At 39.7% G+C, this 72089-nt stretch overlaps 1 long non-coding RNA gene and 4 pseudogenes across 3 annotated transcripts; 2 read left to right on the top strand and 3 right to left on the bottom strand.

The window, feature by feature from the left end:
• Positions 28940-29410, bottom strand: TTTY25P (testis expressed transcript, Y-linked 25, pseudogene; annotated as a pseudogene).
• Positions 40558-44264, bottom strand: LOC100652931 (RNA binding motif protein Y-linked family 1 member A1 pseudogene; annotated as a pseudogene). Its single transcript, NR_104151.1, has 3 exons — positions 44195-44264; positions 42045-42159; positions 40558-40579 (listed from the first exon to the last, which is right to left on the bottom strand). The product of NR_104151.1 is annotated as an RNA binding motif protein Y-linked family 1 member A1 pseudogene (transcript).
• Positions 44265-44736: 472 nt separating this feature from the next.
• Positions 44737-52083, bottom strand: RBMY2FP (RNA binding motif protein Y-linked family 2 member F, pseudogene; annotated as a pseudogene). Its single transcript, NR_002193.2, has 4 exons — positions 51972-52083; positions 49970-50082; positions 49444-49547; positions 44737-46449 (listed from the first exon to the last, which is right to left on the bottom strand). The product of NR_002193.2 is annotated as an RNA binding motif protein Y-linked family 2 member F, pseudogene (transcript).
• On the top strand, positions 53049-56514 carry TSPY22P (testis specific protein Y-linked 22, pseudogene; annotated as a pseudogene).
• On the top strand, positions 62066-64144 carry TTTY5 (testis expressed transcript, Y-linked 5). The gene is made up of 2 exons (NR_001541.1): positions 62066-62636; positions 63154-64144. It is a non-coding gene; the product is annotated as a testis expressed transcript, Y-linked 5 (long non-coding RNA).
• Positions 64145-72089: the final 7945 nt, after the last annotated feature.

The raw sequence follows: 72089 nt of genomic DNA, 5'->3' as shown, positions 1-72089 counted from the left end.
TGCAATGAAAAGAATAGTGGATGGTATACAGACCATCATTCTCCTGCATTTGAGTAAAATTATAAAAGATGATTTATTGCACATTCTTGGAGAAGCAAATTAATTTTCACAACTTTTCTAGGTTTCTCATTGCCAACGGATCACTTCTTATAAAGAAATAGAAGACAGTTCTGCTGAATTAAGAAAGGACGTATCAATTGGTCTCAATTTTTTTCTGTTTTAACTGAGGCCTTATTCGAGGATAGTCAAGATATGCATTGTCTGTTTTTGCTTTATTTTGTTTTGTTTTGTTTTAAGTTGGCACTGTGGAGCCAGAAAAAGGTGCCTTGCTGCTCAGTTCAAGTTAACAGAGGCTATACTGGTCTTACAGAAGATCCAGAGGGCAGATTGGCCAGGAAAGCAGTGCTATGGTCATGAGCCATTAAAGTGTTCCCCTCAGGGTGTGTTAATAACAGCTGACGCATTAGAGGGATTCCCTCTAGAGTCATTGGCATTGATTTTTTAAGCCTTTTTTCCCCCTGTTGACATACAGAGAGACACAAAGCTAGGGAAGCAATAATTTTACTCTGGTTACTGTAGGTTCTGGTGTAAAATCACCAGTCTCGAAAGTCACATGTAAATATGGGACCCATCTGAATAAAGAGTGTTCCTCTTGGGAAATATGCTGTATTATCAAAAGGAGGAGTTTTGTGAACCGTTAACTATAGTTTAAACTCAGTGTACCGGTTCTTCTGAAGTTCTTATAGTAACAGATTGTAGTGACAATGGTTTCTTTTATTTCAACTCATTGAAGTTCCAGTTATTCCTTTCTACCAACCCCAAAAATGTATTCTAAAAACTGAAACAAAGTGATGGTACTCTTTTGGAAAAGTCCATCTCCACATCTCTGACCATCCCCATACCAAGATTTATTTTGACAAAAATAGTTTTGGTGGTACCTCACTGATGGCAATCAATGTATTCAGTTGTAATTTTGTAAAGATTTAGGAAGTTCTGATTAGCTCCATCACTGCAGTTAGAAAAGCAGTCTCATCTACATTGTTGAAAAAGAAAGTTATTCGTAGAAAGAGGAGGTGGCTGGCAAGCTCCAACTGGAAAAGCATTCAGAAGGCAAGAAGGTGAATTAGTGAAGTGGAAAGAGATGTTGAATGAAAATGTACGCAAATTTTTGATGACAAACCATGTAAATCATAGGTTATGTACAATCCTAAAGACAGAAGATTGATGGCCCTACATCAACCTTATTGCCAGAGAAAAACAAAAGGAGACACATGCCACTGTAGTCTTTCCTAAAATACAAAGTTCCAAAAAAATAAAAATAAACATAGATATAATAAACTGAGAGGATGAGAGTGAATAAGGGACTGATGGTCAATAAGACTATCTGGAAGTCACTGAAGAAATAAAGCAATAAACAGAAAAAATGAACCATGTTTTAAAAAGCTGCAGGAAGATGATCGGCTCATGCCATATGGTGCAAGTTGGGTTTGCCTGGTTCAGTTGAAGCCAGAACCTACAAATAATACATGAATAATAGAGATCCATTTCCATTTACACTTCCTGCATGGCACAAATTTTGGCTTTCTTATTTAATGAAATAATGCAGTAACAGAGTTCATGATGATGACAAGCTTTAAGTTATGTTTAGCTTTTTGTGACCCCTTATTTCCTCCCTTCCTTCCTTCCTCCCTTCTTTCCTTCCTTCCTTCACTCCTTCTTTGCTCGTTTTAAATTAGGAGTCCAATTGAACCATGCCTTGTGCTTTCTTTGACCTAACCTACAGTCTTTAAAATATTACTGATTGGACCATAATATCAGGTGGCTAAGGAAAGGCAGTGGATAATTCAATTTGATTTAGTTTGTCTTTGGTTTGAAACTTAAGGCCGTGAAATGCTATCATCTCCAGCAGCCTAAGTAGGAGTAGTTCCACCACAGAAATAGGTGATAATTAATTTATTTAACGATTCACTTTTGAAGTCTTCAAGAACTTAGTTGAAATAAAGATGGTATAGTCTACCAATAAAATGAGTTAAGACTTTAAGATCAATCAGAGGTAAGGCAAAGCTGATGTTGTGTTACTAATTTTCTCTGAGAAAATGACATGGAGCAAGATTTGAGACCATCAAAAAACAAACAAAAAATGGTACTTAATTGAATTTAAAAGAAGTTAGATGACTTTAAATTTATTTAAAGATATTTAAAAATCTATGTCTGATATCACAAAATTGAATGTTTTATAATGAAATAAACTTGTTTTGAGTTTTAAAGTTACACAACCATACCCACAAATTATTTTTGTTAGTTAATGGAAAAGAACACAAATTCCACCTATTGACATACTGGAAAAATAATAAAAAGGAATACACAACTTAAGTATTTCTACACACACACACACACACACACACACACGCATTCTAAGCGATATAGAGAGTTGCTTCTATTTAGGTTGCTTAAAAATGTTTCAAACTTGTGTCTTGTTCTTCTCTTTAAAAATAAAGAAAAAAACACAGGCAATATAAAAACTAACCAAAATGAAATAAATAAAATTTTTAACAGAAGTGGAGAATAAGTCTGGACGATGTCACTGGGAAATCCATGAGGGCTAAACTTGGATATACATAAGATGCTTAGAGAAATGTCTTAAAGCAGTATTTGCAAAGTAAGCACACTGTTTTCACTTACTTTATATGTGATACATTGGGCCAAGAGTTGGGGGAGAGCCACTGTTTGTCCCTGCACTGATCCTCAGTCACAGGCTATGACAGTGGTAGTGAAAATTAGATAATAGGTCTGATATAGAACATTCAAATTGAGTGTGAGATAATACACATTTGCAGACCTCAGGCACAGTGCAAAAGTTCCACATTTGCAGTGACTACTATTTTCCTGAAAAAAAAGTTTATAAATGCTGGGAGAAGTAAGCTGTACCATTACAGATCTGAGACATCTGGAGACGGAAACTCATTATCTGCTGCAAGTCTTGACAGCTGGAACTTCACTGATAGCTCATGCAAATATTCCCCTATGGTAACTATGGTTACCAATACTATACTGTAACTTAAAAAACTTGTTCATAGAGTAGATCTTTATTGTTCTCCCCCAAAACAAAGAAACAAAAAACACACTAAACAGATACCAAACACAATGAAATTATCTTAAAGCGTACTAGAAATAATGATGAATTTCCTATACATGAATGGTATAGCAAGAAGTTTCTAAAAAGCAACAATTAAAAATGAAGTAGGGTTATTTCAAGCCATGATCTAAAATAATATTTTTTTAAAAAAACTATCGTTAAAGTGTGAATGTGAAATAAAGATACTTTATATATACAAAACTTGAAAGGATGTAGTATAGACAGTTTGTTTGATGAAATAATTTCTTAAGGTAAAGTTCCGGGAAAGAGGAAATTTCATACAAAAGGGAAAATTCAAGAAGTAAGGTGAGTAAAGAAATTAATTAAGAACATATCCTTAAGGTAGCATTAGCAATGTAAACAATAACACTAACAATGTGTAATTAAGCATATAGGTAAGGTGCACCTAAAATTCTAAACAATATGATTAGAATTTAATTACAATTTAATTGATAGAGTTTATGAGAACAAACAAAATTATGAGCCATATAAAATGAATGTAGTAAAAAAACCTGAAAATTTTCAAGGAAAAGTATTAAATTTTATTGAAGGGCATAATAAGTGAAAGCCAAAATACACATAAAAATGTGTGCCAGGCAATTGTTAAAAAAATCTTCACATGGTAAGACATCTTTTTCCATATTAATGTATAAATTAAGGCAATAATAATAAAAATTACAGCAAGATGGTTCGTGCTCATTGACAACCTGATTCTAAATATGTAATTGAAAAGGGGTGGGACTCATCTAGGCAAATTTGTAGTAAGTGCGGGAGAACAATGGAATGGAAGAGGAAGATGGAAAAGAGGACTCTTTTATTTATTTATTTAATTTTTTTTTTTTTTTTGAGAAGGAGTTTTGCTCTTGTTGCCCAGGCTGCAGTGTAGTAAGGCTATCTCGGCTCACTGGAACCTCCACCTTCCAGTTTCATGTGACTTTCCTGCCTTAGCTTCCAGAGTAGCTGGGTGATGGCTGCCACCACACCAGGCTAGTTTTTGTATTTTTAGTAGAGATGTGGTTTCACCATATTGGCCAGGCCGTTCCTGAACTCCTGACCTTGTGATCTGCCCCACTCAGCCTCCCCAAGTGGTGGGTTTACAGGCATGAGCCACTGCGTCCGACCGAGGACTCCGTTTAATAGTGCACACTTTTATACAGCTATTTCTGAATATTATAGTATGGAAAAACCTATTGCAAATAGAATTAACCCGGAACTAAGTACAGTATTATGACAGAAGTTACAGTCTAAGCAATGCTGAAGTAATGCAGTAATATCTTAATATCCTAATGCAATAATACCCTAAGAAAAAAATTGAAGGCAAATGGGGTAAACATATTTGTTAATGACATATAAAAATAAATTGTTATGTCATAGTTTACAAAATAGTAAATAGATGAGGATTTTAAAAATACTTGTAAACACCAAAGCTGCCAAATTGCTAGAAGAAAATATTAGAGAATAATTTATACTATCAGAAAAATACTGTTAATAACATTTAAAAGGATTTGATAAAAAATAAAAATTTTAGCCATTGTGGTGCCTCACACCTGTAATCCCAGGACTTTGGGAGGCCCAGGTGGGCGGATTACGAGGTCAAGAGATGGAGACCATCCTGGCCAACCTGGTGAAACCCATCTCTACCAAAAACACAAAAGTTAGCCAGACGTGATGTTGTGTGCCTTTCCTCTAAGCTACTCAGGAGGCTGAGGCAGGAGAATCGCGTGAAGATGGGAGCTGGAGGTTGTAGTAAGCAGAGATCGTGCAACTGCATTCCAGCCTGGTGACAGAGCAAGCCTCCATCTCAAAAAAATAAATAAGGTAACAGTAGTAGTAGTAAAAATAAAAATTTTTAAAAGCACACATACTGAAATAAAAATCTTTTTTCACATAAGACATCCTGAAAAAATAAGCTAATCTTATGACTAACTGATTAGAGCTGTAGCACAAAGCATTAGCATAAAATGGAAATCTGTCAGATAAAGGGCAAAATGTAGAACAAGAGTGAAGCATATGAGCAGGCACCTCACAGAGGGAAAAAACGCTGAACGTTTAACAAATGCATGAAAAAATTAAGACCACAATAAAGGGCCATTTTTTAAATCCATGATATGGACTAAAATTGAAAAGTCAAACATCAAGTGTTGACAAGGGTATGGGGAAGCAGGAACCTTAGTATTTAATACACTGTTGCTATGAATTGACATGGTAACTTCAGAGAGTTCTGTAGCCAGGCTTGATAAATTTGGAGACAGGCACACCAAATTACCAGGAACTTTTATTTCTTGATATACACTACAAAAACACTTTCATATGTTTATTAAAAAGAAAACAGGACAAAATGTTTTGGAGTTAAGAAGAAATCATGGAAAAATATTAACTGTCAATGGAGAGTATGTGTAAAAAATCGCTTTTCTTTCACATAGTGGAATGTAATACAGTGGTTGAAATGAATGAAGTAGAACTGTCAGTATAAACATATGCAATTTCAAAACTATAATAACAAGTTTGAAAACTACATTGGAAAGGGATATATTTGGTGTGAATACTTATATACTCTTTAAATGCCTCCAAAGCAAAAGTATATATATACACACACACACATATATTTGTATACATTTATACATTTGAATACATTTGTATACATTTATACATATGTTAATATATGTAAAAATATATATATTTATGGATAAATATTTACTGTATAAAACATATATGTGGGAGAATTATACACAAAATTCAGGATAATGATTACTTATGGAGAGAAAGAAGGAAGAAAGGATGGAGGTGTTGTACAGCCTTCAATACTCTCATAATATTTATTTATTTTTTATCTCCTTAGATTAAATGATATGGAAAAATGTTAACATTTAATTCCTGCATTATATTTAATAAACTCATATCTTAGTATGGAGCAGTCACTGTTATACATGCTTTACAAATATTACTTGATTTAATTTTAATGGTAAAGCCTAAGAGGTAGTATTACTATAATGCTCATTTCCTAGATCACAAGACTAAGGTAAAGAAAGTTTAAATGGCTTGCACAAATTCACATAGAGCTAGATTTGAAGCCAGGTATGTCTATTGTCTATTCATATGATGCCCTTTCTTACATGGCTCATTTCTTCAACATCTGCAGTACATGTGGATGGATATTTACAATATGTTTTTTCATAGTTCGGGATTTTCTAAAAAGTATCATACATTTTAGAATCAAACATTTAAAATTTTGTTTTAAAATTTTGTTCAAAAGTTTTGTTTAAAAAATCAAACATTTAAAATTTAAAATCAAGGAAAATCTGCTTGCCGCTATTAGGTGACAAAAGGACCGTATATATGTAGAAAGCCAGCTGTTAGAAATAAGTCCCAACATAACAATAATTATTGATACAGCAAGAGCATTGGCATCTTGGACAAACACCACCACTTTAAATTCCATCTCCTTTTTTGGTCTCATGCATTTCAAGGAAATCACTTCTCTTCTGACTACAAGCAGCTAAAAAGAGCAGATAGTAAAACACAAATAAGACACCTCAGCACAGAGGTAGGTGAAGGGAAAGTCCCCTGAGTAACTGCCAAAATTCCCCTCATCCAGTGGGCCCCAGTAAAACACTGGGCCTTATTGGGCACATTCCTTTCCCTTCAGGTGCACTAAGATAGGGAAGCTAAAAGCAGACTGGGGGGATAAGCCTGCAGCTGCAGAAAGATGTATGGGAAGACACAAACTCTCCCTCCCAGACAAGCACAGCAAAGAGACACAGAAGCACTCCAAGCCTCTGATAAACTCTCCCACCCTGAATCTTCAAAAACTCTTAGTCCCTAAGAAAGTGTGCCTCTGACCTAACTCACCCAGAAGGCACCGTCTCAGGTTTGTTTTCTCTAAAATAAATCTGTCCTTACTGTTGAGCCACCCTTTTTGTGTTTCCTTCCTCTCTCTTTATTTCTTACAATCATAATAAATGTAAATGATCTAAACTCTCTCATTAAATATCAGCTAAATAATACTTAACAAGAGAGAAGCCTAATGCATCAAGCAAATGGGGATTGAAAATAAAAGGATAGAAAGAAATAAACTAGGTAAATACTAACCAATAGAAAGATGATATCTTTATATTAACTTTATAAAAAGCGAACTTTAATATAAGAAAATACATATTTTTAAGGATAGAGAAGGCCACTTTCTCATGGAAGTCTTTCTTCAACAGGAAGTTAGTTACCTAAAATGCATGTGCACCTAACAAAATAAGGACACATATATACTCAAGAAGGATAAAATTTCAGGGACACACACACACACACAGATATATATATATAAATAAATCCACCCACATTGTAATTTTATGTGTCAGTTTGACTGGGCCACAGTGCACCCAGATGTGTTGTCAAGCATTATTCTATTGTGTCTGTGAGGGTGTTTCTGGATGAGATTAACGTTTTAGTTAATGAGTAAAGAAAGATAAAAGACTTGGGTAGAACAAAAAGGATGAAATAAAGGGGAATTCTCCCAGCTTGACTGTATTTGAGCTAGGGCTTTGAATTTTTCTGCCTTTAGATTCAAATTAAAACCTTGGCTCTTCCCAGACCTAAAGGTTGTAAGCCTTCAAACTGGAAACACACCACTGACCATCCTGGGTCTCTGGACTTTGGACTCAGACTACAACTATACTATCAATCCTCCTCGGTCTCCAAAATGCCAACTGTATTTTTTAGAACTTGTCCACATTCATAATTGCAGGAACCAACTTTTATAATCGATTTCCTTCTCCACATATTTTTTGTGTGTATATATGTATGTGCGTGTGTGTGTGTACACACACATACATATTTGTGAGCATCTGTGTGCACACACACATAGATATGTGCATCATATTTATTTCTGCTACTGCAGAGAATCCAGAATAATACAACCCCCAAAATGGGTGATTTCAATAAAAATTTATTGGCGATAGGTCACATTTACAAGAAACATTAACAAGTTTTAAAAAATTAAACGTTCTAATAGATACATGTCAACTTCTAAGTACTATAATTAGATAAAAACTATATTCTCAAACACAAATGAAACTTCACTATTATCATTTTACATTTGGTAACAAGATGGGATGTAAGCAAGTCTTAACAAATGTCAAATAAGCAGCATCATAAACACAAGTTCTTTGACCTCATGCAATTAGGTTGAAGTCAATTACAAATGATTCGTTCAGTCACTGCTTATTGGAAAAATGAAAAAAAAAAACACAAGAAAGCAGTTCTCACGAATCTTTTGGATATATACATCAAACAAAAATAAAAATAAAATATTCAAATATACTAGCATATGTATAGAAAGATATCTGTGTAAAATCTTACTGTGTTATTTTTTGTTACAGCAAAAGCCTTGAGATGACATAATTGTTCATTATGAAATAAGAAATTTCTTTAGTACGATATTTTGCCTCCAGAAGATGGTATGCGATAGCCATTAGTGTTATTAAAGAGAACAAAGTTGCTCTTTGTTGATAAAATAGTATTAGGATAAATAAGGTAGGTACAGAATAGCACATAGAATATACACTGATTTTAACTTAAAAAATTATATGTTTTAATATATTTCCAAGAAATTGAACAAACTTCTATTAGGGACAACTTCAGAATGGAGAATTATACATCTGGGCTCACGTACTCTGTGTTATTGTCTTAAGTTTTTTTCCTTTCATATCCTCTATGCATTTACAACTTAAAAATACTACTAAAATGTAGAATGAATCAAAGAACCCTAGCCTAAAAATAAGTCTTCTTAAATGTTGCCAAACGGCTTTCAGATCCTTCCGCGAGTGATTTTTTTCCTTTGATTTTAGCACTGGCATGTGCATTGGCATACTCTTCAATAGAATCCATCCTCATGAACGTATACCATATGATGTCATCAGTAAATTAATGTGAAAAGGAGAATTGGATTTTCAAACCATAATTCTCTGGACTAAAGACACTGGGTGCCAGCGAAAGGAAAGGAGACACCTGGAAAGAAGAAGGTAAGCTAAAGATACTGATACTTCCTAGGTCTGACAACAAAATTTCAGCTTGAGACTTCATTGAATGATCTTAAAACTTTTGAAAGATTTCCTACAGTCCCTATTTCTTCAGATAAGAGTGTCAAGCTCTGCAATATTCTTCATTGTAATACCTTGTCTGAAGGGAAAAATGATTGAGATTCTGGGGAAAGTGAATAGAGAACTCTGATGAAAGCCATGGTTAACATAGGCCTCAAACTTAAAAGCATCAAGTTTACATAAATATAATTTTCTTAAAAGCCAGCATAATTTTAATTTTATTGTAGTCATGATGGTCAGACATTGTTTATTTTGGAGAAGTGATTACAGAAATCTGAAAAATCAAGGCCTGATGAGAATACTTAAATTAAGCATACTCCAGAAGCCCAAATCTGAAAAGCAAAGGTGTTTCTGATGTAACAGCCCAAAGTCTGCATTTCTTCTCTATTGGGCAGTGTAATATTGCCCATATGAAAAATAAATGGAGTGTTAAATAAAAAGTAATGAGATTAAGAGGAGTCATTGCTTAGTGAGTTAAAGCAACACACAAATACATTGAGAAGAAAAGGAAGGCAGTGATAGAAAGCATACTATTGATTTAATTCAGAATAATTTTCAATTTTGCCTATTACCATTAAATAGTACCATTACAATAATATAATTGTGTATCTTGACTTCCAACATGTGAGTGGTTTTTATTTTGTATATTTGGAAACCTGATCAAGGTTCTCTAGACATTTCATTTTTTCCCAAATTTCCTAGCTAATAGCTAGCTAAACTCTGGTTGCCTGAATACCTCTCACTAAGTAGTTTGTCTTTTCCTATTAATTTTAATATGAACTTGGTGTGTATTTTGTTGGCATCTTTCCTAAATCTACAGGTGTTGAAGTTGTTCAGATCTCAGTCATGGATCCTCTTGGGTTTTCCCAAGGCTAAAACACCCTTTCTATGCTGACCATTAAGAAATTCCCAACTTCAGGCCAGATCTTTGTTCTACCTTCAGACTTGGCATATCCAACTTCATGCCTTACATCTCCACATACCAAAACCAGACCTTCATTTTATGGTCAAAACATGTTTCCTCCTACAGTATTCCACTATTTCAGAAATTCACAGCACCAAATACCCTGTATTTCAAGCTAGAAATGTAGAGGATGATCTTTGAGGCAGCCTTTCCTCAATGACTCTTCATCCGTCACATCCAACACCTCACAGGTTGTGTGTCCTCTCCAGGAATTATATATAGGGTCTTAGTAAATAAAGACTGGCCGTTAAACAACCTTCAATCATCCATTTTTTTTTCAGTTCACGTCGGTTTCTTTACAGAACAACTGGAGTTCTGCAAAGTCAATGTTGGAGTAAGTACCATTCTCTGCCAGTATTACTATTTTCTTTATCATGAGATATATGTTCCTTAAAAATGCCCACATGAAGCTATGCTAAGTAACAAAGTTAAATGATGTCTTTGTTTTATAGAATAATACAAGACAAATAGAATCAATTGTTATTATATGATCTTTGTAAGTACATACACAGGTACTAGATATTTTAGACCCCACTTCATACATCTGAAATTTGGGTCTCAAAATAGTTAGCTTATCTTAAAGTCTAATGTCAGATTACAGAACTACCTCTTTCCACAATATTGTGCTATCTCCCTTTAAGAACCAGCTGGTGAATCATTAAGAACAAAAAATGTCCTTTTCTTGAACATCTCCACGGTGAGCCAAATATATAAATTTTCTGTGGAGATGTTGTCATGGGCAATTTCACCAAAACTTTTACAAATTTAACCACAGTTATGCTTCAGTGGCATAACTGTTTATCCAATACCTGCACACCTGCTTTAATACGGAAAAATTTGGAAGTTAATACAAATATTAACTCCTATCATTATAGACATGACATCTGAAGACACTTTCCAATATTCCATGAATATGTGTAATTCATATCTCAGTACAGTCTCCCACATGTCAATGTAATCTTAGTAGCAGTGGATCATTTACAGAAGGCAATTTTGCCACAGTGGTCAAATATTTTTGTTAAATACTGCTATTTTAGAGTTATCGATAGCATTAACTGACACACAGTGTAAGCTAGAACCATGTTTCTAAAGAAAATGTTCAGAAATAGGTTTCTTACTTTTTGCTAAATTGCTAACAGGTTAATTACTCCTGTGAAGTGCTAGATAGTTGGAGTAGCATTTACCAAGAAAGAGAAAGAAGACGGGGCATATGACTTGAGAAGGTGGGAGTGAGGAAAAGATAAGGTATTTATTCCAGACTCCTTATTTGGAGTTCTTTGTTTGATTCTTTTCTTTTTGTTGCTGTTGTTATTGTCTTACTTTATGTTATGTGTCAGACCAGAGTTTCACAAACATCCCCAAATAATTACATGGGTCATAAAAATATATCCAGATACTTCTCATTATTTTCCATCAAAATCCTGGTTCAATAATTTGAAATAAGACCTGGAGAACCAACAATTCTCACGAGTATGCTAAGTGATTGTTACCAAAATGACAATTGTGAAATATTTAGAAAACCAGGGAGGAGGTAGGTAATCAACATTTAATAATTGGTTCTTGCTGTAAGGGTAAAGGATTTTATTGAAATGACTATTTAAATTCAAGTTTTATGAAAAAAATAGAATGGAGCACTTTAGTGCTTTCTAATAAGCATCTGTAAAGTATGTTTTGCTAAACTGGCAAAATTATTTTTTCATTAGAGGTTAGCATTATGGCCACAAATGACTTCTGAAATAGCTTTTTGAAAATATTCAGATCATAAATTATAAAAATTATCTTGGGGGTTTATAAAATTCCAGAAATTCACTAAGAAAAATATACATAAAAACACCAGTATCCAAAAAAATCAAAATAACACTTACAAATAGACAAGAAAATATAAAGACAATCTAGCCGAGTAAAAGAAAGCAGGACAGGTAAATGGATACATTTTAGAAAAGAGAAATGTCAAATGACCAGTGAAAAATGGCTAGATGCTTGAGCTCATTAGTAATCCAGGGATATAAATCAAAACCACATTATGTTCCAACTTTTGTTCATTAGCTTGGCAACTATTAAATTAATAATACCGAGTGTAGTCAAAGGTGTAAGGAATGGTAATTTGGTTCCATCAATCACAGGACTATCTAATGATATTTAGTAAAATTAGAGTGACTAAAACTTTTGTTGTTCCAGTGGAAACTTTTTTTAGAATAAAGAGTAGTAACATATACAAAATTATTTACTATTTATTACATTTTTCCTTACAGTCAATTTTTTTATTGTATTGATGGATCTATGAAATAGTTATCTTCCAACTGTTTTTGAAAATGAAATCCCTTCAAAAATTGAAAACCACAAATACATATCTTGAAGCAAAATAGAAAAATAACTTATTTACATTTATTATTTAAATATTAAAAACAGTAGGCAGAATAATTATACTAGAACATATTTATATGAATTAATCTTTTTCTTAAAATAATTATCTGTAGTTCTTTTCTGGAAAATGCATTTGTTTTAGTATTATGTTGATTTTTAAATAAAGTTACTTGTCATCTTTTGCAAAGTTGCTGCTTCTTGTCATCAATAAAAGTTATCAACAATGTTTAGCTTTTCAAGTGAACTTTAAAAAAAATTTATCATACTGTTCAATTTTTTTTCTGGCACAATAATATTTCCACAGCTTTATTTTGGTCCCAATGATTGATTAAAAATTCAAACCGCTTTTTAATCCAACTTTCTGTTTGAAACATCTAAATGGCATTGTTCAACTCTTGGAATTTCTTCTGTAGCTTATGGAGCTTACATACTAACAATTGCTGATGCATATTTCTTAAGTGCAGAAAAATTAGAATTTAAAATGTACACAATTGATTTTAAAAAATAGTAATTTGATGTAAATAAAAAGCCAGGCATCTCAGAATTATATGCTTAATTTTTCCAAATTCACATATTAATGTCATCTTCAGGCATAGTTTTCTTAATGTAACTAAGTATTACCTTCTGAAATAGCAGCTGATTTTTCCCCTCAGCCTTCTGTATTCTGGATTTCAGGATATCACTTTTAGCCTTATGGTGCCAACATGGACTACAAGGCTCTATGATGACACCATGTATTTATTGGCACTTTTAAACCCATAATTTGATTGAAAGGGAAGTTGAGGAGTTTTTGATTAAATATCTACTTGCATTTTTAGGTCATTGCTGCTGAAACAGATTTTTTTAAAAATAGTCATTAGCAAGCAACCCATAAATAAATAGTTGTAGGTATGTGAAAGATGACAAAACCACTGTGGCCAGACAAATTAACTATGCTTTGTATGCTAAGCTTCTATTTCCAACACATAATTTACATATATGTAGCCTATTATTTCCTTCATTTTCCCCAAACCCACCATATGATGGTCTGGCAGTGTCATTTGAGTGAGCCACATAGAAAAAAATATATGTCAAATACTTCTTCCATCACCAGGCAAGACTGGAAGAAGCTAGCCATTCCTAACCAATACTGACTCAATGCATACTGATTTATTATCAAACACTCTGCTGCATGCTGTCCTTGAAAATGAAGCATTATCTATATTTTGTATAAACTGTGTTAGGAAAATAAAGTTGATTTTCAGACTTGTCCCCCTACTCAAGTCATCATTCTGTTAATATTTTATTTTCCTCACATACTGATAGAGCCCTGAGAATAGCTGTAATTGTTAAACAAAATGAACATTTAACAAACACATGCTGGTTCTAATCAATGTAACTTATAATAATACTTCATTAAAAATGAAAAATCTAAGACATATGCTAAGCCGATTAGCATGGATGAACAAGAGTAATTAAGCGGTAGCCCTGGGACTAATGAGAATATTTTATCCCCTCACAGTTAAAACTGTATGCACAATGCAGTCCAGCCATTCTTCTAGTATTTTCATTATAAACTCTCACACATGTGTACCCAGAGGCATAGGGGAGGTTTTTCACTGTAGCATTCCAATAAACACAACATGGAACATGATGGAATTCAGTAGACTGAGAACTATGCCATCAATAATGGCAGCTCTCAACAAGAATATTAACAAGAAAATGTGAAATGATACCACAGCTTATAATATTCACATAAACATTAGAAATGCAAAAAAACACCAGTATTGTTTAGAAATAAAGATTTTAATAAATTTATAAAAAAATGCAAAGGTAATACCACGTTCATGATTATGGTGCCCCTGGTAATGGAGTAAAGCAAATGAACCTGATGGGGTGTATTCCAATTGCAACTAGTGGTAATGTAAATAGAACAAGGAATGCATTAATAGCGGTTATTTTTAAGTGGGGTAAAAATGGTATTTATTATGTTATTTTGTATTTATATATATATTTTAATTTTACTGGAAAACAAAATAATTTTATAATGAACAATATTCCATACAAATTGGAATCACCTTATGAAGTAATTGCTTTAAAATTTCCCTGTGCCCATTGCCACTTTCAAGGACTTAAAAAATTAAAAATTGGAGAATGTGGTATCTTTAAAAAATATATATTTTACATTTATAAGTATGAAATAAAATGTATTACCAGCACATCACATTTGTTGACTTGTTATCCATGTAAAATCACGTAGCAGAAGAAGAAAGAATGACATAGGCAGAATTTGACCTATGTGTAGAGGAAATAATTGTATGTTTATTTAAAATATCGTCTTAAGACATAAAAGTGTCCAAGAAACATAACAAAAGTGCTCAACATCACTGATCATCAGAGAAATGCAAATCAAAATCAAAACAAGATATCATCTCATATCAGTCAGAATGACTGTTATTATTAAAACACCAAAATAAAAAAATAACCAAGGTAGGCAAGGCTGCAGAGGAAAAAAAAATACTTATACACTGGTGGAGAGAATGTTCAGCCACTGTGGAAAGCAGTTTGGGGATTTCTAAAAGAACTAACAATTGAACTACCATTCCACCCAGCAATGCTCTTACTGTGTATATGCTCAAACGAAAATAAATCACGAAAGCTACCAAAAAGACACAAGAATTATCATATTCATCACCATAGCAAAGACATGGAATCAACCTAGGAGCACATCCATGGAGGATGGGATAAAGAAATTGTGGTACAAGGGGGAGGAGCCAAGATGGCCGAATAGGAACAGTTCCGGTCTACAGCTCCCAGCGTGAGCGATGCAGAAGACGGGTGATTTCTGCATTTCCATCTGAGGTACTGGGTTCATCTCACTAGGGAGTGCCAGACAGTGGGCGCAGGTCAGTGGGTGCGCGCACCATGTGCGAGCCGAAGCAGGGCGAGGCATTGCCTCACTTGGGAAGCGCAAGGGGTCAGGGAGTTCCCTTTCTGAGTCAAAGAAAGAGGTGATGGACGGCACCTGGAAAATCGGGTCACTCCCACCCAAATACTGTGCTTTTCCGACGGGTTTAAAAAACGGCGCACCACAAGATTATATCCCGCACCTGGCTCGGAGGGTCCTGTGCCCACGGAGTCTCGCTGATTGCTAGCACAGCAGTCTGAGATCAAACTGCATGGCGGCAGCGAGGCTGGGGGAGGGGCGCCCGCCATTGCCCAGGCTTGCTTAGGTAAACAAAGCAGCCGGGAAGCTCGAACTGGGTGGAGCCCACCACAGCTCGAGGAGGCCTGCCTGCCTCTGTAGGCTCCACCTCTGGGGGCAGGGCACAGACAAACAAAAAGACAGCACTAACCTCTGCAGACTTAAATGTCCCTCTCTGACAGCTTTGAAGAGAGCAGTGGTTCTCCCAGCACGCAGCTGGAGATCTGAGAACAGGCAGACTGCCTCCTCAAGTGGGTCCCTGACCCCTGACCCCTGAGCAGCCTAACTGGGAGGCACCCCCCAGCAGGGGCACACTGACACCTCACATGGCAGGGTACTCCAACAGACCTGCAGCTGAGGGTCCTCTCTGTTAGAAGGAAAACTAACAAACAGAAAGGACATCCACACCAAAAACCCATCTGTACATCACCATCATCAAAGACCAAAAGTAGATAAAACCACAAAGATGGGGAAAAAACAGAACAGAAAAACTGGAAACTCTAAAACGCAGAGCGCCTCTCCTCCTCCAAAGGAACGCAGTTCCTCACCAGCAACAGAACAAAGCTGGATGGAGAATGACTTTGACGAGCTGAGAGAAGAAGGCTTCAGACGATCAAATTACTCTGAGCTACGGGAGGACATTCAAACCAAAGGCAAAGAAGTTGAAAACTTTGAAAAAAATTTAGAAGAATGTATAACTAGAATAACCAATACAGAGAAGTGCTTAAAGGAGCTGATGGAGCTGAAAACCAAGGTTCGAGAACTATGTGAAGAATGCAGAAGCCTCAGGAGCCAATGCGATCAACTGGAAGAAAGGATATCAGTGATGGAAGATGAAATGAATGAAATGAAGCGAGAAGGGAAGTTTAGAGAAAAAACAATAAAAAGAAATGAGCAAAGCCTTCACGAAATATGGTACTATGTGAAAAGACCAAATCTACGTCTGATTGGTGTACCTGAAAGTGATGGGGAGAATGGAACCAAGTTGGAAAACACTCTGCAGGATATTATCCAGGAGAACTTCCCCAATCTAGCAAGGCAGGCCAACGTTCAGATTCAGGAAATACAGAGGACACCACAAAGATACTCCTCGAGAAGAGCAACTCCAAGACACATAATTGTCAGATTCACCAAAGTTGAAATGAAGGAAAAAATGTTAAGGGCAGCCAGAGAGAAAGGTCCGGTTACCCTCAAAGGGAAGCCCATCAGACTAACAGTGGATCTCTCGGCAGAAACTCTACAAGCCAGAAGAGAGTGGGGGCCAATATTCAACATTCTTAAAGAAAAGAATTTTCAACCCAGAATTTCATATCCAGCCAAACTAAGCTTCATAAGTGAAGGAGCAATAAAATACTTGACAGAGATGCAAATGCTGAGACATTTTGTCACCACCAGGCCTGCCTTACAAGAGCTCCTGAAGGAAGCACTAAACATGGAAAGGAACAACTGGTACCAGCTGCTGCAAAATCATGCCAAAATGTAAAGACCATCAAGACTAGGAAGAAACTGCATCAACTAACGAGCAAAATAACCAGCTAACATCATAATGACAGGATGAAATTCACACATAACAATATTAACTTTAAATGTAAATGGACTAAATGCTCCAATTAAAAGACACAGACTGGCAAATTGGATAAAGAGTCAAGACCCATCAGTGTGCTGTATTCAGGAAACCCATCTCACGTGCAGAGACACACATAGGCTCAAAATAAAAGGATGGAGGAAGATCTACCAAGCCAATGGAAAACAAAAAAAGGAAGGGGTTGCAATCCTAGTCTCTGATAAAACAGACTTTAAACCAACAAAGATCGAAAGAGACAAAGAAGGCCATTACATAATGGTAAAGGGATCAATTCAACAAGAAGAGCTAACTATCCTAAATATATACGCACCCAATACAGGAGCACCAAGATTCATAAAGCAAGTCCTGAGTGACCTACAAAGAGACTTAGACTCCCACACATTAATAATGGCAGACTTTAACACCCCACTGTCAACATTAGACAGATCAACGAGACAGAAAGTCAACAAGGATACCCAGGAATTGAACTCAGCTCTGCACCAAGCGGAACTAATAGACATCTACAGAACTCTCCACCCGAAATCAACAGAATATACATTTTTTTCAGCACCACACCACACCTATTCCAAAATTGACCACATACTGGGAAGTAAAGCTCTCCTCAGCAAATGTAAAAGAACAGAAGTTATAACAAACTATCTCTCAGACCACAGTGCAATCAAACTAGAACTCAGGATTAAGAATCTCACTCAAAAACCACTCAACTACATGGAAACTGAACAACCTGCTCCTGAATGACTACTGGGTACATAACGAAATGAAGGCAGAAATAAAGATGTTCCTTGAAACCAACGAGAACAAAGACACAACATACCAGAATCTCTGGGACGCATTCAAAGCAGTGTGTAGAGGGAAATTTATGGCACTAAATGCCCACAAGAGAAAGCAGGAAAGATCCAAAATTGACACCCTAACATCACAATTAAAAGAACTAGAAAAGCAAGAGCAAACACATTCAAAAGCTAGCAGAAGGCAAGAAATAACTAAAATCAGAGCAGAACTGAAGGAAATAGAGACACAAAAAACCCTTCAAAAAATTAATGAATCCAGGAGCTGGTTTTTTGAAAGGATCAACAAAATTGATAGACTGCTAGCAAGACTAATAAAGAAAAAAAGAGAGAAGAATCAAATAGACACAATAAAAAATGATAAAGGGGGTATCACCACTGATCCCACAGAAATACAAACTACCATCAGAGAATACTACAAACACCTGTACGCAAATAAACTAGAAAATCTAGAAGAAATCGATAAATTCCTGGACACATACACTCTCCCAAGACTAAACCAGGAAGAAGTTGAATCTCTGAATAGACCAATAACAGGAGCTGAAATTGTGGCAATAATCAATAGCTTACCAACCAAAAAGAGTCCAGGACCAGATGGATTCACAGCCAAATTCTACCAGAGGTACAAGGAGGAACTGGTACCATTCCTTCTGAAACTATTCCAATCAATAGAAAAAGAGGGAATCCTCCCTAACTCATTTTATGAGGCCAGCATCATTCTAATACCAAAGCCAGGCAGAGACACAACAAAAAAAGAGAATTTTAGACCAATATCCTTGATGAACATTGATGCAAAAATCCTCAATAAAATACTGGCAAAACGAATCCAGCAGCACATCAAAAAGCTTATCCACCATGATCAAGTGGGCTTCATCCCTGGGATGCAAGGCTGGTTCAATATATGCAAATCAATAAATGTAATCCAGCATATAAACAGAGCCAAAGACAAAAACCACATGATTATCTCAATAGATGCAGAAAAAGCCTTTGACAAAATTCAACAACCCTTCATGCTAAAAACTCTCAATAAATTAGGTATTGATGGGACATATCTCAAAATAATAAGAGCTATCTATGACAAACCCACAGCCAATGTCATACTGAATGGGGAAAAACTGGAAGCATTCCCTTTGAAAACTGGCACAAGACAGGGATGCCCTCTCTCACCACTCCTATTCAACATAGTGTTGGAAGTTCTGGCCAGGGCAATTAGGCAGGAGGAGGAAATAAAGAGTATTCAGTTAGGAAAAGAGGAAGTCAAATTGTCCCGGTTTGCAGACGACATGATTGTATATCTAGAAAACCACATTGTCTCAGCCCAAAATCTCCTTAAGCTGATAAGCAACTTCAACAAAGTCTCAGGATACAAAATCAATGTACAAAAATCACAAGCATTCTTATACACCAATAACAGACAAACAGAGAGCCAAATCATGAGTGAACTCCCATTCACAATTGCTTCAAAGAGAATAAAATACCTAGGAATCCAACTTACAAGGGATGTGAAGGACCTCTTCAAGTAGAACTACAAACCACTGCTCAAGGAAATAAAAGAGGATACAAACAAATGGAAGAACATTCCATGCTCATGGGTAGGAAGAATCAATATCGTGAAAATGGCCATACTGCCCAAGGTAATTTACAGATTCAATGCCATCCCCATCAAGCTACAAATGACTTTCTTCACAGAATTGGAAAAAACTACTTTAAAGTTCATATGGAACCAAAAAAGAGCCCACATCGCCAAGTCAATCCTAAGCCAAAAGAACAAAGCTGGAGCCATCACTCTACCTGACTTCAAACTATACTACAAGGCTACAGTAACCAAAACAGCATGGTACTGGTACCAAAACAGAGATATAGATCAATGGAACAGAACAGAGCCCTCAGAAATAACGCCGCATACCTACAACTATCTGATCTTTGACAAACCTGAGAAAAACAAGCAATGGGGAAAGGATTCCCTATTTAATAAATGGTGCTGGGAAAACTGGCTAGCCATATGTTGAAAGCTGAAACTGGATCCCTTCCTTACACCTTATACAAAAATCAATTCAAGATGGATTAAAGACTTAAACGTTAGACCTAAAACCATAAAAACCCTAGAAGAAAACCTAGGCATTACCATTCAGGACATAGGCATGGGCAAGGACTTCATGTCTAAAACACCAAAAGCAATGACAACAAAAGCCAAAATTGACAAATGGGATCTAATTAAACTCAAGAGCTTCTGCACAGCAAAAGAAACTACCATCAGAGTGAACAGGCAACCTACAAAATGGGAGAAAATTTTTGCAACCTACTCATCTGACAAAGGGCTAATATCCAGAATCTACAATGAACTGAAACAAATTTACAAGAAAAAAACAAACAACCTCATCAAAAAGTGGGCGAAGGACATGAACAGACACTTCTCAAAAGAAGACATTTATGCAGCCAAAAAACACATGAAAAAATGCTCATCATCATTGGCCATCAGAGAAATGCAAATCAAAACCACAATGAGACACCATGTCACACCAGTTAGAATGGCAATCATTAAAAAGTCAGGAAACAACAGGTGCTGGAGAGGATGTGGAGAAATAGGAACACTTTTACACTGTTGGTGGGACTGTAAACTAGTTCAACCATTGTGGAATTCAGTGTGGCAATTCCTCAGGGATCTAGAACTAGAAATACCATTTGACCCAGCCATCCCATTACTGGGTATATACCCAAAGGACTATAAGTCATGCTGCTAGAAAGACACATGCACACGTATGTTTATTGTGGCATTATTCACAATAGCAAAGACTTGGAACCAACCCAAATGTCCAACAATGATAGACTGGATTAGGAAAATGTGGCACATATACACCATGGAATACTATGCAGCCATAAAAATGATGAGTTCATGTCCTTTGTAGGGACATGGATGAAATTGGAAGTCATCATTCTCAGTAAACTATCGCAAGAACAAAAAACCAAACACCGCATATTCTCACTCATAGGTGGGAATTGAACAATGAGATCACATGGACACAGGAAGGGGAATATCACACTCTGGGGACTGTTGTGGGGTGGTGGGAGGGGGAAGGGATAGCATCGGGAGACATACCTAATGCTAGATGACGAGTTAGTGGGTGCAGCGCATCAGCATGGCACATGTAGACATATGTAACTAACCTGCACAATGTGCACATGTACCCTAAAACTTAAAGTATAATAAAATAAAGACAAAAAATAAAATAAAATAAAATAAAATAAAATAAAATAAAATAAAATAAAATAAAATAAAATAAAATAACTAAAAAAAAAAAAAAAGAAATTTTGGTACATATGAACCTGGAATAGAGTACAGCCAAAAAAGGAACAAAATCATGTCCTTTGCAACAATGTGGATGCAGCTGGAGGTCATTAACCTGAACATATTAATGTAGAAACAGAAAATCAAATATTGAATATTCTCATAAATAGGAGCTAAAACTTGGGTGCACATAGAAATAAAGATGAGAACAATAGACACTGGAGTCTTCAATGGAGGGACAGAAGCAGAGGGTCAGGGGCTGTAAACCTTCCTATTGGGTACTAGGTTCACTATCTGGGTGATGGAATCAATAGAAGTCTAAACGTCAGCATCATGCAATAGACCTTTGTAACAAGCCTGCACATGTACTCTCTGAATCTATAATAAAAATGGAAATAAAAAATAAAATTAAAATATTATTAAAGGAAATGATAAATTACATTTTAGAATTGACATGATTGCAGTCATACATGGTTGAAACATGATGGTAAAATCTATATAAGCTTTATGGGAACAGTGAATAGTCTCCTGACTGTCTTTAAAAGTATAAAAGATGGGATAGCTACCTTTATGCAAATTAACTAGACTTCAGTTGCACTAATTAAGAGAGCAACAGCTGAGTCAATTAAACGATGATAGCCAAGTTGTAAGTGATGTCGAAATTCTACCTTATTATATATTGACTTAGGAAATCATATCCCAACTTTTCTTCTATTTTGAGAAACATCACTTTACTAATATATAGAACAAAGATTGATTTTGCAGATTTGCATGGTTTCAGTAGAGCATATTTCATCTTCAAATATGATAAGCACTTCCCAATCCATAAAACACTGTTAGAAAAAAACTCTCAATCAGGCTGGACACACATTTCAAAGAGCCTGTGAGTTTGCAAATCACGTATGCCTCACTCCCATCTTACCATGATAATGCATAGCAATTACATAGTGTTTCTTAGCTTGAAAGAGCCTAGGAACTTTAATTAATCCTTAGACTACCCAGTGAGAGAGTGATGAGAAATCCCTTGAAGAGATCATTTAACTATATAATTCACACTTACTTAAATGTAATTCAGCTTGTATGTCATGTTGTGTTTTCCTAGCTTTCTATTTCAATCTTCAGAGAAATAATATTTATCTGTGAATATATGATGCATAGGCATCTATTATGAATAAAACTGTATAGACTGCACTCTGCCACTAAAAGGTAACAGATACATGTACAGCCAACACATAAAAAACATCTTGTACATTCTGCTGTATTTTCTTTTCTTATTCATTTCATATCTTACTTTCAGTTATTTCAGAGTGGACTTGTTAGATTTGAATAGGCTAAAACTTATTAAAGAGGAATATACAATTCTCTTATTAATATTTATAATTACTTTAGTTTTTTGGAAATTGTATTAAAATTAAATTTCTATAATTATGCTGCATGTAAAAGAATATCACATGTAAATGCTTCACCCAAATGAAAGAATATTTAATATTCAATTTAGAATTCTCTGTAGTAGGATTTCCTTCTCTTCAGGTAGCTGGCTACTGGGGCCTACCAAAACCAATCTATTTCTGCAGTAAAGGCAAACAATGAGTTACTCAGGAAAGAACTCTTTCAGTCTGCAAAGTATAATACATCTTTTCCCTGAGCAGAATAAATTCTTATCCAGTTTTACTGTTCAACTAAAAATTCAATTGAAGTTCATCATTTTCTTTTTTATTACAAAGAAAATCTGGTTAATTTCTAATTATTTGTACTAAATCTATTCTCTATAACTACCTAAAATTACATAGACATACACACATGCATACAAAAGAAACAGTACAACTGGAAGACCAAATAATGTGTACACGTGATCTGTTTAAAAAAAAAACTTTCTATTCTACAATTTTCATTATAGGTTATAGTTGTAATTCAATCAATGGCCTATTTTAAATGAGTGTCTAAGACATCACTGGAGAAAGTATGTACAATGCAAGCAACATTTCCCTATGTAGACACTTTATTTGTAAATATATTTATACTGCAGAGTTAAAATGGTTAACTTTGTTGTCAAAGACTGATAATGGCTAAAGTTTTGTTTCTTAATATATGTATTCGATTTGTTGTTTGGTATCCTATAAACCTTTTATGCTATATCTAAGACTTAAAATGTATTAAACATTGTATGTTGGTCTTTATTGGAAGTCAGGTGGGGGGAACCCATGCAGTTGCTGCCTGGAGGATCTTATCTAACAAAAGAAGTCAATAACAGGCAGCTGAGTGGGCAGTGGTCCAGTGCCAGGTTTTTAGCTGAGACATGAATAAGTTTCTCAGGAATTCTCAGAAATATTTAAGGGATATGAAACTGGTTTACCAATGATCTTTAAAAAAAATCAGCTAAAGAATATCCTATAGTGTCCTGAGGAGAAAAATGAGCAAGGCAAATAATTTGAGATGGGAAACATACTAGTTGATTGCAGGAGAACAGAAAATCTCAAGCAGCAGTTTCACATGACTAGCAAAAACACACCGTTAACGTAGCTGCATAAACTAGAAGTTGATAAGACTCCGAAAAACCAGAGTGTAGGCAAAGCTGGTTAGCAACAAGTGAACCCAACATGGTGTTGGCTTTGAGCTACGTTTCACCTTGGAGAAAATGGCAAAAAAATATACTGCTACTACCAAGCACCTCTGCTACTACCATGCAGCAGAGCAACTGATCAAAGGCAGCAATTGTCTAACTATGGCTGGTTCACATGTGAAAACTAGAAATCCCTGTTTGTTTAATTCATATTTACTCTTTCTGTTATATGAAGTAAAAAAAATTCCTTACTGACACAGTGCTTCATTTTTCTTCCTTATTCTCCACCATTTATTTTCTTCTCACATTAGTTATAGTTTGTAACTTATTTTGTCAAATATATGCTTTGCGGTAACATTGCAGTATTGCAGAAAACACACTGCATTGGAAACAGACTCATATTGAAACGGGAAAACGTCCCTTATCCCCTGCTGCCAAGAGAGCAATGAGGACAGGTTGTGGGGCTCAGATCCCACGCAACATCTAAGGGTGAATGTTTTCAGCTTCTGACTCCCCAGTGGGCATGTGTTACAAGGTGATAATTTAGTTTATCAATCTGTAGGCGGCTTGTGTTAGCTCAATTAGGCACCCTGCCTTACTGCAAAGACAGTGGGCTTTCTGGATCTCAGGGTTTCCTGCCTTGGTGTACCTGAAAAATTGGCTCACACATGGGCTTGGAGAATAAATGCAAGGTTTCATTGAGTGGAAGTTGTCAGCAGATGAATGGGGAGCCAGAAGGGAGATGGAGCAGGGAGGTGGTTTTCCCTTGGAGTGGGGCACGGTCAGCGATCTCCTCCCACAGCCCCAAGGAACTCCATGTTCTGCAGTGGATGGCCTGCCACCTCCATCCTTGTACTCTTCTTCCTCTGGTGTCTTCTCAAGGTACAGTTGCTGTGTCTTCTTCTGCTGATAGTTCCTCTCAACGTCCAGCTGCTGTGTCTCTACCTGCTAGGGGCTCGGGGTTTCTTATAGCACAGGATGGGGGTATGGCAGGCCAGGGTGGTCTTGGAAAATGCAACACTTGGGCAAAAAAACCAGAAGTGCATGTCCTCACCTAGGTCAGTGAGCACAGGCCTCAGGGTGGAACCCTAGCCAAGAACCACACCCTCCTCTACCAGGCATTTACCTGCTCCCCTTCCATATCAATATTTTTTTAAATTTAAAACTCCAAAAATGGTACCCAAATCCTTTAGAGAAGACAGTTGGAGAAAATGTCATTAGGAGAGTCGGTCTAGGATTAGGGTCACTACATGGAAAATGGAAACACAGAAAGCATATCCTTCAGGCCGTGGAATCACTGCGGAAACATATCCCTTGCTGAGAAGGACAGGGAAACAAACTGGCTTCTCTCATCTTCTTGTTCTCTAATCTCTGTAGTGTCACCCCTTGACTAAGCTGAATCAGGAAGTAATTTTTTATGAGAGCCTAGGAAACATGCCTCCCAGGGCCCAGGCCACTCTATTAGATAACAGTGCCAGGGAGAGGTGATTGATGTGTCTGTGGGCATACAAACCCAGTACCTCACACAAAGGTGTATCAGAGACAAATATAGTATCAAGGTATCAAGAGAAATTGTCTCAGGAACAATTCATGCATGTATTTGTGAAAAGACCGAAAAGTAAAACAGAGCTTATGAGATAGTTATCATGACAAGAAGATAAAGAAAAGCAGGCAAAATTGTAAAGTCAAGGGTATTTACATTTCATTTATAGGATTTTGAAAATCCCTTACAGAATCCTTTTCCCAATATCTTCCACTCATGGATTCATAAAAGAAATATTTACTGAGCTAGTATGGTCTAAGAATTGGGCAAATGGCATCATATGCACTGTTAGTACTTCTATCATTGATAGAAAGAATGTTTCTTTTTTTCTACAGTGTTTTTCTCCCAAATATTCTTCAGGAAAATTCATAACTGTACAGATGTGATCAATTGTTCCTGCCCTAAGAAGGTTCCCCAAACCCCTGTAAACCCAGTTAAGAACTTCCTTCCTCTCCAATTAACTTACTAAATTGTATATATTGTAACACTTGTCAGAGTACATTGCAATTATTGCTCTTCCCTTCATCCTCCAATTAAACTATGAATATTTTACAGGAAAAGTCTATAAACACAATGGCTTGACATTTGTCAATATTTATTGTTCAAAAGGTTATTAGATATTTATATATAATAATCTAACATATTTATCCTAATTTCTGGAAAACAATATAAACAATGTTAATTGCCCATTCCCCATGAACTGCTCAACTTTAAAAAATGTCTGTGCTTTTGGAGCAGTTATACAAACTTCCAAAAGACACCTGAAAGAGTTTTTAATTTTTTTTTATTGTTATATTGAATTATTTTGTAGAGACAAAGTCTTGCCCCATGGCCCAGGCTGAAGCGCAGTGTGTGATCACAGCTCACTACAACCTTGAACTCCTGAGTAAACAGAACAACAGATGTGTGCCATCATGCCCAAATTATTAAATTAATTAATTAGTTACATTTGTGGAGATAAGTCTTTCTATGTTGCATGTGCTGGTCTTGAACTCTGGGCTTCAAACAATCCTCCCTTCATAGCCTCCTAAAGAGCTGCAATTCCAGGCATAAACCACCAGACCTCAATGAAAAAAATTTAGACTTTAGAATATTGCAATATGTCAGGTTTAATTTCTTCTTTCAATTTTGCATTTACAGTGGCACTTGAGAATATTTCTTAGAGTGTGATTTCTCATATTTGGTCACCAAATTTTCAAATCTTTATTCTGTTACTTAAACCCTCATAACTGGTAGTCAAGTCGGCTGACAGTCGAGTACATGGGTGTTTTGTGTTGAGGTTATGAAGACAAATGTAGAGAGATATTAAGAACCAAAGACATTTATTTTTTATATATGCTAAAGCTTTATCCTCACAGGTGAGGCATCATTCATGGCATGGATAGTTTTTCATTTTTTTTTTTGAGATGGAGTCTCGCTCTGCCACCCAGGCTGGAGTGCAGTGGCGTGATCTTGGCTCACTGCAAGCTCCGCCTCCCAGGTTCAGGGCATTCTCCTGCCTCAGCCTCCCAAGTAGCTGGGACTACAGGCGCCCGCCACCACACCCGGCTAATTTTTTGTATTTTGTTTAGTAGAGATGGGGTTTCATCGTGTTAGCCAGGATGGTCTCGATCTCCTGACCTCGTGATCCACCCGTCTTGAACTCCCAAAGTGCTGGAATTACAGGCGTGAGCCACCGCGCCCAGCTCATGGCATGGGTAGTTTTATAAAATACCCTGAAATACATACTTTAGTAACCAGTTCAGCACTTGCAATTTCCCAACTTTGTTTTCATCAGGAGTTAATGATGTATGGCACTTCTAGTAAGTAAGTGTTTGAATTGCTGTGAGTTATTTTAGTCATTTCTCAGCTAACCACTTAAGTTATCAAAGATCTTTACTTGTGCAATATCATAAATGCTGAACATTAAAAATTAGTCAACAGGATTAGCTGCCATCTAATGTGATATTTTTCAGTAAGATAACAGCAGTAATTATGCAAAAAATAATCATTCCCATAGTTTGAGCCATGATAGCAATTTCTACCTTAGGATTTCACAGTCAGAGTCCAGATCTGGGCAACAGTGATTAACATAGTGGTTACTAATGAGAAGAGATTTTGATACATCTAGCTATATAAGATGTCAGTGCCTTGAAGGGACGGTTTTGGCATATTAATTAGAAAGAGTGCATTGGACTGGATACTAAGAAATATATTGCATTATTTTTCTTGTCCTCTATAACAGGAAAGGTCAATTAGAGATATAGAAACAATGGAACATTTCACAGCATGGCTTGACATTTCACTGCAGTTTTATTTTTTTTTACCATGTACAAAGTTCATTAAATATGCAAAGGTAGGACTGTTACAGGATGAAAGTGGTGGAGTCAGAGGTCGTAATCCACAGCAACGTGATAGGCTCTTGCAGACGGTACCCTGAGTGCTGAATTAGAGTAAGAATCAGCTTTCAGGCTGCCAGCAGGGGACAAGGAGAATGAAGCTATCAGCAGTTAACAATATTGGATTAATTGAAATGAATGTTGACAGAGATTTTATTGGCTTTACATCAAATTGACTATAGCACTTCAAATTGATTATTTGATAAGGGTAAACTCTTATCAAACTTCCCACATGTAAAATTGAGGATTAATTAAAAGATTACACAACCCATACATATGGTATCTCAATTAAATTTCTATACACATGTGCAAAATTGCAGTATGCAAATATTTGTCTACATCTAAATATATCCAAATCCATTGATGAACAGCTAGAAATTTAGAAATTATTCTCCCATTTTACCATTCCCTTTCTGAGGATTTTGTCACAAATATTATTTTTCCATCTGTTTGAATCCTACTCTCTGGAGGCATGTAATGTATGGATACAGTAAAGCCATGAGATATTATGGGGTTTGTATCAGAGAAAACAATAACACTGGTGTTATAAAAGATCCATTGTGATTATTATAAAAAGTCCCCTTCCTCCTTACTTGTATCAAAGTCTTTTTCATCATGGGGGAAATAATGCAACATACTTTGGTAAGTTAAAAAAGTATAAAAGTAAAAATAAATCCCACTGCAGATGGCAGGGGACCTTCTGTGTGTGTCTAGCGAGAGAATGTGGCTGAGCATTAAGGCCTACCTGAGTATTGGTGTAGACACCCAGTTTCCCTCCTACCAGAGTGAGTGTGGGCACGTTCCAGCCTGCGTGTTTGAGCTGGTGCATGTGTGTGCACACCTGTGCCTGTGTACCTTTGTGTACCTTGGTTTGGGGAGGGGACCCACATTCCCACCCACAGGTATGACTCAAACTCAGCTCTTGAGCTGCCAAGCAGGGGTCAGCCGGGTTTGGCAATCCAACTTCAGGACCCATGAAGCCTGAGCCCTAGGGAGACGTGAAGAGTCCTCATTGCTCTCACACATGGCAGAGGTAGGAGGAAAAGGGTGGTTGGCGCGAGCTACCTAGAGAAGATGTCATGGACCTCAAATGACATCTGGAGGGAAATGAAACCTAGCAGCTGTCTTTGTCTTCCTGTGTGTTCAGTCGGTACATTCAGGGAAGAAGCAATGGAACCGGAGGGGCTTTGGGATGCACTGTCTGGGAATCCCTGTGCACCAGAGAGTTTCCAGCCCATGAGACAGGAGGACAGCATGTGGGCCCAGCAAGGCCTGAGTCTCCAGGGAAGTTGGCATTCTCCCCAAGAGGGCACGGGTCGGTAGGTGGAGGAGAAACCCAGGCCGCGGGGTCAGGTAGATGGGACACTTATCACTTAGCCAGGTGGGAGCTCAGGAGAATGCCTGGTGAGCAGCGGCCTAATAGGCCAGTGACACCCAGTTCCAGTACTGCATGTGTGGACACAAAAGCTTTGCCCTGTGCATCCTCTCCAGGGTGCCTCATGTGGGTGGACAGGAAGCAAGGCACACAGCATCCTAAGCTTATGGTCATGAGTGGACACAGAGGGGGTCTCCAGTATCACTAGTCCCAGGAGAGGCAGGCATGCATGATCTCTTCAGCACAGGGTTAAAATGCATAAGCCCAGCTCTCCACCCAGTGGGTGTCTTGCCCTGATGATGTCAGCCATGGCAGATACAGCTCTTCCACCTAGATTGCAGATCCACAGGCTTACGACTCCCCCCTGGCATTCTCCAGGAATGGTCCCTGGACACTGGACCAGCCAGTGCCCCACGGGTGTTCTTTCCAGCCTCCAAGCTCACGGGAAGCTCATTGATGACTCTCCTCCTAGTACATGGCCACACACAGGCACTATCAACAACCCAGGGTCCTTCTACATTCCAGGGTCCTGCCACCGTACCCAGCAGTGGGATAATGGAAAGGGAAAGAGCTGGAACAGACAGAGCAGAAGCCACAAGCCTCACCCTCCCGCATGGCAAGGGAATGAGGGGATCCTTCCCAGCCCAGGGAGCTGCTTCCTGAACACACCTGGAAGCCCAGCACCAGCTGAGGGATTCACTCCACCACACCTGGGCATGGGGGATTTCAATGTGTGCCAGAGACCTTGATCCTGGTCGCCCTACCAGGTGTACTTCTCCTCCAGGTCACATTATGTTCACACCCTCCTTAAGCCAGATGGACTCCTTGTCCTCACCACTTAGTGTTGGCTGGAAGTGTTACTCCTGGTGCCCCAGCCACTGTTTCAAGGTGCAGAGACTGACAAGCAGACCCCTGAGTCCTTGTCCTCCTGTCCAAGTAATATCCACAGAAATGGTAGAAGAGTGGCACATTAGACCTCATGACATTTTTAAGGCTGACCTCTTTATAAGCATCTCATCCAGGTATTTATGAGTTTTTCTCATTTATTGTATTTATTTATATCTCTCATTTAAAAATCAATTTATGCTTAGAGGTATTTCAACATATAACCAAATGTTCAGAGCTATGACATACAGGTTTCAAGCTTGAAAGTCTGTACCTGCTATTACGGTGGGTAAAACACATCCAGCACTTACAAAAATACGTAATTATTAGGCATGACCACTGTAGTGGTCTCAAACATTCAAATTCTCCGCAAACCCATTTGAAAATATTCCTGGTGGTACTGAACACAGTACTTGCTGCTAATGAATAAAAAACAGTGTAAGCATTTTCTGGATACTGGACCACCTCTGGCCTAGCTAGGTTAGATAAGGTGAGACAGCTCTGCCTAAGTGTCCTGCTGTCACGGGGACAAACCCCTCAGGAGCCCTGGACCAGTACATCACGAAGTCTAACACCCTGATAACACTATGCAGAAGGAACATCCCATGGAGAGACTCGTAGAAATAGAAGATGTCTGAGGATCTCAGCAGTCCAGCCCCCACTATCTGAGTCATGCTAGCCATGGCACCATGGTGATGAGAAGACATCTGACAATGTCCCCATCCTGAGCCATCACTAGACTGCATCCTCCTGAGTACCCCTGAACCACAATCATTTGGCTTACAGACTGTGAAAGACTGCAGAGACTGAAGTTAGTAAATTATAATTATTGTTTTAAGCCATTAAGTTTTAGGTAATTTTGAAAAGTACTTTAGACTCCTAGAAAAACTGAGTTGTCTACTGATTTGAGTAATTGTGGAGAGCTTTAAAGGCCAATGTCATGAATGCTAATACCCTGGAAAAGTCAAACCATCAAGACTCTTCAAAACACAATAGATATTTAATGTCCCTTTGCTATGGCTGGAGAATAATATAACGTATCTGACAGAGTTTTTTGAAAGCCTCTATTCACATCTCTTGGCTGGGTATGGGTCAATTCTGGTCTGGTTTAATTCTAGTCAATTGCAGCAATTCATCTTTTGTTTTAGGTCCTGGCCTACACTGATTTTTTGATCACTGACCATGTCTGTGTCTGTGCGTGTATGTTTTGTGTGTTACCATACTTTATCTGAAGGGGCTAAATAATAGTGCTACAGTTGTTTTGTAAACATAAAGCATTCCACAAAGACGATATTGCTTATCTGCTGAGCTTTAAAACAGATATGAGGCAGGGCATGGAGGCTCACACCTGCACTCCCAGCAGTTTGGCAGGCCAAGGTGGGCAGATCTCTCGATGTCAGGAGTTTGAGACAAGCCTGGCCAAGATGGCAAGATCCCATGTCTAGTATCATATCAAAGTTAGCCAGGCTTGGTGGCCCATGGATGTTATCCCAGCTACTCAGGAGGCTGATGCAGGAGAATCCATTGAACCCTGGGGAAGGAGTTTGCACGGTACTGAGATAACACCACTGTGCTCCAGCCTGGGCACCAGAGTGAGACTCTGTCTCAAAAATAAAAAAAAAATAATAAAATAATAAAACAGGAGAGATCACTGAAGAAAGAAATGCATAAAACTGAGTGGGCATTGTGGCTCACGCCTGGGATCCCAGCATTTTGAGAGTCTGAGGTGGGTGGATCACTTGAGGACAGGAGTTCGAGACCAGCCTGAGCAAATATTGTGAAACCTCGTCTCTACTAAAAAAACAAACAAACAAAAATAGTTCGGATTAGTGTCATATACCTGCAGTCGCAGCTGCTCAGGAGGGTGTGACTGGACAATTGCTTGAAACCAGGATGGGGAGGTTGTAGTGAGCTTAGATCATGCCACTGCACTTCAGCCTAGGTGACAGAGCAGAATTCCATCTTAAAAAAACTCAAATAGAGAAAAAGATAGGAAGGAAGGAAGGAAGGTAGGAAGGAAGGAAGGTAGGAAGGAAAGAAGGAAGGAAGGACGGATGGAGGGAGGGAGGAAGGGAAGAAGGGAGAAAGGAGACAATTAAAGGCATAAAACCAACAGGAAATGAATAAAAATAAAAAGATGCCATTTTGCCCATTATACACATGAATTTTTGAACTATGTTTGAAATAATATCTAGGTCTCTAGTTGACTAACTGAAGATTAAAATAAGCCGGCATCAAAATTACTCATGTAACTATGGGTGTTAACTATGATTCTTGTAGTTTTCAACAACCAAATTCTAATTAATATTTGTCATCAAATCACATACTACTAGGGGCAGGGTAGTCTGTGTTATGCTGCCTAATCTACACTAGATTAAAAAAGAAATCAAATCTGCAAAAGGCTTTACAGTTACTATTATCAGTAAAGAGTGTTTTGTTTCCCAACTTGTGGACAGTTTTATTTCCACAGTGTTGATAGCTCTGGCAGAAAGCCTTCTTGGTCCAAACTCACCCTTTATCATCACAGTATTTACATGTTCAGGCATTAAGGGGAAAGAGCATCCAATCCCACTGCTTTCCTGCATTGATTCCCATGCACAAGCAAAAGTGCTGTGTTAGCGGCTATCAAATATTCAAATATTTGATGAAGGAAATTTGTGTTTCCAAACTGTAAAACAAAAATATTACCATCCGTTGTATTTGTATTATTTATTTACTTAGAGGCAGGGTCTTGCTCTGTCATCAGGCTGAATCATACATCACTGCAGTCTCAGACTTTTGGCCTCAGAGGATACTCCAATCTCAGCCTCCCAAAGTATTGAAATTACAGACTTAAGCCATTGTACCCAGGCTCAAGTTTAGAGATAAATGCTAATGAATATATTATAAACCATATAAATAAACATAATTGCAGGCTCTCCAGAACTGTAAGAAACCACTGAAAAACTACCATTGTGGACAAGGCTGCTGGCAACAATGTAATGCAAGCAAAGGAGTGGGTCCTTCCCCACTGAGTCTTCAGATGATACCAAAGGCCAGCTTGGCATTTCCACTGCAGCTTTTTGAGAGAACATGCAACATAGGTGTGTGCGTTTGTGTGTGTGTGTTTGTGTGTGTGTAAGCATACATACAAAACCTGTTGAACAAACTAGGATCACCCACACAATGGAATATGATGCAGCTTTTCGTAGATCTGTTAGAATTCATCCTGAATCAATCAGTTCCTGGGTTTTATTTATTTATTTTTTTGGCTGGTTGGTTACTTATTACTAATGATTCCATTTTGGAAATTGAAATTGGACAGGTTGGAGCTGAGACTGGGTCCACTTAGGTTCTGCTGTGGAATGGAGAATGGCAAGCCTGTAATTTTGGCTGTGATGGTTACTGGAAGGTCTCTGCATGGATGGGCTAGCTTTCTGCCTGCAGCAAGAGGTCCTCGGACTGACTATCAGCTCCCTTGACATCTGCTGTCACAGTGGGAGGGGCTGGAGCTGAGACTGCGATTCTCTGTTTCTGAATAAAGTCATGTGCTCTAGAGATTCTAATGCCCAGAGATTTCCATTAGATATATCAGAAGTGATCTTCCTTCCAGGGGTACTAAGGCTTATTATATAAACTACTTGCACACTGGGTCCACGTAGGGCCAGAAACTTCATCCTTCACTACTAAATTGCCTCTGCTTTTCAGCCTGGGGATGGGTGGAGCACACAGGGTTAGGACGGTCAAAAGTATGGCAGCTGAGATTGGGTGGGGACACATGCCCCTTCTGTGGATAGTCATCAAGCTGCTGCTTTGTCACAGCCTTGGAAGTTTTGCAGAGAAAATCAGGGTTGGATATGGCAGTCGGCCAGTGATTTGAGCCTGGCAGACTCCTCAACCATGGTTGGTTGCTGCAGAATGATGCTGTTGCCTAGTTTTTCTGGTGGTGCACCTCTGCTGGCTGGAAAGCAAAGCCACCAGTAAGATTACTGTCATGGTCAATGTGAGCCCCATGCATGTACTTTGTTTCTAACTGACCCCAGTTGTCTAATACCCCTAGTGTTTCCCACAGGGTAAGACTAGAGAGAACATCATGTAAAGAATTGCAAAATGGAAAAGAAAAGGCTGAATGTACACCTTCAACTCTCTCCACCCTGAAGAAACAGTGAGTCTGGGGAAATTTTTTGTATGCAACACTGTGCTGGCTTGGGGAGGAGAAAAGTATCAGATTAAAACTGTTCTTTTGGCCGGGCACAGTGGCTCATGCCTGTAATCCCAGCATTTGGGGAGGCCAAGGCAGGCAGATCACGAGGTCAGGAGATCAAGACTATCCTGGCTAACACAGTGAAACCCCGTCTCTACTAAAAATACAAAAAATTAGCTGGGTGTGGTGGCAGGCACCTGTAGTCCCAGCTACTCAGGAGACTAAGGCAGGAGAATGGCGTGAACCCGGGAGGCGGAGCTTGCAGTGAGCCGAGATCACACCATGGCACTCCAGCCTGGGCAACAGAGGGAGACTCCGCCTCAAAAAAAAAAAAAAAAAAAAAAAAACTGTTCTTTTATTCTATGTGTGTGGCTATTCTCAGTTCTACAACTGAAGAAGGTGTCACAGATTCAATCCCAAGTTATAGAATCATTCACTAAGGTGTCCTTATCTAAGGATAGCTGTGAGTTGAGGTTTTGGTTTTGCAGAGAGGGAGGGAGTTAGGAGAATCACAGAATGCCTATTCTGTCACATCAGACCCTAGAAACAGGCAAGTTGAAAGACTGGTTCAGGCTGAGCACAGTGGCTCATGCAAGTAACCCCAGCACTTTCAGAGGCCAAGGTGGGCATATCATGAGGTCAGGAGGTCAAGACCACACTGGCTAACAGGGTGAAATCCCCTCTTTACTAAACATACCAAAAAATAAAAAATTAGCCAGGTCTGGTGGCACGTGCCTGTAGTACCAGCTACATGGAATGTTGAGGCAGGAGTATCTCTTGAACCCAGGAGGTAGAGGTCAAAGTGAGCTGGGATCATGCCACTGCACTCCAACCTGGGTGACAAAGTGAGATCAGATCTCAAAGAAAAAATAGTGGTCCTAAGGGAGGAGGAGTTTAAAATGTTGGGGTGTTTCCATGGAAAAGCTGAAAGCTAGAGCAAACCAAGGGTTGGATTTAAGGAAGAGCTCACAGGACCACTGAAAACTACCTCTTTGTCCTCTATGGAATGCAGGAAATAGCAAATTCTGAGCTCCACTGCTTACTGATATAGGCAAGTTATCAGCCAGAGATACATATCTTAATCTGTTTGTGTTCCTATAAAAGACTATGAGACTGGAAAATTTATAAAGAAAAGAGCTTTCATTGGATCTTGGTTCTGCAGGCTGTAAAAGATGTGTGGTGCCAGCATCTGCATCTGGCGAAAGCCTCGCCAGGTTTCCACTCAGGACAGAAGGTAAAAGGAAAACAGACATGTCAGGTGTGGAGAGAGCAAGAGAGAGAAGAGGAGAAGGTATCAGGCTCTTTTCAACAACTTCTTTGGATGTAATCTCCACCGTGGGAACTAATACAGTGGAAAACTCACTTAATAACCATGGTGAGGGCACCAAGCCATTTATGACGGATCCATCCCCATGACACAAACAAACACCTCCCACTAGATGCCATTAACAATGTGGAGGACCACATTTCAACCTGAGGCTTGGAGGGACAAATGTCCAAACTATATCAATAGGCAAGTTTAAAAATCATGCCGAGTTACAGTAAAACAATCCTTTTTCCTCTTTAGAATCCTGGAACTACAAAAAGCTGGGATTCATTAGCTTCCCGAGATTGGCAAGTTAGTATTCAGACTCTTAGGCAGCAACCTGAGAAGTCAGGGCCATAGTTGGGTAATCTGACTTCTTGGAAGGAAAATTTGGAAGCTCTATATATTGTTAGAGTGAGGGATGATGAAGACTGATGAGAAATGCCTATGTGCCTGCTCTCAGAGGATCCTGACAGATCCAAGTCAGGAGAACTGGCAGAAGCTATTAAAGTCAAGATATGGCTGGGTGCAGGCTCACGCCTGTAATCCTATCACTTTGGGAGGCCAAGGCAGGTGGATCAGCTGAAGTCAGGAGTTTGAGACCAGCCTGACCAACATGGTGAAAACTTGTCTCTACTAAGAAACACAAAAGTTAGCATAGCATGGTGGCAGGTGCCTGTAATCCCAGCTACTTGGGAGGCTGAGACAGGGGAATCACTTGAGCCCAGGAGGCAGAGTTTGCAGTGAGCCGAGATCATGCCATTGCACTCCAGCCTGTGCAACAGAGCAAGACTCTGTCTCAAAAGAAAAACAAACAAAAAAAATGTCAAGACGTTAGATGTACAATCTAAGATCTTCAAGGTACAAAGTGGGAGCTGAGTTTTCTTGACTACTTGAGATTCAGTAAACCAGGAGGAAACAGTTTTAGAAGTGCTTGAATGTCTATTTAAATCCCTCTTTATCTTGGAGGTCCTAGGAGAGTTATGAATACCAATCTGTGCTAGAATCCAGAGATAGGTAATAATTTCCTTGAGAAGCAGCTGTAACAGTTGGGGCATTACATATGTGGTTTAATACTTCAGTCCTCTGAGAGAAGCTGTGAAATAACAGTTCCCTATTGACTCTAGGGCACTGTGTCAGACACAAACTCTAGAACAAGATCATGATTCAGTTTTTCTTACCTCTTTTTAAGTGAGCATTTTCACAATCCTATGTGCAAGAGTATCTCAACTAGTTTCTGAGTTTATCTCATAGGGAATTGATGTGGGTGTGGCTTTTATTTGTTGCATTTGTGGATGGAGGAACAAATTAGAGCCTTCTATTTTATCAACTTGTTGGAGATATCCTTTTTATTATTTTTTTACTTATTTTAAAAAATTTGTACATAACAGTCATAGATACTTTTGGCATACCTGCCATATTTTGATACAAGCAATGTGTACTGGTAAGGACGGGATCAAAGAGCTGATGAGGGTGGGTTAAATTATAGTTGCTTAGAAGGAATAAGATCTAGTGTTCGGTAGCACAGAATGAGTACATTTAATTATGATTTATTGTATATCTCAAAAGAATTAATAGAGTGAAGGAGGAATGTCGCCCAGGTTAGAATGCATGGCATAATATCGGCTCACTGCAGGCTCAGCCGCCCAGGTTCAAATGATTCTACTGCCTGAGCCTCCCAATTAACTGTAACAGTACAGGCATGTGCCACCACACATGGCTAATTTTTATATTTTTGCTAGAGATGGGATTTCATGATGTTGGCCAGCCTGGTCTTGAACTCCTGACCTAAAGTGATCTGCAAGCCTTGGCCTCCCCAAATGTTGGAATTAAAGACCTGAGCCATCACAACTGGACAGTAAGATATGCAAAACTAGGGAGTTTTATCTTTTCACTTCATCCTCACAATCCTACAGCTGAATAAAAACACAACTTCACAACATGAATAACTCACTTGAAAATCGAAGTTGGTAACTTCTCCCTTTAAAATTATTTGCACCCTTACCCTATAAAAAGTGATGATCTTGTCAAAATTTTCTCAGGAAAATACTCCTTCCTTGCAGATTAGTCTGTTAATTGTAAGAATTATGGACGGCAAAACTTCTGGAACTTCATGTATTTCATTTTTCTAGGTTGCATAATCAGGAAAATAAATCGACTTAGTTATTTAGGTCCAAATCTTTTTATTTTTATCATTCGATGATTGCTCAAACCTTTAAGCAATCCATCTGAAACTTTATGCTGTTGTTTATGTTTTATACACTTCATTTTCCCAAAAGTATGAGGTAAATCATTTCCATTCATATCATCAATTAAATTTGATAGGCTGAGTGCAGGGGCTAATGCCTGTAATCTTAGCACTTTGGGGGTCCAAGGAGGGTGGATCAGGATTTTTAAGAACGGCCTGGCAAACATGGTGAAACCCTGTCTGTACTAACAATACAAAAAATTAGCGAGCTGTGGTGCACACATCTCTAATAACAGTTACTCAGGATGCTGAGGCAAAAGAATAGCTTGGACCCAGAAGGCAGAGGTTGAAGTAAGGCAAGATGGAGCCACTGCAGTCCAACTTGGGCGACAAAGCTACACTCCATCTCAAAAAAAAATTTTGATAAAATCCCAACCATTCTAGATTATCTCTATTTGTAAGAACTTATTACTAAATCATTACTTACAATAACCATTGTCAAAACTTTCAAGAAAAAACTAACATGAGTACCTCCCAAGATAAAACACCTACTTTCCACTATTTAAACTAGGAACATTTAATTTCATTATGTTATTCACTTGAGAAACTTAGCTGGTTCAGTTTTGATTTAGGTAAAAAAAAAAGGTTTCATTACCATTATACCCCTTCAGTCACAGAATGCTTCAGGTAGAATGTTCCAGATGTTTTAAACTTTAGTATCAACCACATCTAATTATTTCCGTTCACCTGTACTATTCCTCTAAAAAATAAATGTTTTATGATGAGGCAGACAGTTTTGTAGTCCTTCTGAAGGAGTCTCAAACATTTCAAGCTTGTAAGTTTTTAAAGAGAAAAGGCCTAATTAGAAAACTTGTGCAGCTTGCAGGGAGATGTAACATATGCCTAATTTTGTATATATTTATGTTCAGAGAAACAAAGGAAAATGTTCAACAAAAACACAATTTACTCTTCTATTGTATTTGCTTTTAAGCATGTGCAGCTAACCAATAACATCAGCTATTTTGCATTACATGTAAAATTTTTTCTGAAATTTTTAATGTAGATATTACATCTAAACAGATAGTTTTCAAATAGCATTAACAAGTATGAAATTACTCCGAAAAAAATTGTTTTCCTTGGAATACCTCAACAGATTGATGGAGGAAGTTAGTATCTACATCTCTCCCCAATACTAACATGTTTCTTTCAGTAATATGCAGGTAACAATGTAGAAATAACACGTCAATTTTCAATTTGCAAACAAGCTTTGGTATGCAATAGCTACTATTTGGAATACTTGCTTTAATATCTGCTTCAGTCTCCTTTTTCAGATCTACTTTCCCGACCATCTATTGTAGATGCCACATAACTTGAGCTACCATATGCTTCACGACGAGCAGGGTGCACCCTATCCAGAGAAAGTGGATTCCTTTGGTCTTTTCTGCCAACGTGCTCATGACCACAAAAATAAAAATCACCGCAGCTTCTTGAGTAACTCTCCTGACTTCTGCCATATCTATCTAGTGTATTGTTATAATCAGGGCGGCTGCTTCCACCATAAGACATCCGAGGCCCTCGTGCAGGTGGTGCACCATGAGAGGTCCCTGCAGGCTGATAAAATAATATGTTGGACTACAATTAAACATTTTTTACTGCCATCACTAAAGGATGAATTAGTTAAATTACTATTTGGAAATATCTGCTTTCCTCTGCCCTTGTTGACAGGATAGATATTAATTAAGCCTGCATTGGTCAGAAGGTTTTATTTAAAAGTAGTGTGAGAGTAGTATTTTGAAGCTTAACAAATTTAATCCTAAAGTAAACATTGAGTCATATTTTCTGCACGTGAACTGAAGTTCTCTCCTTCATATCGTTCCCTATGCTTTATACTGTTAAGAATACTCAATATTTAAACATGCTATATTGTCCTTTATAATTTTCCTTAGAATTTCATTAAAATAATGATCTGGTCTATTACATAAAATTCTGTAATTTAAAAATCCATCCTAGACTCTTACCATATCCCTGAAATGCATCTCTGTAAGAACTTCCACTTGTATGTTCAGAATGATCTCTACCACTGGTCTCACCATAGCCAACAGGATCAGTAAATTGAAAAAAGTTTTTAAATGTCAGAATAAACAATTTAAGAAACCCGTTTGATGAATCCAGATAACATTATAGTACCTATATCCTACAGAGGAATGTTCATCCCGACTAGAACGACCATAATCACAGTATGCATAGTCTCTAGGTGGTGGAGCATAATCCCTGGTTTCTCAGGAGCGTGGATGATTTCTGTGTGTGTAAGTTTAAGCAACAAATTTTAAATTTTCAACTTCTAATATCCAAAATATAACTAAATTACAACTTAAACATAATTAAATTGCCTAACATCTAAACAGATATTTCTCCAAATAAAATAGGGAAACGCCCAAAAAGCGCATGGAACAGATACTCATAATCAGTGGTTCAGAAAATGCATTTCAAATCCAAAATGAGATTCCAGACTTCATAAACACACTGGAATGGCAATAAATTTTAAAAAGCAGGAAAGAGCAAGTGTTTGAGAGTATGTAGATAAACTGGAACCCTGATACAACATTAGTTAGAATGAATAATTTAAGAAATCTTTTTGACAAATCCAGAAAAAGTTGTAGTACCTATATCCTCTAGAAGAATGTTCATCCCAGCTAGAATGACCATAATCATGGTATGCATAGTCTCTAGGTGGTGTCCTAGTTTCTCAGGAGCTTGGATGATTTCTGTGTTCATAAGTTTAAGGAAGTCAGTGCGGCGATTCCTCAGGGATCTAGAACTAGAAATACCATTTGACCCAGCCATCCTATTACTGGGTATATACCCAAAGGTTTGTAAATCACGCTGCTATAAAGACACATGCACACGTATGTTTATTGAGGGCCTATTCACAATAGCAAAGACTTGGAACTAACCCAAATGTCCAACAATGATAGACTAGATCAAGAAAATGTGGCACATATACACCATGAAATACTATGCAGCCATGCAAAATGACGAGTTCATGTCCTTTATAGGGACATGGATGAAGCTAGAAACCATCATTCTCAGCAAACTATGGCAAGGACAAAAAACCAAACACTGCATGTTCTCACTCATAGGTGGTAACTGAACAATGAGAACACATGGACACAGGAAGGGGAACATCACACACTGGGGCCTGTTGTGGGGTGGGGGAAGGGGGGAAGGATAGCATCAGGAGATACACCTAATGTTAAATGAAGACCTAATGGGTGCAGCACACCAACATGGCACATGTATACATATGTAACAAGCCTACACGTTGTGCACATGGACCCTAAAACTTCAAAGTATAATAAAAAATTAAATTAAATTAAAAAAATTTAAATTTTCAATTCTAGTATCCAAAGCATAACTAAGTTACAACTTAAACAAAATTAAAAGGCCAAACATCTAAATAGATATTTCTCCAAATAAAATAGGCAAATGCCCAAAAAGCACATGGAACAGATACTCACAATCAGTGATTCAGAAAATGCATTTCAAATCCAAAATGAGATACCATACTTCACACACACACTGGAATGGCAATAAATTTTAAAAAGCAGGAAATAACAAGTGTTTGAGAGGATGCAGATAAATTGGAATGCTGATACAATGCTAGTTGGAATGCAAAAGGATGGAGCTACCATGGAGAAGTGTGGTGGTTCCTCAAGAAAATACATAATTATCATAGTACCAAAAAATTCCACTCATATACACACAGAATTGAATAAGTGTATTCAAACAAACATCATTGCATAGAAATACTGGGGTGGAAACAACCCAAATAAAATAATGGGTTAATAGCTTGTAGAAGGAGTGAAGTGCTATGATGTAAATCAGCCTTCAGGTCATCATGCAAAAGCAAAGGAGACTGATACAAAAAGTCATGTAGTGTTTGAGCCCATTAACATTAAATGCCCACAACAGTAAGTTCAGACGCAGAACACTGATTAGTGTTTGCTAGCAGCTGAGGAAAGGGAGAAAATGGAAGGGACTGCTTAACTGGTAATTGGAGTTTTAGTTTGGAGTGAGGAAAATGTTTTGGAACTCGATGGAGGTAGTTGTTGCATGACACAGCATGTATTAAATGCCACTTAACTGTTTACCTTATAATATTTCATTTTGTTATGTAAATTTCATCACCACAACAAAAAAAAATCAACTTTTTAAAAATTTTTCCTTTACCTCTCCTTAGTTGCATAACCATCGTCTCTTAGAGACATGTGGTCATTTCTCCAGGAAGAGATTGGCCGTCTACGTGTAGGACCTCCATAATTCTCTCTTCCACATGATATGGGACCTTTAATATTAAAATGATGGAACTTTATGTAAAGAACATCAAATCTGAAACACTGTTTTCTCTTATCTCAAACAACTTTTAAAATTGTTTCTTCTATGACTCCGTTCTTTGTTCCATAAATTACTAGCCAGTCATGACACTGTGAATATTTCTTATGGTTTTGGATAATCCCATGGCTCCCACAAGGCCAGTTCTTCTAATGAAGCTGAAGCCAAATGCTCATTCTTAGGTAAAAGTTCATTTGTAATGGTTAATCACTGCTTAGTTATATTTTCCTTTTCATATGAATTACTGATGATTACCAATGACACAGGGAAAACATGTAAAACCATCAAACTCTTCACTGAATATAAAGTTTACATATGTTGTCCTTTCTCAGCTGAAGAAGGTAAATTTTCCCATGTAGTTCAATCCACCTCACACAAACAAATACTGCTACCTTTGAATGACTGCATGCCAAATTTTTACATAACAGTTCTCCTTTAACTCTAAGTAGTTGGCTCTATCTTAAATGTTGACAAATTAAAATGTGCTAGTGAAAACTTTCTAATGATGGCCAAGAATTACTTTTAGTGCAATAAGCAACACTATTAAAGGGGTCATTACAACACTGTTGCTATTTCAAAATAGAAAAGTTTCTCCTTTAATATACTCTTCACAGTGCTTTTCCTTAGAGGTCAGTCTTTCACCTGTGATATGTTCACTGGCTTATTTTTCAATGGAAATGTGTTGGCTTCTGTATCCTGAAGTCACTAAATACCTGACTTCACCTATACTCTATCCTGAAGTCAATAAATACCTGACTTCACTGATACTCTACATATGAAATGTAAAATTGAAAATGTCAGGTTTTAATTTCCTCCATATTAGGATGGAGGACTAAGTAAGAATTTTAATTTGTTCTGCTTAACTTCTTTGCTAAAAACTTTTATTTATTGTCTTGCTTTCTTCTGTTCAGTCTGCAATCTTACAATTCTCCTTCTCAAAAATATTTCTTCTATTCAATCCTACTGCTCACCTCATGTGCTTAGATCTAAATTCGCTCCTCAAATAATTTCCAACCTCACACTAAGGATCTTGTGTTAATGTTTAAGCATCCTGGAACAATCTTAATTATTGATTTACATCCCCTTGTATTTCACAACTCTGCACTTCTGTAAAATCCACTTCAGTTAAGAATATTGGACTCCTTCATGTCTACCTTTCAAGCCTTAAATTTATTTTTAAATAATATTTAAGCCCAGTGACTCCTTTTCTGCTAAATGTTCTTGCAGTTCTTTTGAATCTTTGTATAAGCAGTAACGATGTCTTGCATATAAGCATTACTGAGGTCTCAGAAGCTGGATGGCCAGGCTCAGTTGCTCACACTGTGAGCCAGTGTGGAAGGCTGAGGCAGCTGGACTGCTTGAGCCACGGGCTTTGACAATGTAGTGACAGGTTTGACAATGCAGCAACATCCTCTCTCTACAAAAATATAAGGAAAAAAATTTAGCTAGCTGTGGTGGTGTATGCCTGTAGTTGCAGAAACTCAGGTGGCTGAAGCAGGAGAATTGCTTGGGCCCAGAAATTTGAGACCGTTGTAAGCCATCATCTCACCAGTGCACTCTGACCTGGTAAGAGCAAGACTCCAAACCAACAAAGAAACTGAACAAGCAATTTTTAGATTGGGACACCAGGGGAACACTACCTAGGAAATGGAAGAATTCATTAGATGAAGAAGCCTACCATCAAAGAATATTGCTAGGAACTTTTAGAAAATTAAGGGGAATTTTCTAGCAAACACAGGATTAAAAGGAATGTTGTCCTCACTCTAATCACTTCTTTGATCTGCAATGAGAAGCTCAAGTATTTCTTCACAACAAATCTGAAATGTACCCAGTGAGATAGAAACTATAATAAAAGCTATCGATCAGTAATTATGCCCATGTATGTGTCACTTCTCCTTTGTTCAGTGAACTTAAAGTTAAGCATCCAGGTAAAATAGCTCATTTTTAGTCATACAAAAACTACAGTCTTTCTATCAGATAGCATTTACCTTGGCCTCTCATCCAATTATTGCTTCTTACCACAGCAGAAGGAGCAGACTTTTTAGGAGGAGGACCTCCACTTTTTGAAGAGGGACCTCTTTTAACTAGAATGGGTTGCCTAGAAGAACTCGTGTTGAGATCAAGAGAGTATGCATCATCATCTGTATTTCAAACAAAATCTTTTCAGTTAACTAACATCACTGTTTCTTAAATGGCTAAGTTTTAGTTGTTTATAAAGATTATCTACATATTATCATCTTATAAATTCATATTTGTCTAAGCTAATAAAATTAACATTTCTATATGAAATAAGTACAGTTCAAGCAATAAAAGTCTGTTGAGAAAATCTAGAAAGAAACTCAAGAATCATAATATATTGGTGTGAGAGAGAGATGAAGACAAATTGGGGAGTGAACAGGGAGCAGAAATCTATCACTAAAATATCTAAGTATAATAGACATAAAATATTAAAAGAAAAATGATAAATGACTGTTTATATCATTGTGTTTTGAGGAAAAATTTTCAAAGCATGTCATAAAGATAAACTAAATTCCATTCAAACAAATTCAAATATTTATGATATCAAAAAGTGACACATCAGGAAAATACATTATCTCTAAAATTTGTTAACATAATATAGAATTCTTACAATTCCCTTATGAAACACTAATTTTCAGATTACACTATGCTAAATTTTAATAGTCATTAAGAATTGCATATTAAATAATATATAAAGATTTTTATATATCTACAAAAAATGTAGATATGCGGCAATATATCTACATACATAACATAGGTGGTGTTACAGGTTAGAATACACACATTCTCAGACATGGTGGAGTGTTGTTGAACTTCACCCTCAAAAGCAATGGAGACAAAATAACCATGTAGCTATGCATCTTAAAATGGAGCAAACACTGCAATTTCCACTTAAAAAAATCTCCAATTAATTACACATCTGGTTATTAAAACTCCAAGTTAAATGTTAGATTATTGAAGGTTAGTTAATAGATAATACAAGTTAACCGATAGGTATTTATTTATTTATTTATTTATTTATTTATTTATTGAGATGGACTCTTGCCCTATTGCCCAGGCTGGAGTGCAATGGCCTGATCTCGGCTCACTGCAGCTTCCACTTCCCAGGTTCCAGCGATTTTCTTGCCTCAGCTGAGTAGTTGGGATTACAGGTGCATGCCACCATGCCAGGCTAATTTTCTGTATTTTTAGGAGAGACAGGGTTTCACCATGTTGACCAGGCTGGTCTGGAAGTCCTGACCTCATGGTCCACCTGCTCCGTACTCCTGAAGTGCTGAGATGTCAGGCATGAGTTACTAAACCCAGCCCATCCAATAGTTTTTTCTTTTTTAAAAAATACGTGGTTTTTCTTTTTTATGTAAAAATTGACCCCTCATTTCTATTGTGTAAATCACTATAAATATCATTTTCAGTGTCTTATCCTCCAGCAAACAAAGATACATACATATATGTGAAGCAGTGGTTTTTAGACCTTTTCAGAGTCACAGACTCTTTGCAGAAGTTAAAGTTCTACATTTCTTAAATTGAAAATGCTTTATGGCAGGCCAATGTACAAACTCTCTGTATCAAAATTACAAAGCAATACATTTGCATAGATGTTTGCACACATATATACAAGAAAACAAATATTGCAAAATCAATCTTAAGTACTGAGTTACTTTTCCCTGTTGGAAAGTTTTAAATATTGCTTACTTTGATAATACAACTGATATGAAGTTCTGGGCCCCAAAGTAGAAAACTCTAAAGTATGATGAATATAAATGAGTTCTGCAGAAAACCTGTTGAGTAGCAGCAATTGGCATTCATAAAATCAAATCAGTTTGAAATTTGTGTTATTTCAATCCAACGTTATTACAATTTTACAACAAATTTTAGATATTACTTCAATCATTCTTGTAATACACCTTTAGTACTTAGAAATAAGTTTGCTTATTATAAGTCAATTTTCTGTTCATAAAGGAAATAAATATAATTGAGAAATTTCGATATCTTCAAACTTATTTTCTTTCAGTCCTATGGTTCCATCTTTACATTTTAAAACATTACCCAAGCGTCCTTCATGTGAGGGATGCCATCCTCTTGTTCCTCCACTACTTCCTCTTGCAGATCTCAGACATCCTGAAGGGCTTCTGCTTCTTGAGGAAGCTGGTGGTCTCTGCCTACCACCACTTTGAAAAGATGGTTTCTTGGCTTGTTCTACTTTTATTGCTTTTCCATCCAAAGGCTAAAGTATTAAGAGTATTATCAATAACACTGGCATATTTAACCTAAGCACATTTTACAAGCATTTTTACATCAACTATAGCTCAATTCTAGATATTTTCTCCCAAAGCAAACTTTTGTTTTTTTCTCCTAAAATGAACACATCTTTCACAATGCCAAATTTGAGACATTTACTGAGCACATGCCTTCCATTAAGGGATCAAACACAAATTCTATTATTCAAATTCCTTGAAAACTTCTCCATTATTTAAAAAAAAAATCCTCAAACTAACAAAAAGAGATTAACCCATCAAATATTCTATGGAGGAATGTGGCACATCTGTTTTTTCCCCAATATATCATCCACTTCATCTTTGTATTCACGTCACTAATTTAAAAGTTTCAGTGTCCCAATGAAACTTGTGTCATTTAAAAAAATGAGGTTACTTATTCAAAGTGATTAGTCACATTACTCATTATGAGGTGTTTCTTGTTGGATTTGCTAACACTTACATAAAATATCCCCATATGATTTACAATTCTATATTGACTCTAAAAATGTTTCTGTAAATGTGATCCTTGTTCGATCTCATTAAGTTTTCTTGCCATACTCATTTCTTACATTGCCTTAGACGTGCCCCTAAAAAACGAATCTTAATATAGTACTTCAGGTAATTTCTCAGAAATGCTTAACTATCCTAATTAATTTCATAATAACATTTTTCACTGTAATCTTTTCTACAGGCCACAGCAATTTTTGAAAACAGTTCAGCTAATAATGCGATTTAAAAATTACATGGCTTTTGTTATTTGGAGGAAGGACTTAAATCCCTGAACAAGACCGCTTGCAGCCACATCGCCCGTTGTTCCTACCTTGAAACTTCTTTTGTTATTTCTGGGCTCAAAATATTTTCCCCAGATTTGCCCACGGCTGCTTCCTTCCCAGTGTTCTGAAGTCAGCCAAAATTCCTTAACTGTTAATTCCCCCTGAAAACTCAAAGAACCTCCTTTATTGGCCATCTTAACATTAATGTGCATACAACATTCATAGTTATTTTAACACAATAAAATATGTGAGATGAAGTAATTTAGAAATAACATTGGCCATGGTGGCTCACGCCTGTAATCCCAACACTTTGAGAGGCTGAAGTGGGCAGATCACAAAGTGAAGAGATAGAGCTCATCCTGGCCAACAGGGTGAAACCCCGACTCTACTCAAAGTACAAAAATTAGCTGGGCGTGGTGGCGCATGCCTGTAGTCCCTGCTACTCGGAGGCTGAGGCAGGAGAATCACTTGAACCCAGGAGGCAGAGGTTGCAATGAGCCAAGATCGCCCCACTGCAATCCAGCCTGGTGACACAGTGAGTCTCCATCTTAAACAACAAACAAGCAAACAAACAAAACTCTACACAAATTACCTGCTCTTTTGCTTGAAAATTGCGGAGGGGGGAGAAATTATCATAGATTACTATATGTAAGTCAAAATTATCTCCATACTTACCACAAAGCCATGAACCGAAAGCTACTCTCGGTTTCTAACACAGCTTAAAATATTAATTTATAAGAATGAATAAAAATGTACTTTCTGCTATGTGCCAGGAAGTATGATAGATGTAAGAGAAAAGCAACCAGGAACACTGAAATATGCACTACATACAATTTCACTATCAATAGGTTAATATATGGTACTGTGAGTACAAAATACCTACAATATGCAATGAGGAAGAAAATATGAAATCTAAGTTGTTTTGAAGCATAAATTATTATTTGTGAGACATACACGGGGAAGGAAAATTCCCAGGAAGTCCAAAAAGGCATTTTTGGGATAGCGTAATGACTAACAGGAACTAAAAACAGATTGGGATAATGTTATTTTTCTTTTCTTTTTTTTTTTTTTTTTTGAGAAAGAGTCTTGCTCTGTCACCAGCCTGGAGTGCAGTGGCCTGATTTTGGCTCACTGCAACCTCTGCCTCCGGGATCAGCTGATTCCCATGCCTCAGCCTACCAAGTAGCTGGAACTACAGGCACACACAACCACGCATGGCTAATTTTTTGTGTTTTAGTAGAGACGGGGTTTCAGCATGTTGGCCATGATGGTTTCGTTCTCCTGACCTTGTGATCTGCCCACCTCAGCCTCACAAAGTGCTGGGATTAGAGGTGTGAGCCACCACGCCCAGCCGGATTGGGGTAATGTTACAAAGCAAAAAAGCTCTAAAGGGCCCAGAATGGAATGATATTGACTACAATGTAAAGGAATTCAATAGTTAATAGAATTACATAAAAGTTTAAAGCTTTTGTAAACACACAATCCCTAGAGTTAAGACTCAATAGGACAAGAGACCATTGGTTGGATCAAAACAAGTCCTCAAACACACTGGGACAATGAGTAATTAGGTATTCGTGTTACATAAATCACTCTGGTGACAGGAGAAAAACGTCCTTAGCAGAAAAGAGCAAGGATGGGCCAAAAATGCCAGTTACTTCTTCTGTTATCCAACTTCAGTGTTATCATACGTTTTTCTATTTTCAAGTACTTACCACTTCCTTAAATGTAAAAGTCTTATTTTAATATAGTTTCTCAAGAATATGTTTTTCAGAAAATGAGAGAGAATCTTTCCTTCTTGTGAGTCTGTCTAGATGTCTATCCACAGTTTTTCTATGCTCTAGAAGTAGTTCCATGAATTGGAAGTAATTCCCTTAATAGCATTTAATAAATGTTGACTTATTCCTTTCATTTACATGAGGGCTCCTTATAAGTTTTAAAGCTCTTCAAAACCTTTTAAAATCTATTTACATTCGTATTGAAATACAAACTTAGAAAAAGGTTACCATATATTAATCTATATAATGTTAATTCCAATACCCTTCCAACTACAATTGGATGTATATGGCACAAAGAAGAGCATGGCTTCATATGGCATTCTACTAACTTCAAAAGTTACATAATACTAAAAAGACCTAGAAATACTCTTAATTGAAGAACAGAGTTAGAATACTATTAATAAGGGACTCTTACCTTTCCAATCATATGTTTGGCAGCATTCTTAGCATCTGCAGTGTTCTCAAAAGTAGTAAATGCAAAGCCTCTGGATTTGCTGGTTCGATCCTTTATCAAAAGAACTAAAATACATGAAAACATTTCCATGTATATAATGGACTCACCAAGGTACTAACCATCTGAAAGTTACATCACATCAAAAAATAATTGCATTTTACTTCACTACTATGATTCTTAATACTAAGTCACCCCTATAGTCAGCCTATTTTATTCCAGTTTGTTCCCTAACTCCACAACACATTTACTTTTCCTCATTTTCCTTTCTAAGTAGTAGGTGATCCTTACACAGACCCTTAACCTGCTACTATGAGAATTTTCCAAATATCAAATAGATACTTCAAAATAAGAGTTTAAAAATAAGGCATTTTAATGTAGGTATACAATGAACTTTGAAAACCATACATTTTTTCAAAGCACATACATAACATACATATTTTAAATATACACATTGAAATATACACACACCCATGGTTTTAAGGGTTACCTTCTGATATGGGACCATGTTTCGCAAATACTGCTTTAAACATCTTTTCATTGTTTTCCCTATTTAGGCCACCAATGAAATGCTTGCCAGGACGATCTGCTTCTACCATTGTGCTGCAAGTGGTCAAAGAAAAATCTATATTTAGATAAAAATAAATATGCTAAAAAGATAAAATTTTATTACATACTGTGTTGAAAACTCAAGTAAAATTCCCTTCCAGAGGCTGACATCGTTTTAGTATTTCTTACTTTAAATATATAAAATTTGTAACATACAGAGCAAAGGGGGCACTGATTTCATGGACAAATGCTGCATTATAATCCGTACCTGACAAAATCTCATTTCTATAAATAAGATAAGAAAAGCTATTGTAATTTTACTAAGTTGTAATGTGAAGGTTGCCCCCATTTAAATAATTTTATTTGAAAACTATACATTTATGAGGTACACTGTGATGTTTTGTGTATTTTCTTTCTTGAGATGTGTATCTCCTGTTGCCGAAGTCCGCTGCTCACTGCAGCCTCCTCCACCCAGCCTCCACTGATCTTCCCACATCTCAGCTTCCCAAGTAGCTGGTACTACAAGGGCTTTTTACCACAGCTGTGTAATTTTGTGTGCGTGTGTGTGTGTGTGTGTGTGTGTGTGTGAATAGACACGGGTTTCCCCATATTGCCGAAGCCGGTCTCCAAATCCTGGGCTCAAGTGATCTGCCGGCTTAGGACTACCAAAGTGATGGGATTTCAAGGGTGAACAACCACGGCCAGCGAGATACGCGGATAAAAGATTAAATCAAGCAAATTAAAATGTTCTTGGGGTGAACATTTTAAATATTTTACCATCTTTAAGTGATTTGAAATATACAATAGGTCAAAGATCCCCAAACCCTAGCCTTCAACCCTTACCTATCTGTGGCCTGAATGTGATGCCGGAGGATGACCTGTAATACCTGTCTGTGGAGAATGTAACGCCTGAGGATGACCTGAGGTGGTACAGTTTTATCCGGAAACCATCCTGCCTACTCCCTCGCTGGCCCTCCCTGTCCCCGTGACAGCCTCACTGCCCCACCTGGCCTCTGTCACATTGCTCCTACCGGAAGACCCGCCCCACCACGTGCCCCTCGGAGACCTGCCGCCAGCCCCCACTCCCAAACCTGTCCACCTCGTCGCCTTCTTCCCCTGCGCAACCCTTGTCTGAGGAAAAACTGACTTCCACTAAACCAGTCCCTGATGCGAAAATAGCAATGAAAGAGTCCATTACGTTACCCAGGCTGGTCTCAAACTCCTGACTTCAAGCCATCCTCCGACCTCCACTTCCCAAAATGCTAGGATTACAGGAGTAAGGCAGTGTGCCTGGTTAACAGAATAATTTAAGCGCATCTATTTTGTTCCCATTTTAGGCTATCCAACTCCATTTATCTGGATTACACCCACTTATTCGGTTTAAATTATTTACGGTGCCAAACATACATAAAACATGTTTCAAATACTGTCATACAAGGAAGGAGACCTTTACAGTCTTTACAGAGTCAAAGTTAAACTGAGATTATTTATGGCCCCAGACTTCTACATTAACTAAGGTAACACAATTTATGTCAAAAGTTGATAATTCCCGTCAAGCAAATCAGAGATGTGACATGCGTTGACTAAAAGTATACGTTTTTAATCGCCTTGGTTAAGTATATTGCCTGTATTTTGAATGATGACCACAGTCACAGAGAAAACCCGCTTTAATAAAAAGTGCATATGAAAACAATGGCGCCTTAGCACAATCTCCCACAACTAGTCGGACATATTAGGCAGTTAAAGGTAGAACCCTCAAGAAAAATCAATGAGTTTAACAAAAATGAGTTTCTTAATAGCACTAAGGAGTTCTCTCCCCACTGTCTTCTCCCATAATTCAACACCCACACATAGAAAACCCATCCCCTTTTATAGACAAAATCCCAAACCTTCGCTTTCTATTCTTGCCGAGAGACCCAGCTGTCCAGAGAAACAGAAAATACCTGCGCTTTTTAGTAGGACAAAGAGCCTGAGGTTCGCCTGGCCCTCAGGCCGTACGTAACCGGCTTCGGAACACCACAGGGCCAACTGCGGGAGGGACAGCTGGAGCTACCCTGAGAGGGAAGGACGCCGGAAGCCGTGCCCGGAAATCCCGCCTACCTCCAGCGGCCAATCATTGCGAAGGCGGTGGGCGTCAGCCAGTTACTGCAAAGGCTGTGGGCGAGTCCTGAGGCCCCTCCGCCCCTGCGGGCCTGCAGCTCCATTATGTCGCGGTAACTCTTCCGAGACCACGCTTGTGCCATGTGGCGGGCAGCGGTAGATTGAGGCACAGGCGAACTGTGAGCCCTTTGCAATTGTGGGCTTGGAAGACCTACACCCTAACTGGCATCCTGAGTGTGGCAAGACATTAATTAACCCACAAAGAACACATGAAACATCTTACTTCGTAAGGCAGGCTAGGCTGATGGTACTAAATACTGCAGATCCAGAGGGGAGAGAGAGGGACCAGCGCTGCCTGCTGGGGTGAGGGCGGCGGCGGTGGTTTGAGGGGAGTGGGGCAGGGCGGTTGCCTGTGAGGAAAGTCGACTGGTACGTTGCTGGGGTGGAATTTGTCTGCAATAGAAGCTGAAACCCCACAAGGACTCTCTAAGGTCTAGCCAAATACAGACTCTGAGTTCCATGCTTCCTCCCTGAGGATGCTGTACTCATAGGGGCATTCCAAAGGACTTCTCATCCTGTGCCGTGGGCACATGGGAGGCCAGCCACCATGGTCGCCAATCCGATGACCCGTGTGCACTGCCTTCCTGGCGCAGAGGCTCCCGCAAGGGCAGCAGTGGCCGTCCTGCCTGCTAGCGGGGCTCTGGAAGCCCAGGGCGTCGGCCTCCAACTCCAGGGCTACTGTGTGCAGCTAACCCTGCTGGGTGTCTGGGCCGCATTGCGAGTGGGGCGAGCTGTGGGCCCTGAGGGGCTCCCCGGGAACCCTGCATCCACGTAGGTGTGGGACATGGGTCTCAGCAGGGCAAGGCCCGGGGGCCCCTCCGGCAGATTCCCCTAGGGTCTAGGGGTGCCAGGGACGTGAGATGGGCGGTGCAGGCCTTAGTCAGTGGAAGCCTCAAGGAGGGCATCGTGTTAAGGTGGAGGCTCTGCAGAAGAGGGCGGCCTGTGTGGAGAGCAGGGAGACAACCCTGGGGGAAGAGGCATGCCAGTGGGGGATGACATCATGGCAGAGATGGAGGTGGTGGCCAAGGAGGAGGCCAATGTGGAGCGGCAGCAGGAGGCCCAGCAGGCCCAGCCTGGCCTTGGCCCTAGTATGCCCCCGCCGGCAACGGACTCGCTGGACGTCCTTCACGTGGAGCTGGGCTCGGTAAATGCCCCAGGCCGCGGGACATCCCCGGCTTCTGGGCCAGAGCCATATCCTTGCAGCTGTCAATTCGGGATGGCTGGCAGCAGTGGGTGGGCGCCGAGCTCCCGGGAGCGGGGTTGGGGGAAACAAGGTGGTAGGCACCGGAGCTCAGCCAGGATTCAGGGTATGGGGGACAATGAGAGGAACCAAGGACAGACTCATGCAGATAGAAGGGCAGCAAAATTCCGTGTCCCCTGCGGGCACGAGGTAGGGATATGAAGCCAAGCACAATACTCACAAGGGAGAATAGCAGCTCAAAGGACCCGTCATAAACAGCAGAAAGTCGAAGGACACTTTTCACTGGGAAAATCCCTGAAGGAAGGGGAGTCTGCGTGCCCAGGCCAGCCAGGGAACTACCCCTGCTCCCCGTGCCTATGTCCAGCAGGCTTACCTCAGAAACACAAGGTCCTCAAGACTCGGGTTCACAGTGCATGGGACTGCTGTCCTCTGCAAGGCAGGCACCAGCTCCCCAGACAGGATTTCTTCCCTCTGCCAGCGCTGCACACAAAGATGGTTAGGCCCTGAGCATATATAACCTCCGTTGAAACCACTCGAGTCTCACGGGGAGAGCCAGGCACAGCCCTGCAGCAACTTCTACCCACAGCGGTTCCCTCGGGTGGACAGGCCCACCCCTCAGTGAGACCAGGAGAAGAGGACACCGCACACCCGGACAGCAGCAGAACCTGTCCAGCACCCAGCACACGAGGGCCTCCCACAGCTCAGGAACCCTGAGAAAGTAGCCGCCTCACACCACAACACCCCTCCCGCAACCCCCTCCCCACTTCTTCTGTGCCTGCCTCTGGTCAGAGTAGACTGTCTGGGCCTGCCTCCTCCACCCGCCGCCAGGACCACCACAGCCGCAAAGGTGCCCCCCAGCGCCAGACAGAGGCAGAGGAGCGGGAAGGGAGGGTGCCAGACCAACGGCCTGCACGGTAGCCCTGCCCCACACTCTCCGTGCTCTTGCAAAGTTGCAGGGTGTTTCCCTTCACGCCCACCCAATCATCTGGCGGCTCCTTAACCAGAGGCAGATCGTGCGGCAGACCCAGATGTTGGCCGGGATCACAAATGATGAAGTCCTGCTAAGCTGCATGATGGATTTGCAGGTCAGGCTAAGGAGCCTGGGTATGCGGTAGGGGTCCGGTGTCTGGGTCAGACTGAGGTCCCCCTGGGACCCGGGGTTGTCTCAGCGGGAGAGTTGGGAAGGGGAAACGCATGCTTCACCCCAGCTAGCAGGTCACCTCACCCCAGCTACATGAAATGGTCCTTTGAGTGCATCCTCTTCCTCCTTCTTGGCCAGGTAAGGGGAGGAACTCAGCCATCCCAGGTACCGGTGGCAGGATCAAGTTTTCCTTTCATCACAATCTTTACTTCCACAATGAAGTGACCATTCAGGAGTATTGCATTGGCATCCTAGGTAAGGAGCACCTCCCAGCATGGTAGGGGAGCTGGTGTGTGGGAGGGTAGGTCTGGCATGAACCTTCCTGACTCCTCTCTCTCCAGGATACAGGGAGTCTCATTCCACTGCAGTCCAGTGGTTGTGGGATCATGAAGGTCAAGCCTCCAGCTGCAGGCAGTACACTTCCTACCTGAGCTTCTTCAGCCCATTGGCTGACTGTGACTGCCCAGGTTCTGGCAGGATTCCTGAGGTAGGCGCCACAGTGGGACATCATAGGAAAGAACCTTGCCTTGGCTTATGGGGAATTGACTTTGAGCCATGACCTGACCTGTCCTGTACCTACATCTGCAGTCCCCCAGATCATCAGCCAGAGCCTGCCACTCAGGATGCCAGTTAGTGTGTAGGTCTTCCATACCCACAATTCCAAAGGGCTCAGAGTCCACGTGTGCCAGGCTCAGTCCCCTGCAGTACTTCTCCAGGGAGGGAGGCCATTAGAGAGGGAACAGAGAAGAGGCCAGGTGAGCAGTCTAGGCTGGGGACTGAGAGGCCTTTGATCCCTGGAGTTGTGCCCCACATGGAGAATCCAAGCCTCAGGGAGGTGACTGCAGTGAGCAGTCCCAGGCCATCCATGGTCTGGCGGAGAAATGGCCATCTGGGAACTGTAACACCCTCATTTCAGGATTGGGGAACCTCAAGCCACCTAAGAGGTATAAGGATCTAAGGTCAGTGGGTAAGAAGCAAGGCTCAAGGGGCAGCTGTCTCATCATCCCTCGCCGGCTCCCTTCCATGCCCTGAGGCCGGCTACCACTTGAGGCTCAGTTTGGGCTCAACCAAGGCCCTCCATGCAGATGTACCCGCAAGGCCTGTCTCTATGTCCTCCCAAAATGGCTCTCCGAGGCCCATCATTTTCTGTTATAATGACCCAGGGGTCCCCTGACATGCTTTCTCCCCTCTGGGATCATCACTCACACTGCCCCGCCCCCTGAGACAAGAGAGGCCACTACTCAGGGCATCTGGAGGACCACACTGTGCTCACAGGGGAGGAAATGTGAAGAGATTGCAAAATGGCTGGGACCTTCGGTGTTTGTCCAGGGAGAGAAACTGGCTGGGATTTAAGGCCCACCTAAGTAGTGGTGTGGACACCCAGTGTTACTTATCATGATGAAGACATGCTTTGTCACATCCCCTAATATTAATATGGAAGTTATTTTCTTAGAATAGTGAAACAATGAGTACAAAGAAATAGTGTTTGTTCTGATTTGTACGGAAATGCTGCAGACACATTCATTTTTCATTGCAATTCTTATAGGAGACTTGAAACGTTTATTCAGTTTTAAGACACATTTTGATTGTTCTGCTCCTGGCAAATTTTATGGTCATGTTTGCAATGTAGAGATATAGAATCCAGAAAATTTTTGACTGACTTTCAGCTTCTTTTAGAGTACTCAATTGCACATTTTTATTTATCCCCTATGGTTCTCTTCAGTTGATTATTTGAACTTTACATGCAAACTGATGAATTTGTTTTCTTATTTGCCTCTTGTGGAACTTCTGTTTTAAAGGACACTTTTTTCTGTTAGATATATGAGTTTGACCATGAGTACTTTTTCTAGTATACATTTTTGTTTTCATTTGTTAGTTTTGTGTGTGTGTGTATTTTGAGAAGGAGTCTCACTCTGTCACCCAGGCTGGAGTGAAGTGTCAGGATCTTGGCTCACCTCAACCTCCACCTGCCACCTTCAAGTGATTCCCCTGCCTCAGCCACTCAAGGAACTGGGATTACAGGCACATGCCACCATGTCCAGCTAATTTTTGTATTTTCAGTCGAGACTGGGTTTCACCATATTTGTCAGGTTGGTCTCCGACTCCTGTCCTCAAGTGATCCACCACTTTGGCCTGCCAAAATTCTGGGCTTACAGGCGCAGGCCACCACACCCAGCCTCATTTATTTGTTTATGTTTTTGAAGCCTTCCTCTATTTTCTTCAGGGGCATGTATTTTAGAGTTATTGAAATAACATATTTTATTTATTTACTCAATAGTTTAGTAAGATTTTAAAAGTAATGTATTTACTCACTAAATACAATATTGTGAATAGGTTAAACCTTTTGTAGTGTTGTCATTCTCTCTTTCATAAATTCTTCAAGAACTCTGATTCTGTTTTTCCCTCACCTGAGGAGAATATGCAGATAGTTACAAAAAATTGTCTGACTGAGTGGGTATGATAATATAATTTGAAGGCCAGGTGGGGTGGCTCACATCTGTAATCCCCACACTTTGGGAGGCCAAAGCTGGTGGATTACCAGATTTCAGAAGTTCAAGACCAACATGGTCAACATGGTGAATCCCCATCTCTACTAAATATTCAAAAATTAGCTGGGTGTGCTGGCAGGTGCCTGTAATCTCAGCTACTCGGGAGGCAGAGGCAGAAGAATCGGTTGAACCCGGGAGGCAGAGGTTGCAGTGAGCCAAGATGGTGCCACTGCACTCCAGCCTAGGCCACAAGAACAAAACTTTGTCTCCCCTGCCATCCCCACTCCAAAAAAAGCACCAAATTTATATAATTTTCTTAAAAGCCAGCATGGTTTTAATTTTATTGTAGTCATCACCTGCAGAGACTGTTTATGTTGGAGGAGCGATTACAGAAATCTGAAAAATCAAGGCCTGATGAGAATACTTAAATTAAGCACACTTCAGAAGCCCAAATCTGAAAACTGAAGGTGTTTCTGACATAACAGCCCAAATTCTGTATTTTTTATCCGTTGGGAGGTGTAATATTGCACATATGAAAAACAAATGCAGTGTTAAATAAAAAATAATGTGATTAAGAGGAGTCACTGCTTAGTAAGTCAAAAGGACACACAAATAAATTGAGAAGAAAAGAAAATGAAAGAAAATGTATTGTCTGTTGATTTAATTCAGAATAATTTTCATTTTGTCTCTTAGCATTAATTAGTACCATTACAATAATCTAATTTTTATATATTGACTTCTAACATGTGTTTTTTATTTTGTATAGTTGGAAACCTGATCAAAGATTCTTTATACATTTTATTTTTTCCCAAATTTGCTACCTAATAGACCTAGTGCTAGTTGCCTGAATACCTCTCACTAAGTAGTTTGTCTTTTCCTATTAATTTTAATATGAACTTGGTGTGTATTTTGTTGGCATCTTTACTAAATCTACAGGTGTTGAAGTTGTTCAGATCTCAGTCATGGATCCTCTTGGGTTTTCTCAAGGCTGAAACACCCTTTCTATGCTGACCATTAAGAAATTCCCAACTTCAGGCCAGATCTTTGTTCTACCTTCAGACTTGGCATATCCAACTGCATGCCTTACATCTCCACATACCAAAACCAGACCTTCATTTCATGCCCAAAACATGTTTCCTCCTACGATATTCCATTATTTCAGAAATTCACAGCACAAAATACCCTGTATTTCAAGCTAGAAATGTAGAGGATGATCCTTGAGGCAGCCTTTTCTCAATGACTCTTCATCATTCATATCCAACTCTTCACAGGTTGTGTGTCGTCTCCGAGAATTACATAGTCTTAGTAAATAAGGAGTGGCCCATAAGTCATCTTCAATCATCCACTTTTTTTTCTCAATTCATGTTAGTTTCTTTACAGAACAGCTGGAGCTCTGCAATGTCAATGTTGAAGTAAGTACCATTCTCTGCCAGTATTACTATTTTATGTATCAGGAGATAAATGTTCCTTAAAAATGCCCACACAAAGCTATACTAAGTAACACAATTAAATGATGTCTTTATTTTACAGAAAAGTATAAGGCAAATAGAATTGTTATTATATGATCTCTATAACCACACATAGGTACTAGATATTTTAGACCCCACTTCATACATCTGAAATTTGGGTCTCAAAATAATTAACTTCTCTTAAAGTCTAATTTCAGATTAAAAAACTACCTCTTTCCACAATATTGTGCTATCTCCCTTCAAGAACCAGCTGGGGAATAATTAAGAATAAAATAAACGTCATTTTCTTCAACATCTCCTAGCTGAGCCAAATTCTAAGTTTTCTGTGGAGATGTTGTTATGTGCAATTTTGCCAAAACTTTTACAACTTTAACCACAGTTATGCTTCAGTGGCCTGCCTGCTCATCCAATAACTGGAGGCCCCAGTGTCTAATGTTCTGATGTTTATTTCTGTGTACACCCAAGTTTTAGTTCCTATTCATAAGTGAGACTATGCTGTATTTGATTTTCTGTTTCCTCATTAATTTTCTTAGGTTAATGACCTCTAGCTTCATCCATGTTTCTGCAAAGGACATGATTTTGTTCTTTTTCTGGCTGTGTACAATTCCAGGTTTCATATGATAAGGCGTGAGTTTGGACCAAGAAGGCTTTCTGCCAGAGCCATCAACGCTGTGGAAATAAAACCGTCCACAAGTCAGGAAACAAAACAGTCATTACTGGTAATAGTAACTGTAAAACCTCTCACAGATTTGATTTCATTTTTAATTTACTGTAGATTAGGCAGCATGACACAGAATACCCTGCCCCTAGTAGTATGCGATTTGACGACAAATGTCAATTAGATTTGGTCATTGAAAACTACAAGAATCTTAGTTAACACCATAGTTACATAAGTAATTTTAACAATATATACCAGCTTATTTTAAAGTTTCAGTTAGTCCACTAGAGACCTAAATGTTATTTTAAACATAGGTCAAAATTCATGTGGATAAGGGGTAAAATGGCAAGTTTTTATTTTTATTCATTTCTTTTTGGTTTTATGCCAAAAAGAAAGGGTGATCCCTTATCATCACAGTATTTACGTGTTCAGCCATTAAGGAGAAAGAGTATCCAATCCCACTGCTTTCCTGCATTGGTTCCCATACACAAGCAAATGTGCTGTGTTAGTGACTATCAAATATTCTTATATTTGATGAAGGGAAATTTGTGTTTCCAAACTGTAAAACAAAAATATTACTATCAGTTATATTTTTATTATTTATTTACTTTCATTCTTTCCTTTCTCTCTCCCTCCCTCCCTTCCTTCTTTCCTTCCTTCAGCCTTTCCTTCCATCCTTCCTTCTTTTCTTCTGTCTTCCCTCCCTCCCTCCTTTCCTCCCTCCCTCCCCCGCCTCCATCCCTTCTCCCCGTCTCCTCTCTCTCTCTTTCTTTCTCCTTTCTTTCTTTCTTTTTTCTTTCTTTCTTTCTTTCTTTCTTTTTCTTTCTTTTTTTCCCTCTTTTCTTTACCTCTTTCTCTCTCTCTCTCTCTCTTTCTTTTCTCTATCTCTGTATCTCCCTTTGATTTTTTTTTTAGGTAGACTCCTGCTCTGTCACCTAAGGTGGAGTGCAGTGGCATGATCTTGGCTCACTGAAACTTCCCCATCCTGGGTTCAAGCAATTCTTCAGTCACACCCTCCCAAGTAGTTGTGACTGTAGGCCTGTGACATAAATCCTGGCGCATATATATATATATATATATATATATATATTTTTTTTTTTTTAGTAGAGAGCAGGTATCACAATGTTTGCTTAGGCTGGTCTCAAATGCTTGTCCTCAAGTGATCCACCCACCTCAGCCTGGCAAAATGCTGGGATGTCAGGCATGAGCCACAGTGCCCACCCAGTTTTATGCATTTCTCTCCTCAGTGATCTCTCCTATTTTATTATTTTATTTTACTTTTATTTTTGAGACAGAGTCTTGCTCTGGTGCCCAGGCTGGAGCACAGTGGTGTAATCTCAGTACATGGCAAACTCCATCACTGGGATTCAATGGATTCTCCTGCATCAGCCTCCTAAGTAGCTGGGATAACATCCATGGGCCACCAAGCCCAGCTAGCTTTGGTATGATATTAGACATGGGATCTTGCTATGTTGGCCAGGCTTGTCTCGAACTCCTGACATGAAGAGATCTGCCCACCACGGCCTGCCAAACTGCTGGGAGTGCAGCCTCCATGCCCTACCTCATATCTGTTCTAAACCTCAGTTGATAAGCAATATTGTCTTCCTGGAATGCTTTATGTTTACAAAACAACTACAGTACTATTATTTAGCCCCTTCAGGTAAAATATGGTAACATAGAAAACATATACACACAGACACAGACACAGGCAGTGATCAAAATATGAGGGTAGGCCAGGATGTAAAATGAAAGATGTGTTGCTGCAGTTGACTAGAATTAAACCAGACCAGAGCTGACCCTTACCCAGATAAGAGATGTGAACAGAAGCTTTCAAAAAACTCTATCAGTTGCATGTTAGATTATTCTCCAGCCATAGCAAAGGGACATTAAAGATCTGTTGTGTTTAGAAGAGTCTTGATAGTTTGACTTTTCCAGGGTAGCATTCGTGACATTGGCCTTTAAAGCTCTCCACAATTACTCAATTACTCAAATCAGTAGACAACTCAATTATCCAAGGAGTCTGAAGTGCTTTTTAAAATTATGTAAAACTTAGTGGCTTAAAACAATAATTATAGTTATCCTAGGAGTCTGAAGTGCTTTTTAAAATTATGTAAAACTTAGTGGCTTAAAACAATAATTATAATTTACTATCAGTCTCTGCAATCTTCCACAGTCTCTCAGCCAAATGATTGTGGTTCAGGGTCACTCAGGAGGATGCAATCTAGTGATGGCTCAGGATGGGGACATTGTCCGGTGTCTTCTCGTCTCCCTGGTGCCATGGCTAGGTTGACTCAAAATAGTGGGGGCTGGCCTGCTGAGATCTTCAGGCATCTCCTATTTCTTTTTCTTTTTTCTTTTTTTCTTTTTTTGAGATGGAGTCTTGCACTGTTGCTCAGGCTGGAGTGCAGTAGTGCCATCTTGGCTCACTGCAAATTCTGCCTCCTGGGTTCAGGGTTCAGGCCATTTTCCTGCCTCAGCCTCCCAAGTAGCTGGAACTACAGGCGCCTGCCACAAAGCCCAGCTAATTTTTTGTACTTTTAGTAGAGATGGGGTTTCACTGTGTTAGCCAGGATGGTCTTGATCTCCTGACCTTGTGATCCATCCACCTCGGCCTCTCAAAGTGCTGGGATTACAGGTGTAAGCCACCGTGCTGGCCTTCCTTCTATTTCTGTGAGTCTCTCCATGGGATGTCCTTTCAGCATAGTGTTATCAGGGTGTTAGACTTTGTGATGTACTGGTTGGGGGCTCCTGAGGGGTTTGTCCCATGAGAGCAGGAGATTTAGTTAGAGCTGTGTCACCTTTTCTAACCTAGGCCAGAGGTGTCCCAGTATCCAGAGAAGGCTTGCACTGTTTTCTATTCATTAGCAGCAAGTACTGTATTCAGTACCACCAGGAATATTTTCAAATGGGTTTGTGGAGAATGTGACTGAGACCACTACAATGGCCATGCCTAATAATTACTTATTTTTATAAGTGCTGGATGCGTTTTACCCAACATAATAGCAGATACAGACTTTTAAGCTTAAAACCTAAATGTCATAGCTCCAAACATTTGGTTGTATGTTGAAATAACTCTCAAGCAAAAATTGATTTTGAAACGAGAGCTGTAAATAAATAAAATAAATGACATAAACTCATAAATATCTGGAAGAAATGCTTATAAAGAGGTCAGCCTTAAAAATGTCATGAGGTCTAATGTGCCGCTCTTCTATTTCTATGGATAGTACTTGGACAGGACAAGGACTCAAGGGTCTGCTGGTCCATCTCTGCACCTTGAAACAGTGGCTAGGGCACCAGGAGTAATGCTTCCAGCCAAAACCATGTGGTTAGTGTGAGGAGTCCCTCCGGGTTAAGGAGTGTGTCAGCATAATGTGACCTGAAGAAGAGGTATACCTCATAGGCGCCCAGGATCAAGGTCTCCGGCACACATTGAAATCCCCCATGCCCAGGTGTGGTGAAGTGAATCCCTCAGCTGGTGCTGGGCTTCCAGGTGTGTCCGGGAACCGTTCCCTGGGCTGGGAAGGATCTCTTCATTCCCTTGCCATGTGGGAGGGTAAGGCTTGTGGCCTCATCTCTGTATGTTCCAGCTCTTTCCCTTCCCATTATCCCACTGCTGGGTAAGGCGGCAGGATCTCGGAATCTACAAGGGCCCTGGGTTGTTGACAGTGCCTGTGGGTGGCCATGTACTAGGAGGAGGGTCACTGAGCCTACCTTGAGCTTGGAGGCTGGGAAGGAACACCCGTGTGGCACTGGCTGTTCCGGAGTCCAGGAGCCCGTCCCGGAGAAGGCCGGGGGGAAGTCGTAAGCCTGTGGATCTGCAATCTAGGTGGAATTGCTGTATCTGTCATGGCAAGACACCCACTGGGTGGAGAGCTGGGCTTGTGCATTTTCCCCATGTCCTGAAGAGACCCAGCAAGACTGGCTCCCCTGGGACCAGTGACACTGGAGACCTCCTCTGGGTCCACTCAAGCTTAAGCTCTTATGTGCCTTGCTTCCTATCCTCCCAGGTGAGGCATCCTGGAGAGGATGTGCGGGGCGAAGGTCATATGAGCACCTGCAGCACTGGAATGGGGTGTCACTGGCCTGTTAGGCCGTTGCTCACCAGGACCTCTCCTGAGCTCCTACGTGGCTTAGTGGTAAGTGTCCCATCTACCCGACCCCGCAGCCCGGGTTTCTCCTCCACTTACAGACCCGTGCCCTCTTGGGGAGAATGCCAGCCTCCCTGGAGACTCAGGCCCTGCAGGACCCACATGCTGTCGTCTCTCATGGGCTAGACACTCTCTGGTGCACAGGGATTCCCAGACAGTGAATCCCAAAGCCCTGCAGGTTCTGTTGCTTCTTCCCTGAATGCCTGCCTTCCCCGACCGAACACACAGGAAGACACAGGTAGCTACTAGGTTTTATTTCCCTCCGGATGTCATTTCAGGTCCATGACATCTCCTTTAGGTAGTTCGCCCAGCCACTCTTTTCCTCCTACCTCTGCCATTCATGAGAACTGTGAGGACTCTTCGTGTCTCCCCAGCGGGCAGGCTTCACGGGTCCTGAAGTTGGATTGTCAAACCCAGTGGTCCCCTGCTTGCCAGCTCAAGAGCTGCGTTTGAGGCACACCTGTGGGTGGGAGTGTGGGCCCCACCTCTGGCCAAACAAAGGTACACAAGGGGAAACAGGTGCAGGTGTGTACAGGCGTGCACCAGCTCAAACATGCAGGCTGGAACGTGCACACGCTCACATTGGTACCAGGGAAACTGGGTGGGTGTCTGGGTGTCTACACCAATACTCAGATGAACCTTAATGCTCAGCCACATTCCCTTGCTGGACACACACAGAAGGTCCCCTGCCATTTAATTGATCGTCTACAGTGGGATTTATTTTTACTTTTATACTTTTTTAACTTACCAAAGTATGTTGCATTCTTTCCCCCATCATGAAAAAGACTTTGATATAAGTAAGGAGGAAAAGCATTTTTTATAATAAAATACTTTATCTGCATCTATACTATTAAGGCATTATACAAATTTTATGTCTGTTTTTTAATGTCATAGGAAATGTCTCAGTGCCAGCGCAGCATGAGTGAGGGTGGCAGAGGGGAGAAAGCATGTCAGGGGAACCTGGAGTCTCTGAAACACAACATGATAGGACTGGTCATTCTAGAAGGATGTAGACCTAAGTGCACCTCGTGTGTACCTCTGCGTGGATGGAAAGAGGGCCTTAGTTGAGCCCAAACTGTGTCCTGGGTGTTACCAGGCCTCAAGGCACAGAAAGGAGCCAGAGAAGGATGATAAGGCAACTATCCATTGAGCCTTGTTTCTCACCCATTGACCTTTGCCACTTCTGCCTTTTAGGTGACTTCAGGTTCTCCAATTCTGAAATATGAATGTTACAGTTCCCTGATGGGCCTTTCTCCCCCAGCCCTGGGATGGCCTGAGATTTCTCACTGCAGGCTCCTCCCTGATCCTTGATTTCTCCTTGTGTATCCCAGCTCCAGGACCCACAGGCCTCTCAGCCCCAGCCCTGGGCTGCTTACCTGGCCTCCTCTCTGTTCCCTCTCTCAGGGCCTAACTCCCTCCAGTAGTGCTGTGGGGGGGATTGAGACAGAGGCCCTGAATGATGATCTGGGGGACTGGGGAAAGGCATCCGTGACTTGTCAGGTCGTGGTCCAAAGCCAATTCCCCAGACGTCAAGGAAAGACCAGAAAGGTCCTTTCCCATGATGCCCCGCAGTGGCCTACACCTCAGCAATCCTGGCTGACCCTGAGTAGTCATGGTCAGCCAACCAGCTGAAGAATCTCAGGCTGCATCCTGCATGAAGATGGAGGTTCCTCCTGTATGAGTCTAGAACCATTGTACTACAGTAGAGCCAGTCACCCTGTATTCTGGAGCAACAGGAGTCCGGAAGGCTCATGCCAGGCCTAGCATCCCACACTCTACCCCCTCTACCATGCCAGGAGGCACTCCTTACTGAGGATGCCAACATGATACTCCTTAATGATCACTTCATTGCATAAATAAAGTTTGTGATGAAAGGAAAACTTCATCCTGCCACTTATACCCCGGGTAGCTGAGTTCCTCCACCTGCCAGGCCAAGGAGAAGAGTACAGACTCAAAGGGATGATTTCATCTAGCTGGGCTGAGGGCCTGCTGGCTGGGGTGAAGCATGTGTTTCCGCTTCCCAGCTCTCCTGCTGAGACACCCCTGGAGTCCAGGAGGAACTCAACCTGACCAGGACCCTCGACCCCTCCCCTAGACCCAGGCTCCCCGGCCTGATCTGCAAATCCATCCTGTAGCTTACTTAGTAGGACTTCCTTATGCTTTCTGAACCCAGACAATATCTGGGTGTGCCCTACAATCTGTGCCTCTGGTCAAGGAGCCTCCAGATGATTGGGTGGGCATGCCAGAGAACAACCTGAAACTTTGCAAGATCTGGGAGAGTGTTGGGCAGGGCTATCCCCCTGACCTTTGGCCTGGCACCCTGCACTGGTGGTTCTGTCTCTATCTGGCATGCAGGAATGGTAGAGGGTGTGGTGGTCTCGTGGGCAGGTGGAGAGAGGCCCAGAAAGCCTCGCCGACAATAAGCTGAGAGCACAAGTAGGCAGGGGATTTTGGTGTGGGGTACTGTGGTGTGAGGCAGCTGTTTCCTCAGAGTTCCTGAGCTGCATGTGGCCCTTGTGCACTGGGTGCTGGACAGGCTCTGCTGAGGGTGTCCAGGTGTGCTGTCCCCTCTTCTCCTGGTCTCCCTGAGGGGTGGGAGTGTCCACTTGAGGGAGCTGCTATGGGTAGAAGGGACTGCAGGGCTGTGCCTGGTGCTCCCCATGGGGCTCGTGTGTGTGCAACAGAGGCGTGTGTGCAACAGAGTTTACATATGCTCAGGGCCTACAGCTCTTTGGGTACAGCGAGGCAGAGGGAAGAAAGCCTGTCTGGGGAGCTGGTGCCTGCCTTGCAGAGGACAGCAGCCCAGTACACCAGAACCCGAGTCTTAAGCACCTTGTATTTCTGGGGTAAGGCTGCTGGACACAGACATGGGCAGCCAGGGTAGCTTCTATGGTTGGCATGGGCTTGCAGACATCCCTTCCTTCAAGGACTTTCCCAGAGAAACATGCCCTACAACTTCCTGCTGTGCATGAAGTGTCCTTGGTGCCACTATTCTCCCGTGTGAGTGCTGAGCTTGGCGCCCAGTCCCTACCACGTGCCCTCAGGACACCCTCAAGCAAGCTGCCCTCCTATCTGCAGGACCCTGGCCTCAGCTCCCTTCGCTATCCCCCATTCCCTGCCTCCTGGCTGACCCCTTGTGCCCCTTGCTTGGCTCCCCTGCTCCCCACCCCAAGAAGCCAGATGCCCACCCCCTGCTGCCAGTCATTCTGAATGGGCAGCTGCAAAGATGTGGCTCTGGCCCAGAAGCTGGAGATGCCCTGGCTGATGGCCTCTGTGCCATCCTCATGGTGATTTATACCATGTGTATATCACATGGCTAATGTAGCATTCTCATAAAGGAAACCTTGAAATGTGGCTGCTACTTAGTTTTTATTTTCAACTGTTTCAGTCATTGTTATTTTTCATATGCTTCATAGGGGCTTTTGAATTTTAAAGAGAATACATAAAAACCAAAAAGAGAAGGACAATGAAATTGTGAGACTACAGTCATAATAATTTCATTAATTAATTCAATGGTTTAGAGAGCTAGATTAGATTATATTTCTCCCAAAAGATTCTCGGAGAAATTCTAAGATGACGCACCCACTGTTTGAAATGGCTGTTAAGGTTGTTGCTTAAGTTAGAGTTAACTCTTTTTAAAGCCTGAAGGTACAGTAATAGTTTCATAAATTACAACACGGAAAATAGGATTTTTAGTGCTACTTGCTCTCACCAGAAATAACCACAACTTTTAAACTGTTCTTTATGTCAAATTAAATTTTTTGTTTTTCTACCTCATGTTTTGGATGAGGCAAGTATTTTTAAATGTATTTTCACCATTATCATACTTCTGTGAGAAACTGCAGAGTTAAATTAATATCATAATTATCTTTCAGTTCTACTTGTCTGTTCCTAAAAGTTCACATAAGTAAATAATTCCATTTATGCTTGTATCTTTCAGCAACATTATTTCAGATAACAGTGCTCATTACTGCAGATATCATATGTACAGGTCCGAAGGGAGAAGAAGAAGGATCAAGTAAGCTTTTAAGTCTATATATTTGTAACACTATATCAGAAACTCAGTAGTTATAATGAAATAAAAAAATGATCACAATCAATTCCATCTCATACCTAGCCTGAAATAAGAAGCTTGAAAAGAAAAGAAAGTTAAGAACTTTGGGCTTGTCAAAATTTTCCTATATGAAAAAATTATTGGTAACTTTCTCTCACTAGAAAACATAAACAAAAATTCATTCTTCATATATGTGTAAATAAAATATTTTTATTTCCTTCAGTTATGACATGCAAGCAAGTAATAAAGTGAAAGTATAATAATAAAATGATATAAGGAAATTTGTCTGTATCAAAAAATTCCATTGAGGCTATTAATTTTACATAAACCATAGAGAATGTTTCATGAAACTACATTATACACTACTTTTTGGTATTTTACTTACATTTTAAACAATTAACAAATTAAAGGAAATTCTTAATCATTATTTATTACCAATAACATTATACTTGAGTAATCCTTTTGGGATTAAATATTTTCAGTAAAACTTTAAAAACAAATTGTATTGACTGATATCAGCTTTTGATGAAATAATACTTCTGTATTTGTAGTCATGTGAAGTATAACTTTCTTCTCACAATGGCTCTTATATAACACCAGTGTTATTGTTTTCTCTGATACAAACCCTGTGATATCTCATGGCTTTTCTGTATCCATACATTACATGCCTCCAGAGAGTAGGCTTCAAACAGTAGGAAAAATTTTATCTGTGACAAAATTCTAGAAAAGGGAATGGTAAAATGGGAGAATAATTTCTAAATTTCTAACTGTTCATCAATGGATTTGGATGTATTTAGATATAGACAAATATTTGCACACTGAAAGTTTGCACGTGTGTATAAATTTAAATGACATACCCATATGTATCAGTTGTATAATCTTTTAATTAATCCTCAGTTTTACATGTGGGAAATTTGAAAAGAGTTTATCCTTACCAAATACTCAATTTGAAGTACTACACTCAATGTGATGTAAAGCCAACAAAATCTCTATTAACATTCATTTCAATTAATCCAATAATGTTAACTGCAGATAGCTTCATTCTTTTCATTCTCCTTGTCCCCTGTTGGCAGCTGAAAGTTGATTCTCATAACATCAAACTCCTGAGTAAATAAACAACAGATGTGTGCCATCATGTCCAATTTAATTAATTAATTGCTTACATTTGTAGAGATAGGTATTGCTATATTGTAGAGATAGGTCTGTGCTGGACTTGAACTCTGGACTTGAAGCAATCCTCCCTTCTCAGCCTCCCAAAGAGCTGCGATTCCAGGCATGAACCACTAGACCTCAGTGAAAAAATTTTGGATTTTAGAATATTGCAATATGTTAGACTTAATTTCTTCTTTCAATTTTGCATTTGCAGTAGCACTTCAAAATCCTATAAAGGAAAGGTAAATACCCTGGACTTTGCAATTTTGCTGCTTTTCTTTACATTCTTTCTATGTTTACTACCTCATAAACTCTGTTTTACTTTTTGGTCTTTTCACAAATATCATGCATGAATCTTTCCTGAGACTACTTTTCTCTTGGTCCCTTGATACTATATTTGTCTCTGGTAATCCTTTGTGTGAGGTCCTGGGTTTGTATCCCCACAGGTACATCAATCACCTCTCCCTGGCACTGTTCTCTAATAGAGAGACCCACCACTGGGAGGCATGGTTCCTAAGCCCTCATAAAAATTACTTCCTGTTTCAGCTCAGTCAAGGTGACACTGTAGAGATTAGAGAAGAAGAAGATGAGAGAAGCTAGTGTGTGTCCGTCTCCTTCTCAGCAGGGAATACGTTTCCCCAGTGATTCCATGGCCTGCAGGACATGCTCTCTGTGTTTCCATTTTCCATGTAGTGACCCTAATCCTAGACTGGCTCTTCTAAAGCCATTTTCTCCAATTGTCTTCTCTAAATGATTTGGGTACTATTTTTGGAGTTTTAAATTTAAAAAAAGTATTGATATGGAGGTGGGGCCAGGAAGTGCCTGGTAGAGGAGAGTGTGGTTCTTGGCTAGGGCTCCACCCTCAAGCCTGTGCTCACTGAACTAGGTGGGGGCATATACTTCTGTTTTCTTGCCCAAATTGGTGAGGACATGCACTTCTGTTGTTTTGCCCAAGTGTTGCATTTTCCAAGACCACCCTTGCCTGCCATACCCCCATCCTGTGCTATAAGAAACCCTGAGACCCTAGCAGGCAGATACACAGCAGCTGGACATCGAGAGGAACCATCAGCAGAAGAAGACACAGCAACTGGACCTCGAGAAGACACCAGAGGAAGGAGAGTACAAGGACGGAGGTGGCAGGCCATCCACTGCAGAGCATGGAGTTCCGCAGGGCTGTGGGAGGAGAGCGCTGACCTGCCCCATTCCAAGGGAAAACCACCTTCCCACTCAATCTCCTTTCTGACTGCCCATCCATCTGCTGACAACTTCTACTCAATGAAACCTTGCACTTATTCTCCAAGCCCATGTGTGAGCCAATTTTTCAGGTACACCAAGGCAGAAAACCCTGGGCTCCAGAAAGCCTTCTGTCTTTGCAGTAAGGTGGAGTGTCTAATTGAGCTAACACAAGCCACCTACAGATGGAGAAACTAAATTAACACCTTGTAACACATGGCCACTGGGGATTCAGGAGCTATAAACTTTCACCCCTAGATGCTGCCTGGGGTGGGAGCCCCACAACCTGACCTCATTGCTCGCTCTGCAGGGGAGGATAAGGGATGTTTTCTGGTTTTTATATGAGTCTGTTTCCAGTGCAGTGTGCTTTCTGCAGTACTGCAGTGTTACCTCATTGCATGTATTTGACAAAATAAGTTACAAACTATAACTAATGTGAGAAGAAAATAAATGGTACAGAATAAGGAAGAAAAATGCAACACTGTGTCAGTAAGGAATTTTTTTTACTTCATACAACAGAAAAAGTAAACATGAATTAAACAAACAGGGACTTCTAGTTTTCAAATGTGAACCAGCCATACTTAGGCAGTTGCTGGCTTTGATCAGTGGCTCTAATGCATGGTAGTAGCAGAGCTGCATGGTAGTAGCAGTAATTTTTTGTCGTTTTTGTTGCTATTTTCTCCAAGGTGAAACCTAGCTCAAATCCAACACTATGCTGAGTCCAGTTGTTGCTAGCCAGCTTTGCCCACACTCTGGTTTTTCGGAGTCTTATTAGCTTCCAGTTTATACAGCTACTTTAACGGTGTATTTTTGCTAGTCATGTGAAACTGCTGCTTGAGATTTTCTATTCTCCTGCAATCACCTAGTATGTTTCCTGTCTGAAATTATGTGCCTTGCTCATTTTTTCTCCTAAGGGCACTACTGGATGTTCTTTAGCTAATTCTTTTAAAGAGCATTAGTAAACCAGTTTCATTTCTGTCAGATACTTCCGAGAATTCCTGAGAAACTTATTCATGTCTCAGCTAAAAACCTGGCACTGGACCACTGCCCACTCAGCTGCCTGTTATTGACTTCTTTCTTTAGATAAGATCCCCCAGGCAGCAACTGCATGAGTTCCCCCCACCGGACTTCCAATAAAGACCAACATCCAATGTTTAAAACATTTTAAGTCTTAGATATAGCATAAAAGGTTTATAGGATACCAAACAACAAATCGGATACATATATTAAAAAACAAAACTTTAGCCAGTACCAGTCTTTGACAACAAAGTTAACCATTTTAACTCTACTGTATAAATATATTTACAAATAAAGTGAATGCATAGGGAAATATTTCTTGTATTGTACATACTTTTTCCAGAGATGTCTTAAGCACTCATTTAAAATTGATTGAATTATAACCATAAATTATAATGAAAATAGTAGAGTAGAAAGTTTTTGTTTTAACAGATCACATGTACACATTGTTTGGTCTTCCAGTTGTACTGTTCCTTTTGTATGCATGTGTGTATGTCTATGTAATTTTAGATAGTTATAGAGAATAGATTTAGGAGAAGGGATTAGAAATTAACCAGATTTTCTTTGTAACAAAAAAGAACATGATTAACTTTAATTGAATTTTTAGCGGAACAGTAACACTGGGTAAGTATTTATTCTGCTAAGGGAAAAGAGGTACTGTGCTTTGCAGACTACAATAATTCTTTTTTTTTATTTATTTTATTTTATTTATTTATTTATTTATTTGGGTTTTTTTTTATTATACTTTAAGTTTTAGGGTACATGTGCACATTGTGCAGGTTAGTTACATATGTATACATGTGCCATGCTGGTGTGCTGCACCCACTAACTTGTCATCTAGCATTAGGTATATCTCCCAATGCTATCCCTCCCCCCTCCCCCCACCCCACCACAGTCCCCAGAGTGTGATATTCGCCTTCCTGTGTCCATGTGATCTCATTGTTCAATTCCCACCTATGAGTGAGAATATGCGGTGTTTGGTTTTTTGTTCTTGCGATAGTTTACTGAGAATGATGATTTCCAATTTCATCCATGTCCCTACAAAGGACATGAACTCATCATTTTTTATGGCTGCATAGTATTCCATGGTGTATATGTGCCACATTTTCTTAATCCAGTCTATCATTGTTGGACATTTGGGTTGGTTCCAAGTCTTTGCTATTGTGAATAATGCCGCAATAAACATACGTGTGCATGTGTCTTTATAGCAGCATGATTTATAGTCATTTGGGTATATACCCAGTAATGGGATGGCTGGGTCAAATGGTATTTCTAGTTCTAGATCCCTGAGGAATCGCCACACTGACTTCCACAATGGTTGAACTAGTTTACAGTCCCA

Source organism: Homo sapiens, chromosome Y, assembly GCF_000001405.40.
Source record: "Homo sapiens chromosome Y, GRCh38.p14 Primary Assembly".
Classification (NCBI taxonomy): Eukaryota; Metazoa; Chordata; class Mammalia; order Primates; family Hominidae; genus Homo; species Homo sapiens.
Note: the sequence above shows the minus strand (reverse complement) of the source record. Positions and strands in the feature narration are given on the sequence as shown.